This window comes from Hylobates moloch, unplaced genomic scaffold (assembly GCF_009828535.3).
Source record: "Hylobates moloch isolate HMO894 unplaced genomic scaffold, HMol_V3 SCAFFOLD_41, whole genome shotgun sequence".
Lineage (NCBI taxonomy): Eukaryota > Metazoa > Chordata > Mammalia > Primates > Hylobatidae > Hylobates > Hylobates moloch.
Window position 1 is genome coordinate 718,465 of NW_026652316.1, and position 72,089 is coordinate 790,553.

Here is a 72,089-nt window from a genome sequence, read left to right on the forward strand (position 1 = left end):
TGAGTCTTTGAAAAGAAATTTAGAACTCATATCTAACGGCATAACTTGGCAGGCTAGTTAATGAAGTTAAGAAGATCAAATCTGCAAGAATTCTGAGAATCAGCTTGTGCAGCTGAAACTGCATTTGCAAAATAATGACTGAGACAGTGAAAGAGATCTCACTTAACTGACTCCATCTTGCTTCTAACCTTTAAGCTGTGCTGTACCTTCTTGGGTGTAGGCTGAACTAACTTAGGGAGGAACTTAGTTTCTAGTTTAAAACAAAGACGGTGGCAGCCCTTTCCCAAAACAAACCTCCTTCTTGCCTGGGCGCTAGACTGCCTTTGTAGGACTAATAAATTAGCCACAAGATTATAAATTATGGTTTAGGAATCATGTGGCTGGAGGCTACAAGATTCTGAGCCTCCCTAAACTGTTCCTAAGATCACTGCTTGAGATATTTTGCAGACCCTGCACTTGATGGATCAGCTGACACCACCCAGATTGATAAACTGGCTCATCTGATCTTGTGGCCGCCACCCAGGAACTGACTCAGCACAAGAGGACAGTTTCAGCTTCCTATAATTTCATCTCCTACCTAACCAATCAGCACTCCTGGCTCACTGGCTTTCCCCTACCCGCCAAGTTGTCCTTAAAAACTCTGATCCTTTGAGTAATAATAAAACTCTGGTCTCCCACACAGCAGGCTCTGCAGTGAATTACTCTTCCTCTATTGCAATTCCCCTGTCTTGATAGATCAGCTGTGTCTAGGCAGCGGTATCAGCTGTGTCTAGGCAGCGGGCAAGGTGAACCCATTGGGCAGTTACGCAGCTGCTGGATGAACAAATAAATGTGTGGAAAAAGAAGAAAAACCGAGAGTCAAAGCTTACAGACTCTGCGATGTGTCCTGGATGCTAAGACTACCTCCTGGAGTTTTTGCTACCTTTGCTTTTCAGCTGAAAGTGTTTTGGGTGAGCTCAGCCAAGAGGTGGCTGCAGATTGTAGGTGGAGATGCTGGGGAGTGTGTGGGGTTTTGCGATTTTCCAAGCTCTAGATGTACAGCCAGGGGAGCCCCTATGCAAGACTCAGCCTGCTCGCCACGTGGGGCGCTGTGCAGTCATGATATTTACCACCAGTCAACCCCGTAGGGAGCCTCAGAAGGGTGAGTTGGACTTGGTAAGGGCATGCTTGGCTTCCAGGGAGTTGGTTTGCGCAGTCGGATTGATTTCTGCTCCCCTGTGACCAGAGGACAGCGGTGCTTATCTTTGTCCCCTCTCCACCCTTTGTTTGCCTGGCCGCTTGGCTCCCTTTTTAATACTTTAAAATTTTAAGGTTTTCCTTTATTAAATATCACAGAATTTTTTTTTCGTTTTTTCTTCTTTTTTTAAATCTGGGAGCTTACCACCCAAGCTGGCCCAGCCTGATGTTTTTTTTTTTTTTTCTTTAAAATGAACTCTGCTTTTTTTTTTTTTTTTTTTTTATTATACTTTAGGGTTTTAGGGTACATGTGCACAATGTGCAGGTTTGTTACATATGTATCCATGTGCCATGTTGATTTCCTGCAGATGTTTTTTTTTTTGCTTTGTATTTTCACAAGGATGAGATAAGTCCCCATGATCTCTCCTGGGTTTAACTTGAGTAACTCTCGACAATTGCTTTGCTTCCTTTCTCTGGCATTTCTGCCAAAGCGTTTCTGAATGTTCAAGGCCTGAGTGAGGTTGAGCTAGATTTGCTCTTAAATGTGCCTCATCCAAGGCTTCCCTTCACACCCATGCTGGGCTTGGTACCAAGCGGTGGTCCATCCTTTGCCCTGAGATCCTTTCCCTACTTTAACTTTTTAGTTTGAATTTTCAGGAAAGTTATAAAGGTAGTGCAGAATTCCCAAATGCCGTTCATCCAGCTTGCCTTGCTGTTCACCATTTTTGGTACAATACTATTAATTACAGACTTCAGAATTCACCAGCTTTTCCACGAATGTCTTTTTTTTCTGTTCCAGGAACCGATCTGGGATCCCACGTTGTGTGTAGTTGTCAGAGGTCCTTAGCTTCCTCTCATCTGTGACAGTGTCTCCCATTTTAATATATGGGAACACAAGCTTTACTGCATTTGCAAAGGAGGAAGAGCAATGTATTAATTACTTTCTGCCTTCTCAGCAGAAGTCTGCTCTTATCTAAGCCATTTTTCTGGTAGCAGCATCAACACTCTCAGAAGTGTTTTTTTTTTGAGACAGAGTCTCACTCTGTTGCCCAGGCTGGAGTGCAGTGGCACGATCTTAGCTCACTGCAAGCTCTGCCTCCTGGGTTCACACCATTCTCCTGCCTCAGCCTGCCGAGTAGCTGGGACTACAGGTGTGCACCACCACGCCTGGCTAATTTTTTTTTTTTTTGTATTTTTAGCAGAGGTGGGATTTTGCCATGTTGGTCTGGCTGGTCTTGAACTCATGACCTCAGTTGATCCACCTGCCTTGGCCTCTCAAAGTACTGGGATTACAGGTATGAGCCACCATGCCTGGCCTTAGAAGCTTTTTATAAATCAGTTGGGGCAATGAATTTTCTTCCCCATCCAGAGGTTTGACTAGGTGATATGTAACTTTTTTTTTATTTCCATAGGTTATTGGGGAACAGGTGGTGTTTGGTTACTTGAGTAAGTTCTTTAGGGGTGATTGTGAGATTTTGCTGCACCCATCACCTGGGCAGTATATGCTGCTCCCTATTTGTAGACTTTCATCTGCATGACCCTGACTTAGTATATAAACAAGGAGTGCATGGAATCAACAGGTTAATGATGCCCCTGGGTAATGTCATATATGGTTGTGCCCACATTCCTTATAGGCACATAGCTGGCTAGAATTTGCAAAAACTAGCATTTATTATTTTTTTTTGGCAAGGGCCACCCCTCTAGCACCTGGAAGCACATATTGTACCCCATCCCCACACCCCTGCTCGCCTCTTGTTCCTTATTTTTGCCTCTGTGGGGATGCAAATTCTAAATTAGAGCACTAGCAGTGGCAGTCCAGATGTCACAACTCAAAAGACCAAGAACAGACAGAGCCATCTTTATCTGAGTGTGACACCCGGGTGTGTCTCAGCCGAAGGAACCGCCAGACTCCCCCACATCAGAATACTGGGAAGTCTGGTTACAGTGAATATTGAGGACCCCTTCAGGGATGGGAGGATACAGCAAAGGATCACAGGAGCCTGGGAGGGAGCTGGAGAAGGGGAAAGGTATGAGCAATACTCTTCTTCCCATTCAGATCCAATGTGTGTGGACAGGTGTCTCGAGGCTGGCTGAACTACCCCTTTCTCTATGGTTCTCTGCCTCCCCTAAGGGCATTTCTGGCTGGCTGCTCAGGAAAGGGAGGCCCTAGAGTAGGTGAATGACCTGATTTTCCAGACCCCAGAAAGATCTCTGGGACTGCACGGGGGCCTGACTTGCTGTTTGGAAAGGGTGGCAATGCTTCTGGATAGTGGGAGATCATTAGTATTTTAGTGGAAGAGTCGCTGATGGGCTGCAGAGTCCTTTGTTTGTCCTGGCTCTACCACCAACATGTGGTGCGGTTCTCGTAACCTACCATTTTTTCTTTCCTTGTCTGTAAAAAAAAGGGGAGAGGGGGAGGCTAGATGAGATAATTCCAAGATTCCTTCAAACTCTAGCACATTAGGATTCTTATTTAGCTCTGTCACACCCAAGGTAACTTGACTTACCCCTCATTAGAGGACTCACTCTTTTCCTCGTGTGCCGTGATGTGAAAACTCTTGGAAGACTCGTGGTGCTGGCACGCATGCCTTGGGGCCCTCTGGCATCCATGTCTCATTCCTAACAGTGCCTTGGTGTCCTTTGGGATAATTACCTTTTGTCCACTGTCTTTAGGACCGCTCCTGCAGTAGGACCATTTCTGTTCTTCCTGTCTCCAGGAAGTGTCTGTGCCCCCTAGCAGCATCCAGGCCTGGGTCCCAGCCTTCCAGTGGATTTCCAGAGCCTCTCCTTCCCTGATATCCCTTTTTGCTTAAGTTAGGCAAAATCACTTTCTGTTGTTTGCGACCCCATTGTGGTAAGAAATGTGCTCTGTGTTTCAGAAATTTCTGGAAGTGCTGGGAAATGCAGGCCATGCCACCCAGTGACATTCAGGCTCTGCAGTGAAGAGACCTAAGCCAAATTGGATGTGACATGTAGTGGCTCCTTTGCTTATTGGTGTCCTTGGATAGGTCTCCCAAACTCCCTAAGCCTGTTTTCTTTTCTATAAAATGGAGATAATAACGAGCCACACAGAATGGCCATAAAGAATGAAGAAACATACACACGGTCAGTTCTCAATCAACACTGGCTTTGATTGTGATTACAATAACGAAAGCTTGGATAATAGTGCTGTGTTGGATCTCATCTGTCTCTGGGGTCCCCAAATAAGGAACAGAGACTGTGGATAATAATAATGATGATGACAACAAAAACATGGCACACTTATATAGTACTAAGTATATCCCAGGTACTGTCCTAAGTGCTTTATATATTAACTCACTCAATCCTCACAACCTCCTTATGTGGTAATGTGCTCTTACTACCCCTGCTTAACAAATGAGGCATTGAGGCATAGGGTGGTTAACTTGCTCAAGGCTTCCAGAAGTTATTGGTCTGCTCTGATGTTTTCTGACAGAGAGAAGGCTGAGCAGACAGGCCAAAATCACACATACACTGCAGAATTCATGTGCTTATGTGCTTTCTCTGCATGCCTTTCCTGGCCTTGGGGAGGGCCTCGTTGCTGCAGTGGGGAAGGGAGATGCTTCATCTGTAGGCATGACTCATAGCCAAGCCTGTGTTCCTGGATTTGTTCAGAAGTGAGATTCTATTGTGTTTATTGCAAACAGACAGGCAGCTCCGTTTCCTGTTGGTTCTGGTTCCTTCCTATTAAATTACTGAACTGTGAGGACTGCGGAGGGCGGGCAGGAAGGGAGATGAAGCAAGGTTAAGAGGATTCTGTTTTCAGCAAGTAATGAATTCCACAGCAGCTTTTCCCACTTAGTCCGGATGCAGCCATGTGATGTGAAGATGGGCTTAATTGCTTCGTGTTGGTGGCAGAGCTCTGAAGATGAGGACTGGCTTTCCTACTGGAGAGCTGGCCCGTGGACCAGGCATCTATTGCTGAGGCCAGATGAAAATGGGCCAGGGCCTCTGGCCACACGCTGCCACAGCCGAGAGCGATGGAGCAAAGCCATGCAGTGTCAGCTTAGGTTTGAGGAAGGGCTCAGGTCAAAGAGCTGCAGGGACTCCCCGTCACTGAGTTCCTCGCCATCAACACAACTACAGAGCAGAGCAGGAGCGACCACACATCCAGAGCCCACTGTGGAAGAGACACAGCATCAGGCCCTTTCAACACTTAGTTAATCCTCATGTTGGTCCCATGCAATTATTTTATTTTCCTACTTTATACACAGGAAGTCGAAGCTTGGAGAGATTCTGTGAATTGGTGAAAGACACATAGCAAAGCCAGGATTCAGATTCAGACCTGCTTGATTCCAAGGTCATTCCAGAAATCTCCCCTTTGCTTTGGACCCTGTGACGTGACAGCTGGGTCCTTTCTGCTCAGATTTCCATGCCTGACAACCATTTAAATGGAATACAAGAATGCAGGTAACTGAAGAAACCCAAGGAGAGAGGTGAATGCCTTTGTTTTGGGTGTGGTTGTTAAAGAGGAGGTGGTGGTTGATATGAGGGGGCATTTGTCTCAAGCAAAAGAAGCCTGTACTGAAGACAGAGTGCCTGGGCTGGAGAAGTCCAAGCAGGTTGGAGGCCCTAAGGAATCAGCTAGGTTAGTTGTTCTCAACTGTGGGGGATTTGGTAATGTCTGGAAACATTTTTGGTTGTCATGGTGGGTGTAGGTGTGTGCTACTAGCCTCTGGTGGGTCAAGGCCAGACTCTAAATATGCATAGGATAGCTTCCCACAATATGGAATCATCTAACCTGAAATGTCAGTGGTGCTGAGATTGAGAAAGTCTGATCTTCCATATTTGCAGATATGGAAACAGGGTTCCTAAGAGTTGGATGCCCACCCCTAAGTCACACAGCTCAAGTGAGGTAGAGATGACACCAGAGTGGAGGTTTGCAGCACCCCAGGTGTGTAAGTCTGTTTTCTGTTGCTTACAACAGAATACCTGAAGCTGAGTAACTTGTAAAGAAAAGAAATTTATTTATTACAGTTACGGAGGCTGATAAGTGTAAGGTCAAGGGCTGCATCTGGTGAGGGCCTTCTTGCTGGTGGTGACTTTCTGTGGAGTCCTGAGGTAACACAAGGCATTACATGGTGAGGGGGCTGAGTGTGCTAACTCAGCTTTCTCTTCCTCTTCTTATAAAGCCACCAGTCCCACTCCCACGATAACCATGACTCTAGGAATTCACTCATCCATTCATGAGAGCAGAGCCCTCAGGACCCAGGCACCTCTTAAAAGCCCCATCTCTCAATACTGCCACCCTGGGGATTAAGTTTCAACATATGTTTTGGAGGGGACAAAGATTCAAACCATCACACCAGCTGAGTGATATTTACACCATGCAAAGTGGCCTCAGTCAAGTAATGCAGGAATGGATTTTCTGATAGATGGGCGTGGTCCAGGGCAGCTCAGCTCAAGTTGCCCAGGCTGGGGAAGGGCCAGGCCTCTCTCCTTGAGGAAGAGGTGGTTCTGGTCTGCTTATGTGTGCATGGGGCCCAGGGCCCAGAGGAGGAAGGGGCACTGTGGGGACTCCTTGGAGCCAGCATGAGCTGGGAGCTGAGAGAGACAGGCAGGAGGTCTCGGCCAACTCTTCTCTCCTAACCCTGAGCTTCTACTTCTGCTGCTGGGCCTGCCATGGCCTTCATGCCCATCCAATGGGAAGCATAGGAACAATAGCTCCTGACTCCTGAATAACACTTGATAGCACTGTTTTATATTCTGTCTCTTCATTGACTGTGTGAGCTTCTCTACAACTTGATGAGGTTAGTTAGGTGGGCAGCTAGGGGGTGTAGCTATTCCCATTTTAAAGACCATGGAATGAAGCTCAGGAGGTTAACCACCTGACCACACATTGTGCCAGAGGCCCAGGTGAACCAGCAGCCCTGCCCTCTGATCCACGTCTGGCATTCTTTCATCTACTCTTCCAAATGAGAGTGAGAGCTCTTTCGGTTTGAGTACTGTGCTAGGTGTTGCCTCTTTCAAATCACTTCTCTGTATTCCTGCCATGTACCCTGTTTCTCAAGGGTGTGAATATCTCAGTTTTTACTTTCCAAATAACATATGTGTTCTGTGTTTAATTTTCGCTTAGATAACTGAACCTGCCACTGTGAGGCATGATGCCATAGCAGGGATGTGGTGTTGACTGGGGCATAGTACTTCATCTCTGCATGATCACTATAGTAGGAGAGGGAGAAAGAAAAGACAGTGATTGAAGAGTAAACATAGGGTGCCATTGACATACCCCATTCAGGTCTCAGAGAGCTTCTGAACCTGCATAAACCACTGATCTCACTTTACTGCTTTATAATTTGCATTGTGTAACTCTGTTTCCAGGAGACCGCAGGCTTCTTCAGAGTAGAGGGCATTTCTTTTCACTTTTGTCTCTCCTACCCTTAGAAGGTGCTTGGCACATTCTTGGCCCTTTCCTGGATCTGTCACATTCTCAAGAGGCAATTTGTAGCTATCTCTATCAGTAGGATAGCTGACCCCATCTTCATCAGTAGGATAGCTGACTCCAAGTAGGTCTCTGCTGGAAACCCTCTGACAGAGGTGGGGGCTGTCCCATTCCCCTGAACCCTGAGTGTCAGGGGCAGAATCCCAAAGGCCTGGTCATGCCACCTTGGGACAGTCTGGGGTGGGCCACTCTTTGGGAGCCGGCTCACAGTTCCCATGCTGTCTCCAGCAACTGTTCTTTGACACACATATGAGGACAACATTTCTCCTATCTGTTGGAACACAGTCAACATTTAGTGTCGAGTCCCCATTTCCCTCTGCATTTCTAGCTACCTGTTTGAATGTTGTTAGGCAGCCAGCCACAGGGACTGAGGCATTTGAAGCTCTGAGGCAGTTGCTGGCTTCTGAAGCAGAGAGTGGGAGACTGACTGTCAGTTCCCGCTCCTCTGCTTCAGGGCCCTGCCAGTATTGTAATAACATCTCCAGAACGTGTCTAACCACACGTTACAATTATCTTCTCCAGGCCCTGCATTGCATTTCCTTAAAATCTCCCCAGAGCCTGATAGCACGCAGCTTCTACCAGGGAGTCCATTGTACCCCTAATTTCTTTGCTGCGTCAGCCAGTCTCCTTGGGCTTCTGCCTCAGCAGGTGGGCTGGGTGAGGATTTTCCATCAGTCCAAGCATGTCTTTCAACAAAGACTTCAACCTTAAAGAAATCCTGTGTCTCTAGGTGCTGATTCTTCTGAGCAATTTTCAGAGGCCTCCTTTGCCTGCTTTCACCCAAGGGAAATTTCTGGCCCTCAGACCATGCGTACTTGGCTCTCTGACAGTGTACCTGCACCCACCACCCTTGTGGTGAGATTCATCTCAAATGAGTTTTAGAACTTCCTTCTGACTCTTGTGAGATCTTCCTAAGGAGATTTTCCAAACTGTTAGGAGAAAAGGGAGGTGGGTAAACAGTAAGTCTGAGCATGGGAGAGGGACACATGATACCGTTGAAGATAGGGACATGCCATAGGGACATCCCTCCCAATCCCCCCACGATATAAGCTAAATATGGGGCTCCTGGAATTGGTTGACTGAGCTGAGGCTTCTGGGCACTGAAATAACATTATTTAATGACAGTGTTAGGAAGAAACTCTTCTGAAGGCAGTGAAACAGGAGGGATGTCTCAACAGGAAGAGTTAGAAATTCACCCTTTATTATTTTCTTCTTTTTATTTTTTAAAAATCAGTTTTCTTAGGTTGAAAGAAATTCACCCTTTATCAAGAATTATTTATAGTTCCTCTGGAGTGAGAGAGGAAGTTGTTACCCACGCAGTGCTCTGTGGAATCATCTGAGCCACCACTTCCGACTCGGGGACACCATCTGGGGAAGTATCTGGATGCTTCGGCTGAACAATGTGTTTTGGGGTCTTTAATATGTCACCTTAAGGATGAGGCCTAGAGAACATGGCCTTTTGTTGAACAGTTTGTAAGCTCTCAAATGTGAGTAAATGTGAGGAGGGTCTTGGGAGATATAGAAAGCTCAAGAAACCTAGCTGGAGTCTCTAGACCATTGAGAAAAGTGGTGAGGAGAAATTCCCATTGTGGGGGATGGGAATGGTGGTGCAGGAGGATTTTTGAGAATGGGGATAGAGAGCCTAGAAATAAGGCCACACACCCATGGCCATCTGATCTTCGACAAAGCAAGCAATGAGTAATGGACTCCTTGTTCAATAAATGGTGCTGGGTTGACTGATTAGCCATATGCAGAAGATTGAAACTGGACTCCTTCCTCACACCATATACAGAAATCAACTCGAGATGGATTAAAGACCTAAATGTAAGACCCAGAACTATAAAAACTCTGGAAGACAACCTAGGCAATACCACCCTGGATATAGGAACGGGCAAAGATTTCATGATGAAGACACTAAAAGCAATTGCAGCAAAAGCAAAAATTGACAAATGTGATCTGATTAAACCTAAGAGCTTCTGCACAGCAAAAGAAATTATCAACAGAGTAAACAACCTACAGAATAGGAGAAAATATTTGCAAACTAAGCAACTAACAAAGGTCTCATATCCAACATCTATAAGGAACTTAAACAAATTTACAAGAAATAACTAACAATTCCAACAAAAAGTGGGCAAAGTACATGAACAGACACTTTGCTAAAGAAGACATACATGTGGCCAACAAGCAAATGAAAAAAAGCTCAATATCATGATCATTAGAGAAATGCAAATCAAAACCACAATGAGATATATCATCTCACACCAGTCAGAATGGCTATTATTAAAAAGTCAAAAAATAACAGATGGCTGGTAAAGTTGCAGAGAAAAGGGAATACTTATGCACTGTTAGTAGGAGTTTAAATTAGTTCAACCATTGTGGAAAGCAGCGTGGTGATTCCTCAAAGAGCTAAAAACAGGACTACTATTTGACCCAGCAAACCCATTACTGGGTATATACCCAGAGGAATAGAAATCATTCTACCATAAAAACATATGCAACAAACGTTCATTGCAGCACTATTCAAAATAGCAAAGACATGGAATCAACCTAAATGCCCATCAATGACAGATTGGATAAAAAATGTGGTACATAGGTCCCATGGAATACTATGCAGCCATAAGAAAGAATAAGATCATGTCTTTTGCAGGAACATGATGGAGCTGGAGGCCATTATCCTTAGCAAACTAATGCAGAAACAGAAAACTAAATAGTGCATGTTCTTACTCATAAGAGGGAGCTAAATGAGGAGACATCATGGATACAAAGAGGGGAACAACAGACACTGGGACCTCTTTGAGGGTGGAGGGTAGGAGGAAGGAGAGGAGCAGAAAAACATATTAATCTTGTTGTACAGATTATTTTGTCACCCAGTTACTAAACCTGGTACTGTTGGGTACCCTACCACTGCTTTATCAACTAAGTTTCTGTAATAGTTTAAATCCTTTGTTGTCATTACAACAATGTTCATGGCATCTTCACCAGGAGTAGATCTCAAGAAACCACTTTTTTTGCTTATCCATAGGAAGCAACTCCTCGTCTATTCAAATTTGATCACGAGATTGCAGCAATCTGGTCACATCTTCAGGTTCACTCTAAGTCAAGTTCTCTTGCTGTTTCTACCACATCCACAGTTACTTCCTTCACTGAAATTTTGAACCTGTCAAAATTTGGTACCTTACTGTTGTGTACCAGGTTTAGTACCTGGGTGACAAAATAATCTGTACAACAGACCCCCGTGATACCAGTTAACCTAGGTAACAAACCTGCACATGTACTCCTGATCCTGAAATAAAAATAAAAAAAGAATTGGAATTTTTAGGTTATAAGTCCTTTTTCTGTGAAATAAGTCCCCAGCCATTGCATCAAATAGTAAATCCTTCTAGCAGTGTGGGAGTGATTTGGGCAAAATCAGAAGAAGCCCACAAAAACTCTGTTGCACGTCATTGTGCTGAACCTCTATTAACCTCAGTAGGGAAGACACCAGGCTCAAGAGGCCAAAGAAGACACTCAGAGCCAGTAAATGAGACATGGGGTCTTATTAGGGGCTTCCACACAAGGGAGACAGTGCAGCGACAGCGGGCTGGACAAGATAACCACAGGGCCCAGTAGCTGCAGGCTGGAGAGCAAAACCGCAACTGCCTGCAAATATCATGCAGTTTATGTAGCATTTCCACTTACTCCCCTCCCTCCAACAACCTTCACCTGGCAACCTTCGTTTAACCCAAAACTCAGGGCCTCAATCCCCTGTACAGCCCGTGTTTCACCAGATGGGCCAGGGACTCAGATGTTTATTGTAGATAAGGAATGAATCTCCAGGTTGGCCACTCTCGGATTCTCTAGCTCAGAACACACATTCAGGTGCATCTGCCATACAGGGTTGTTCTAAGGGTGTGCTTCAATGAAGCGATCAGGTGTGTTTACTGTACACACATTAGGATCAGTGAATGCAGAGGAAAGAAGAGGTGGGGAAGGGAATTCAGAAACAAGACTGAATTTGGTAAGACTAGGGATTCAAAGCCCATGGAGGTAACAAAAATGTATGTCTTTGGGGATTCATAGAAATCTTAGGAAGAGCCTTTGTCTTCTAGGAGGTTGTGGAAGCAACATTGCCATTTTATTTGAATCAGAAAGCTTAGAAAAACCTTATACAGGGGGACTCCCAGGCAAGATGGCCGAATAGGAACAGCTTCAGTCTGCAGCTCTCAGTGAGACCAACGCAGAAGGTGGGTGATTTCTGCATTTCCAGCTGAGGTACCCAGTTCATCTCATTGGGACTGATTAGATAGTGGGTGCAGGCCATGGAGGGTGAGCCAAAGCAGGGTGGAGCGTTGCCTCACCTGGGAAGTGCAAGGAGTCGGGGAACTCCCTCTCCTAGCCAAGGGAAGCCATGAGGGATTGTGCCATGAGGGATGGTGCATTCTAGCCCAGACACTATGCTTTTCCCATGGTCTTCCCAACCTGCAGACCAGGAGATTACCTCCGGTGCCTATGCCACCAGGGCCCTGGGTTTCAAGCACAAAGCTGGGCGGCTGGTTGGGCAGACACCAAGCTAGCCACAGGAGTTTTGTTTAGTACCCCAGTGGTGCCTGGAATGCCAGCAAGACAGAACCGTTCACTCCCCTGGAAAGGGGGCTGAAGCCAGGAAGCCAAGTGCTCTTGCTCAGTGGATCCCACCCCGACGGAGCCCAACAAGCTAAGATCCACTGGCTTGAAACTCTCACTGCCAGCACAGCAGTCTGGAGTCGACCTGGGATGCTCAAGCTTGGTGGGGGGAGGGGTGTCCACCATTTCTGAGGCTTGGGTAGGCAGTTTTCCCCTCAAAGTGTAAACAAAGCAGCTGGAAAGTTTGAACTGGGTGGAACCCACCGCAGCACCGCAAAGCCGCCATAGCCAGACTGCCTTTCTAGACGCCTACTCTCTAGATGCCTCCTCTCTGGGCAGGGTATCTCTGAAAGAAATGCAGCAGCCCCAGTCAGGGGCTTATAGATAAAACTCTCATCTCCCTGGGGCAGAGTATCTGGGGGAAGGGGTGGCTGTGGGCACAGCTTCAGCAGACTTAAATGTTCCTGCCTGCCAGCTCTGAAGAGAGCAGTGGACCTCCCAGTACAGCACTCAAGCTCTGCTAAGGGACAGACTGCCTCCTCAAGTGGATCCCTGACCCCCGTGCCTCCTGATGGGGAGACACCTCCCAGCAGGGGTTGACAGACACCTCATAGGGGAGAGCTCTAGCTGGCATCTGGCAGGTACCCCTTTGGGATGAAGCTTCCAGAGGAAGAAGCAGGCAACAATTTGCTGTTCTGCAGCCTCTGCTGGTGATACTCAGGCAAACAGGCTCTGGAGTGGACCTCCAGCAAACGCCAGAGACCTGCAGCAGGGGAACCTGACAGTTGGAAGGAAAACTAATAAACAGGAAGCAATAGCATCAACATCAACAAAAAGGATGACCACTCAAAAACCCCATCCGAAGGTCACCAACATCAAAGACCAAAGGTACACAAATCCATGAAGATGAGGAAAAACCAGTGCAAAAATGCTGACACTTCCAAAACCAGAAATCCTCTTCTCCTCCATAGGATCACAACTCGTCGCCAGCAAGAGAACAAAACTGGTTGGAGAATGAGTTTGATGAATTGACAGAAGTAGGCTTCAGAAGGTGGGTAATAACAAACTCCTCCAAGCTAAAGAAGCATGTTCTAACCCAATGCAAAGAAGCTAAGGACTTTGATAAAAGATTACAGGAACTGCTAACTAGAATAACTAGTTTAGAGAAGAACATAAATGACATGATGGAGCTGAAAAACACAGCATGTGAACTTCATGAAGCATAGGCAAATATCAATAGCTGAATTGATCAAGCAGAGGAAAGGATATCAGAGATTGAAGATCAACTTAATGAAATAAAGTGTGAAGACAAGATAAGAGAAAAAAGAATGAAAAGGAGCAAACAAAGCCTCCAAGAAATATGGGACTATGTGAAGAGACCAAACTAACATTTGATTGGTGTACCTGAAAGTGATGGGGAGAATGGAAACAAACTGGAAAACACACTTCAGGATATTATCCAGCAGCACTTCCCCAACCTAGCAAGACAGGCCAACATTCAAATTCAGGAAATACAGAGAATACTGCAAAGATACTGCTTGAGAAGAGCAACCCCAAGACACATAATCATCAGATTCACCAAGGTTGAAATGGAAGGAAAAAATGTTAAGGGCAGCCAGAGAGAAAGGTTGGGTTACCTGCATAGGGAAGCCCATCAGACTAACAGCATATCTCTCTGCAGAAACCCTACAAGCCAGAAGAGAGTGGGGGCCAATATTCAACATTCATAAAGTAAAGAATTTTCAACCCAGAGTTTCACATCCAGCCAAACTAAGCTTCATAAGTGAAGGAGAAATAAAATCCTTTGCAGACAAGCAAATGCTAAGGGAATTTGTCACCACCAGGCCTGCCTTACAAGAGTTCCTGAAGGAAGCACTAAATATGGAAAAGGAAAACCAGTACCAGCCACTGCAGAAACATACCAAAATGTAAAGACCATCGACACTATGAAGAAACTGCATCAACGAATGGGCAAAATAACCAGCTAGCATCATAATGACAGGATCAAATTCAAACATAATATTAACCTTAAATGTAAATGGGCAAAATGCCCCAATTAAAAGATACAGACTGGCAAATTGGATAAAGAGTCAAGATCCATTGGTGTGCTGTATTCAGGAGACCTATCTCATGTGGAAAGAAACACATAGACTCAAAATAAAGGGATGGAGGAATATTTACCAAGCAAGTGGAAAGCAAAAAAAAAAACAACAAAAAAAAAACCAGGAGTTGCAATCTTAGTCTCTGATAAAACAGACCTTAAACCAACAAAGATCAAAAAACACAAAGAAGGGCATTACATAATGATAAAGGGATCAATGCAACAAGAAGAGCTAACTACCCTAAATATATATGCACCCAATACAGGAGCACCCAGATTCATAAAGCAAGTTCTTAGAGAACTACAAAGAGACAGACTCCCACACAATAATAGTGGGAGAGTTTAACACTCCACTGCCAATATTAGATCGATGAGACAGAAAATTAACAAGGATATTCAGGACTTGAACTCAGCTTTGGACCAAGCAGACCTAATAGACATCTACAGAACTCTCCCAAATCAACAGAATATACATTCTTCTCTGCACCACATAGCACTTATTCTAAAATTGACCACATAATTGGAAGTAAAACACCCCTCAGCAAATGCAAAAGAACGGAAATCATAACAGTCTCTCAGACCATAGTGCAATCAAATTAGAACTCAGGATTAAGAAACTCACTCAAGACCGCACAATTACATGGAAACTGAACAACCAGCTACTGAATGACCGCTGGGTAAATAATGAAATTAAGACAGAAATAAATAAGTTCTTTGAAACCAGTGAGAACAAAGACACAATGTACCAGAATCTCTGGGATACAGCTAAAGCAGTGTTTAGAGGGAAATTTATAGCACTAAATGCCCACAGGAGAAAGTGGGAAAGATCTAAAATCAACAGCCTAACATCACAATTAAAAGAACTAGAGAAGCAAGAACAAACAAATTCAAATGCTAGCAGAAGACAAGAAGTAACTAAGATCAGAGCAGAACTGAAGGAGATAGAGACACGAAATCCCTTCAAAAAATCAATGAATCCAGGTTTTGGTTTTTTGAAAAGATTAACAAAATAGACCATTAGCCAGACTAATAAAGAAGAAAAGAGAGAAGAATCAAATAGACACAATAAAAAATTATAAAGGGGATATCACCACTGATCCCACAGAAATACAAACTACCATCAGAGAACACTATAAATAATTCTATGCAAATAAACTAGAAAATCTAGAAGAAATGGATAAATTCCTCAACACATACACCCTCCCAAGACTAAACCAGGAAGAAGTCAAATCCCATAATAGACCAATAACAAATTCTGAAACTGAGGCAGTAATTAATAGCCTATCAACCAAAAAAAAGCCCAGGACCAGAAGGATTCACAGCCGAATTCTACCAGAGGTACAAAGAGAAGCTGGTACCATTCCTTCTGAAACTATTCCAATCAATAGAAAAAGAGGTACTCCTCCCTAACTAATTTTATGAGGCCAGCATCATCCTGATACCAAAATCTGGCAGAGACAGAAAAAAAAAAATTCAGGCCAATATCCCTGATGAACATTGATGCAAAAATCCTCAATAAAATACTGGCAGACTGAATCCAGCAGCCCATCAAAAAGCTTATCCACCATGATCAAGTTGGCTTCATCTCTGAGATGCAAGTCTGGTTCAACACATGCAAATCAATAAACGTAATCCATTACATAAACAGAACTAATGACAAAAACCACATGATTATCTCAATAGATGCAGAAAAGGCCTTTGATAAAATTCAACACCACTTCATGCTAAAAACTACAATAAACTAGGTATTGATGGAATGTTTCTTAAAATAATAAGAGCTATTTATGACAAACCCACAGCCAATATCATACTGAATGGGCAAAAGCTGGAAGCATTCCCTTTGAAAACCGGTACAAGACAGGGATGCCCTCTCTCACCACTCCTATTCAACATAGTACTGCAAGTTCTGGCCAGGGCAATCAGGCAAGAGAAAGAAATAAAGAGTATTCAAATAGGAAGAGAGGAAGTCAAATCATCTCTGTTTGCAGATGACATGATTGTATATTTAGAAAACCCCATCGTCTCAGCCCAAAATCTCCTTAAGCTGATAAGCAACTTCAGCAAAGTCTCAGGATACAAAATCAATGTGCAAAATCACAAGCATCCTATAAACCAAGAACAGACAGAGAGTCACATCATGAGTGAACTCCCATTCACAATTGCTACAAAGAGAATAAAATACCTAGGAATATGACTTACAAAGAATGTGAATGACCTCTTCAATGAGAACTACAAACCACTGCTCAAGGAAATAAGAGCGGGCACAAACAAATCGAAAAACATTGCATGCTCATGGATAGGAAGAATCAATATTGTGAAAATGGCCATACTGCCCAAAGTAATTTACAGATTCAATGCTATTCCCATCAAGCTACCATTGAATTTCTTCACAGAATTGGAAAAAACTACTTTAAATTTCATATGGAACCAAAAAAGAGCCTGTATAGCCAAGACAATCCTAACAGAATAAAGCTGGAGGCATCATGCTACCTGACTCCAAACTATACTACAAGGCTACAGTAATCAAAACAGCATGGTACTGGTACCAAAACAGATATATAGACCAATGGAACAGAACAGAGGCCTCAAAAATAACACCACACATCTACAACCATCTGATCTTTGACAAACCTGACAAAAACAAGCAATGAGGAAAGGAGTCCCTATCTAATAAATGGTGTTGGGAAAACTGGCTAGCCATATGCAGAAAACTGAAACTGGACCCCCTTCCTTATACCTTATACAAAAATTAAGATGGATTAAAGATTTAAAGATAAGACCTAAAACTATAAAAACCCTAGAAGAAATCCTAGGCAGTATCATTCAGGGCATAGGCATGGGCAAAGACTTCATGACTAAAACACCAAAAGCAATTGCAACAAATGCCAAAATTGACAAATGGGATCTAATTAAACTAAAGAGCTTCTGCACAGCAAAAGAAACTAACATCAGAGTGAACAGGCAACCTACAGAATTGGAGAAAATGTTTGCAATCTACCCACCTAACAAAGGGCTAATATCCAGAATCTACAAGGAACTTTAACAAATTTACAAGAAAAAACAACCATCAAAAAGTGGGTGAAGGATATGAACAGACACTTTTCAAAAGAAGACATTTATGTGACCAAAAAAAAAAAAAATATGAAGAAAAGCTCATCATCACTGGTCATTAGAGAAATACAAATCAAAACCACAATGAGATACCATCTCACACCAGTTAGAATGGCCATCATTAAAAAGTCAGGGAAAAAGAGATACTGGAGAGGATGTGGAGAAACAGCAACGCTTTTACACTGTTGATGGGAGTGTAAATTAGTTCAACCATTGTGGAAGGCAGTGTGGCAATTCTTCAAGGATCTAGAACCAGAAATGCCATTTGACCCAGCGATCCCATTACTAGGTATATACTCAAAGGATTATAAATCATTCTACTATAAAGATACATGCACACATGTTTATTGCAGCACTATTCACAATAGCCAAAACTTGGAACCAACTAAAATGTCCATCAATGATAGGCTGGATAAAGAAAATGTGGCACATATACACCATGGAATACTATGAAGCCATAAAAAAGAATGAGTTCATGTCCTTTGCAGGGACATGGATGAAGCTGGAAACCATCATTCTCAGCAAACTAATACAACAACTATCCCAGATACAGAAAACCAAACACCACATGTTATCTCTCATAAGTGGGAGTTGAACAATGAGAACATATGGACATAGGGAGGGGAACATCACACACTGGGGCCTGTCAGGGGGTGCGGGTAAAGGGGAGGGATAGCATTAGGAGAAATACCTAATGTAGATGACGGGTAGATGGGTGCAGCAAACCACCACGGCACATGTATACCTATGCAACAAATCTGCACATTCTGCACATGTATCCTAGAACTTAAGTATAATTAAAAAAAAAAAAAAAAGAAAAGAAAACCACAAGCTGCAGGGCACCAGTTCCCCAAGACCAAAGAAAACCTCAAAAGTTGTATTAGCAATTACCAACAAATATGTATTGATCACCTACTGCATCTGCATACCAGACCAGACACTGCCAACTGTCAGAGCCCGGCATAGAGTAAGAGTTCAACCTCTGCAAAGCTAGACTCATGAAGAGGGTGAACCTAAAGTCTACATTTTCACTGAAATTACCATAAGCAGCTAATGGCCAGGCAGAGTCTATACCTTTGAGGCCTTTTTTTTTTTTTTTAAGTCAGTCTCTCTTTCTCCTCTCTCTCTTTCTTGTACTTGCTTTTGGGCGTTTCAAAAAAAAAAAGCAACAAACCTTATGCAACATCCAAGTATGTCTGAATGCACACACACACACACACACAAAAGAAAAAAAAAGTTTAGGAAGTTCACACCTCAAACTGTTTAGCTGCATGTGGGGAATGCTACTTGGTGTGAGTCATCAGGACATTGAGGGGACTGTTTTCTTTTTCCAGTACGTATACTTTAGTATTATTTCAATCAAAAGCACATTAATAAATATATCATTTTATCATTTAAAGACAAAAAAAGATGCAAATGCCCATAATCTCACTGCCCAGATGTAATAACTTTTAACATTTAGTATGCGTTCTTTCTGATTTTTTTCTCTAATTTTAAATTTATTTTTAAATTGACATCTTTCTGATGTTTTTTATCCATATGTAAATACATATACATGTATGTGCAAAAAATATCAAAGTATACTGTGGTGTAGCCTGCTTTTAAAGCTTAATGATATACCTTAGACGTCTTTTCATTTTCTCAGAATACAGATATGTAGCATTTTTTTTTTGAGACAAGTCTTGCTCTGTCACCCAGGCTGGAGGGTGACTGCAAGCCTTAATGAACTCTTGGACTCAAACGATCCTCCCACCTCAGCCTCCCAAGTAACTGTGACTACAGGTGCACGCCACCATGCCTGGCTAATTTTTAAAACTTTTTTTTTTTAGAGATGGTGGGGGGATCTCACTATGTTGCCCAGGCTGGTTTTGAACTGCTGGCCTCAAGCGATCCTCCCACCTTGGCCTCCCAAAGTGCTTGGATTACAGATGTGAGCCACCATACCTGGCCCTATCATCTTTTAATAGCTGCATGATATTCCATTGTATATGTGTCTCTTGGTTTATGTAACCAATTCTCTATTAATGGACATTAAGGCTGTTTCTATTTTTCTTTGCTACTATAAGCAGCATTGCAATGAGTATCCTTATAGATGCATCTTTTCGCATTTTTTAGTCATGTCCATAGAAAACATTCTAAGAGTTGGAATTACTGGATCAAAGAAGAGTTGTGTTAAAAATTTGATACGTAATGTCCTCCAGAAACAATCAATTTCCCCTTCTACCTCCAGCTATCAGCACTCACATATTTTTTGAATGCTTACTGTGTTCTAGACAAATAAGACATTATTTTTGCCCTGAGGGGGTTTACATGCTTCTTGGGTGGCTTGTTAACACATACTCAGATTCCCTATTTATTTAACAAGCTCTTACACAATGCTTAGTACCATGTGCCAGATACTATTCTAAGGAGCTTAAAATATTAAGTCATTTAATCCTCATGACAACCTTATAAGATGGTACTGTTATTATTTCCACTTTACAAATGGAGGAGCTAAGCAAAGGAGTTAAGCAACTTGCTCAAGTTCACACAGGTGACAAGTGGCAGAGCTAGGAGTAAAATCTAAGAAATATCCTGGCTCCAGAATTTGTTCTTAATCCTGTGCTGTGGCTCCTCCTGGCACAACAGGTAATGACGCTCTCAGCACTGAGGTAATAGATTCAGTGACTTGGAAAACCTTTCTATGATGAAAGTGAATAGGGAGATGGGCTTTCTATTGGCCACGCCCATCCTTTCAGGGCTAGGAGGGAAAGACATGATTTTGTGATTTTCAGCTTGAGTACTTAGGAATCTGCCCTTTCCCTTAACTGAAATGGGAAACCCACAAGGGAGGCAGGTTGAGGGCGGGGATGAAAGACAGAGACTTCTGTTTTGGATTTGTTGATTCAAAGTGTTGTGAGCTATCCAGATGAAAGGGCCAGACAGCAGAGGGAAATTCGTATTTGGTGCTTGGGAGACGAGATAGGTCCAGAGAGTCACCAGCCTAGGGGAAGACAGTGAGGCCCTGAGAGGGATGTGATCCCACAGGGAGGCCACACAGATGAGGAAGGGCAGAGGTCCAAAGGCTGGGCCTTGAGAAATGCCTCCATTTAAGGGAGTGGTGCTCACCCTTGGCTGCATGTTGGGGTCACTTAGAGGCTATAAAAGCTCCTGATGCCTGGGTCTCACCTCCAGATATTCTGACTTCATTGGCCTGAAAGGCAACCTGGGTATCAGAATGGTGTGTGTGTGTGTTCGTGTGTGTGTGTATGTGTGTGTATGCTTTAAAAATTATTATTTATTTTTGGTATCTGACTTTTTAAGTCTTCCCAGGTAATAATATGGTGTAGCTGAAGTGAAGAGCAATCAGTTAAAGGAGATGACAGAGAGAAATTCAAGAAGCCATCTCATAGGGCCAGAGAGAGGGTAGAAGTGTTTTCATTTGTTCTATAACATGCATTGGGTACCTAATAATAATAGCTACCACCTAGTGAAGGCTTTGCTGTGCCAGGCCCTGTGCTGAGTCATTCGCACACATTATCTCATCTGATGCTTGCACCACACGTTATGAGATATTCTTACCCCCTTTTGCAGATGGAGAAACTAAGAATCAGAGAAGTCAAATAACTTGTCTAAAGTCATACTTCTAAAACTTAGTGGGAGAGTCAGGATTCGAATGTGGTATAGGATATCTTCTAAACCCTTGGAGTTAATCACTGTGCTATGCTGCCCATCACCTGCCAGGTTTTCTGCTTGGAACTGTCAAGGGGCTTGCAGTCTTGTGGGTATAGAAGAGTTACACATAATGAGGTAAGTGCTGCGGTAGAGGAAGGTACAATGTCCTGGCAGATAAAGCTCATAATAGCCTGGAGGACTCAAGGAAAGCTTTGCCTATGAGCTAATGCCTGGGGAAATATTTTCTATGTATTCCTGCACTGAGAAACAGGCTCCACCTCTTGATAGGAGGGGAACACATGACTGTAGGGAGAAAAGAATTGATGGTGGCCATCTTGAAGGTAAACAACTACAGTCTTGATCCTGGGCACTTCTGAGAGAAGCCTGGTAGCTGTTAAGTTTCCTTTCAGACCCTTTGGGTTTATGAAGATGACAAAATCTCTCGAGTGAATGGCAGCCAGATTGGTTTCTATCTACTTTCATTTATTTATTTACCTTTATTTTAATTTGAGAGACAGGGTCTCAGTCTGTTGCTCAGGCTGGAGTGCAGTGGCACAATCATAGCTCACTGCTGCCTGAACCTCCTGGGCTCGGATGATCCTCCACTTCAGCCTCCCAAGCAGCTGGGACTACAGGTGCACACCACCACACCGGGCTAAGTTTTAAAATTTTTTGTAGAGACAGGGTTTTGCCATGTTGCCCAGGCCATTCTTAAACTCCTGGCCTCCAGTGATTCTTTCAGCCTCCTAAAGTGCTGGGATTACAGGTGTCAGCCACTGTGCCTGGCCATCTGTCTAGTTTTAGACTACCCTACAGTAAGATCCACAGCTACTGGGAAGGGGCTCCTAGCCTTAGTCACACTCTGAAGAATTCTTCAGGAGCGGAGCAGCCAACTGGGCCAGTGATAGTACCCACTGCCTTCAAGAGAAATGGCCTTACATAAAGTTTGAGATCTTATTTGGAAAGGTGTCTTCTAAGTCAATGTGAATTTACTGCATTTGGAGGGAGAAAGGGCACATTTCAACTTTCAGAAATGGGAAGCTAAAAGTGGGCATCAGTCAGGGTTGTCATCACCTTATATATCATGACTGAGTTTGTGCTGATGTCATCCTTGACTGCATGAGTCAGAACATAATAAACTTTAAAATTGCCAGAAGAAAGGCTGCTGCTCATGCTTGTGATTTATGACACAAATCCAAAGCTGCTACATTTTCTGCACTTACCATTTATATTTGCATGAAGTTCAAAGGGGGAACAAGAAGCTTAACTCTTTCTCTGACGTGGTCAACAAGACTGTGGTATCAGAGGGAACCAGGTTTGCCTTGTACCTTTTTTTTTTTTTTTTTTTTTGAGACGGAGTCTCGCTCTGTTGCCCAGGCTGGAGTGCAGTGGCGCAGTCTCGGCTCACTGCAAGCTCCGCCTCCCGGGTTCACGCCATTCTCCTGCCTCAGCCTCTCCGAGTAGCTGGGACTACAGGCGCCCGCCACCACGCCCGGCTAATTTTTTTTGTATTTTTAGTAGAGACGGGGTTTCACTGTGGTCTCGATCTCCTGACCTCGTGATCCGCCCGTCTCGGCCTCCCAAAGTGCTGGGATTACAAGCGTGAGCCACCACGCCCGGCCCTGTACCTTTTAACATAGGGTTCTTAGTGTCTGTTTTTGATTGAGAGAGACACCTTTGCATTAACCACACAACTTCACTCTCTGTTCCATCCCTGAGACTGCTCAAGGGAACCAGCTTATAAACAGGTTTAATTGAGGTTCCTTAAAAGTCAGGGAGTTGAGAACGCTTTTATTTGAATGCAACAGCTGTATCAATTTAAGATGCAATTAGTGACCAAATATATAATTTCATACAAGTGGCCTTCACCAATTTGCAGACTTTTAAAAATTAAGTTTACTATTAGTGAAATTATTCAGGGCTAAGACATTCAACATTAGGGTGGTTAAAAATGGCAAGGAATGTTAATATTTATGTCTTTGTTGCTTCAGGCTGCTTTAACAAAATACTTTAGACTTTTGGTGGTTTATAAACAACACTTATTTCTCACAGTTCTTGTGACTAGGAACTCCAAGATCAAGTTGCCAGCAGATTTGGTGTCTGGTGAGGGCCCATTCCTTATAGACAGTGCCTTCTTGAGGTGTCCTCACAAGATGGAAGGTGCCAAAGAGCTCCCTTACAAAAAGACATGAAGGTCGGGTACAGTGGCTCATGCCTGTAGTCCCAGCACTTTGGGAGGCTGAGGTGGGCAGATCACCTGAGGTCAGAAGTTTAAGACCAGCCTGGCCAACACGGTGAAATCCCGTCTCTATAAAAATGCACAGATTAGCCAGGCATGGTGGCAGGCACCTGTAATCCCAGTTTCTCCGGAGGCTGAGGCAGGAGTATCACTTGAATCCAGGAGGCAGAGGTTGCAGTGAGCCAAGATCACACCACTTCCACTGCACTCCAGCCTGGGCGACAGAGTGGGGCTCAGTCTCAAAACACAACAACAACAACAACAACAACAACAAAAACAGACACGTAAGGGCATGCTTCCTTTCCCCCTCTGCTCTTTGCCATGTAAGAGTACAGGGAGAAGATGGCCATCTGCAAACCAGGAATCAGCCATCAACCAGACACTGGATCTACTAGCACCTTGATCTTGGACTTCTCAGCTTCCAAAACTGTGAGAAATAAATTTCTGTTGTTTACACCACCCAGTCTATGGTATTTTGTTACAGCAGCTCAAACTGATTAAGACAGAGGGAAAGATTAAAGAGACTTGAAGACTTGAATGTATTTAAATGTGTAGACGTGAAGGAGGCAAGGCGGGGGTGGGGGGCAGGAGAGAGAGACAGAGAATGAGAATGAAAGAAAGATATTGATTGATGGATTTTAGGTCCAGAGGAGGATGAGAATCATCAACAGGTGGAAGGGATGGCATCCAGTTCATAGGTGAAGAGGTTTGTTAGCAGGATGTTGTTGGTTGCAACCCATCCAAGTTGCTTCAAGTAATGGAGTTGATTGACAGTTTGCTGTATGCATGGAAATCCAGGAAAAGTTGAATGGCCAGAGTTAGGAAGAGCATGGCCCTAGCAGTGCTGGGCTGCAGATTTTCACTCCAGAGCACCCAAGATTCAGTAACTCTTGGCTGGGCATGGTGGCTCATGCCTGTAATCCCAGCACTTTGGGAGGCCGAGGTGGGTGGATCACAAGATCAGGAGTTCAAGACCAGCCTGGCCAAGATGGTGAAACCCCGTCTCTACTAAAAATACAAAAAAAAATTAGCTGGGCATGGTGGTGGGCACCTGTAATCGCAGCTACTCGGGAGGCTGAGGCAGAGAATTGCTTGAACCCAGGAAGTGGAGGTTGCAGTGAGCTGAGATCGCACCACTGCACTCCAGCTTGGGTGACAGAGTGAGACTCCATCTAAAAAAAAAAGAAAAAAAAAGATTCAGTAACTCTTTTGCCAGCTCTGACCATAGCAGCTGGTATCTTTTTTTCCGTGCCTCCAGTTCATGTCTTAGGGAAAAAGATCTGATTGGCCCAGCCCATTGTCTTCTTTCAGGCCACATCATAGACTACTGGCCAGTCCATCAACTGGTTGTGCTTAAGTCAAGAGGTTCACTTTTGACCCAACCAGTGGCTACCTTTCCTTTTCCTTCCAAAGAACAGAGAGATGATTGCTTCCATGGAGAGGAGAAGGCTGTGGGTCCGGGAGGCTTAGTAGAAAGGGGAGTGAGGTCCAGCAAATCTTCCTCTCCCATTTTTCCTTCATTTTAAAAACTGTAAAGTAAATAGACGCTTCCAGATAAACTTGAGTCACCTTTGTTCCTAAACTCACTTTTATTTCCTTTTCTCTCTGTGTCCTTTCCATTCTTTTTCAGAGAGGCAGTCACTGTCAAAAACTTACGGATCGCTTTGGAAAAAACAATCTATATGGAATTGAGTCTTCCTATTTATGAACATGGCATATCTCTGTCTTTAGGTGTTCTTTAGAATTTCCAATAATGTTCTGTAATTTCATTCTAAAGTTCTTACAGATCTTATTTATTCAGAGGTATATAGAATGCTGCAACAAGGGGTGCTTTTTTCTATTATAATTTCTTACTAATTATTATTGGTATAAAGGAACTCCACTGATTTTAAAATTTTGTTTTTGCAATTGGCAATCCTGATGAATTCTCTTATTCTTATAATTTTTAGATATCTTGAATTTTCTATGTCAGCAATCTGCAAGTCTTTATTTAGAATTCTTATGCATTTTATTTTTTTTCTTATGTAAATTCATTGATTAGGGCCTGCTTTACAATGTTGAATAAAAAAGGTGACAGTGAGCAACTAATTATTGACTTCAATATGCGTACTTCTAAGGTTTTGGTAGTAGCTATAATGTTTGTTGTAGGTTTTTGGTTAAAAGAATCCTTTATCAGGTTAAGAAAGTTTTCTTCTATTCCTAGATTGTAAAAAAGTTGTAATTTTGAAGGTAATGAATTCCATGAGGACATGGGTTTTTATCTCTTTTGTCCCCAGTGGCTAGATTAGTGCCTGTAGGCCATGAATAAATTATTTACTGAAAGAGCAAATGAATTGCTTAATTGGAGCTTATAAAATATTTTACTTGTTGACATACCTATTGATATATATACTTTTCCTTTTTTAAATCATTAATGTGTCTTTTTGCTCATTGACCAATTGCAGCTCATCACATACACATGGGACTCACAACTGGATTTCTCCTTCCCTTGTAGATGTTAAAAAAACTACAAAATTATGGCTATGATTCTTTCATTCATTTATTCATTTGATGCACGTTTATTGAGCATCTACTATGGATCAAGTATTGTGGTAGCTGTTAGAAAGCCAAAGCTAAAGAAGAACAAATCAATTTCATAATTCATATGAATATTCATGACATCATATTATTGGAAGAGATCTTGGATTAGATCTGATCCAACCTTCTTATTTTGCTGAGGAGGAAGTGGAAGCTCCGCAGGCAGATATGATTAGCTTATGATCTGTCCAATCTGTTTAATTCAGAGGATTCAAGTGACTCTGAGACATGATATGTCAGGAGGGTCTACTCCAGGACAACTATAGAGAAGAAAGAAAGAAGAATCATAAAATATTAACATCAGTTGTTCACGTATTTTAGGGAAGTAGTATAATTTTCCTTAAGGGAAAAATATAGTTTTATTTAGGAAAGCCTGATAATGGATGTTTGCTTATGAAAAGAGAGACTCAAGGCTAATTCTGGATTTGAGAAGTTGAGACAATGGACTTGAATTTGCTGTAGATAACAAATCAGCAGGACTTTTCAGCTAGCCCTTGCGGATTGGGGGCCTGGAACTCAAAGAAGTGAGAGAATAGGAAAATAGAGCATAAGAATATGATAGCTGATCAAGTTTTAAGGACAGAGAGTCCCTGAAGACAGAATATCTGATAAACTTTAGCAATAGTAATATCTAGTATTCAATTTTGAGCTGTTTCCTGTTCTGCATGATAATTTTCCTTGGTAATGCCTAAACCTTCAATAAAGTTGTATTGGTGGTGCCATAAAGAATTGACATGAAGGTGTGGACAGACTTAAAGTGACATTAGGTCTTGCTTACACCACCCTCTTCTTGAGGTCAGTCTTGTAGTAGGGCAGCAGCGTTGCACCTAAAGAGTTCCAGAGTTCTAGATTGTGACCAATAGCAAAGTAAGTTGAGGAACCCTTAGATCTCATGGTTCGAAACCATGGTATCAGGGAGGGACAGGGCACAGAAAGAAGAGAATCTCCTTTAATCCTAAAACACCAGAGGAAGATTGGTGGTTGTTCACTGTTGTTTGCATATACAGTCTGGTCGCTCATAGGGACTGACCATTTGTGCCAGCTATTGCTACTGCCAAGCTATTGTTTCTTGGATCCAACCCCCCACATCTGTACTCTATACTTGAGATCTTGGGGCTGGGACTGTGAAGTTTTCTTGTTTGCCGGCTGGCCCTGTTAGGCTCTGCTAGAGAGAGAGAGACTGCCAGGCTGGAGCAGGGAGAGGGGATGGCCGTCTTCCCGTGGGCTTCCCGTCTGTCTCTGAGCATCACTCTACCGACTCACCCTGGCGGCAGCAGTGCCACCCTGCCGCTGAATCTACTGTGCAGCTTTTCCAACACCACAGAACCAGCTATCTCCTGTATCCCTAGAGACACCGGCACCAACTGGCTGGCACCCTGCCCTCACCTCCATGGAACACCTCCTGATCTGAGCTTCAACTGTTAATAATTACAATCTCTCGCCTTTATTCCCCCAGCCTTAAGGGATTAGGGGCTCTTCCCTCAGTCGCTACTTCCATGATACCCTAGAATTCTCTTTTGGCATTTCCAGTTGCCTAGTAAACAGTTCTTTACATTCTTTCTTGTTCAAATAACTGGCATGGTTTCTGTCTCCTGACTGGACCCCACCGGATACACTAGCAATCTCTTTAGGGGGACTTCGGGCTTGGTTCTGGCTGCAGTTGGGATCCCCTTGGGCTAGGGCAGGCTGGCCTTCAAGTCTTCCACTCCAGGGTCACTTTGCTGCTTGCCATAGAAATGCCTGGTCAAGCATGCCCACCAAGACTGTCGCCTTCCGTGTATCTCCCTCTCCACTGGGCACGGATACCTTCTGGGTCTTCTCCATGTCAGGTGCAAGCTGCTAGGGGGGCTTCTCCCCTCTCTTGTCTGGAAATGCTCGCTGCCTTCTCTTTATCGTCCTGCCCATGTCTTGTACTATGCATGCCATTGGTGGGACTCTCAATTTCTAATGTTAATCAAGAAATTGCACAGTAGGGAGCTTGGTGCAATGGTTCATGCATGTAGTCCTGGTTACTTGGGAAGCTGAGTGGGGAGGAGTGCATGAGCCCAGGAGTTCAAGGCTGCAGTGAGGTCTCATCACACCACTGCATTCCAACCTGCTCTGGCCTGACTCTTAAGAAAAAGAAATATCATGTTAGTCCACACATTTACAAATACACCTAAACTTCCAGAGGATTCTCTCATATTTTTCTTTCACTTTCCCTGTTTTTTCCTTGTTAACTGGAGGACCTTGAGCTACTATGCCCTCCCTACATTGCTTTACCTTCCACCATCTCGTCTCCTATTTCCAGGCCTTTTTATCTTGCCTTAGGGCAGAGAGAAGAAAAATAAGTTCTCCCAATTCACACATGCCCTCCAGGGATTTTTCTCTCCTGGCCTATTGTCCACTGTACCTGGCAGTTTGGAACTCACCTTCTTCCATGCCTGCCCCCCACCTTTTAAAAGCTTCATTGTAGGAATTTTTCAGAAACATGCAATTTGAGGTCTCATATTACCATCTGGCTAAAAGTGAACATGCCATTGATCAATCTGCTTTTATTATATTATGTTCCTAATGGTGGCAAGCAAGGCAAGAAGTAGAAAGAAAGATGGTGTAAGCTCAAGAACCCACTAAATCTATCATATGGCCTGGGTTCACCCAGCCTGCTTTGTGGATTTTGTCTCACTATAACAGAGCTCCCAAGGAGACTGCAGAGTCAGCTCCCTTAAGCACCGTAACTAAAGCCTAACTCTTCCATTCCACCCAAAAATATCCCCAGCTCAGCCTCTTTCCCGAAGTCCCCTTTCTGCCCCAGATGCTAATTGCATTTAACTAATCCTCAAGTGAAATGTCCACACAGAATTCCATTTTAATTAGCATATACCATATTCTTTGTGCAAATTTGCTTTCAGAGGACTTCCCATTGCAGCTGCTCAGAGACGCTAATGGCAGGGCCCCTTGATGCTTTGCCGATAGCTTTCAGCTTCAATAGCACTTAGGCAGAATGCCATGAGCATCCTCCCCAACTGTATTACTGGGGAACACCTGATTGGCTAGAAGTTGATCCTCCTGTAACTTTTCTGAGTTCTTTACATTTACTTGTGAACCCCAAATGTGCCACTTCTTATCGGGATGCCATGAAAGGTAACAGTGTCTAGGATGAAAAGAAGAATTAGGCTTGAGACCATTTTCTTCCCTCTATACCACGAAATTTAACTATTAAGATGGACTTTAAAATTGTTTTGTCCAGCTGGCTTATTTTATAACTGGGAAAAGTATGTTTCCCCCCCCACTTTTTTTTTTTTTTTGGCTTGAATTGGTGCTAGAATCTCCAGCTAGTAGTTCTTAATGGTGGATGCACATTAGAATCACTTGGGAACTTAAGAAAAAATACCAATGCCAGGCCCCATCCAGACCAATTCTGGGACTTCAGAATTGCTATTTTTTCAAAGCTGTGTGTGGGCTATATTGTGTCCCGCTCATCTACACATTGAAGTTAGAATCCCCAGTACTTTAGAATGTGACCGTTTTTGGAAATAGCCCTTTTGAAGATGTAACTGGCCAGGTGCGGTGGCTCATGCCTGTAATCCCAGCACTTTGGGAGGCCGAGGTGGGCGGATCACGAGGTCAGGAGATCGAGACCATCCTGGCTAACATGGTGAAACCCCATCTCTATTAAAAATACAAAAAATTAGCTGAGCGTGGTGGAGTGCCCTGTGGTCCCAGCTACTCGGGAGGCTGAGGCAGGAGAATGGTGTGAACCCGGGAGGTGGAGCTTGCAGTGAGCCGAGATCACGCCACTGCACTCCAGCCTGGGCGACAGAGTGAGGCTCCGTCTCAAAAAAAAAAAAAAAAAATGATGTAACTAAGGTAAACTGAGATTATTTGGGTGGTCCCTAATCCAAAATAACTGATCCTTATAAGAAGAGGTGATGGTGGCTGGGCGTGGTGGCTCATACCTGTAATCCCAGCACTTTGGGAGGCTGAGGGGGGTGGATCACTTGAGGCCAGGAGTTTGAGACCAGACTGGCCAACATGGCGAAACCCTGACTCTACTAAAAATACAAAAATTAGCCAGGCGTTGTGGCATGTGACTGTAATCCCAGCTACTCAGGAGGATGAGGCATGAGAATCACTTGAACCTAGGAGGCGGAGGCTGCAGTGAGCTGAGATCACACCACTGCACTCCATTCTGGACAATAGAGTGAGGCCCTAGCTCAAAAAAAAAAAAAAAAAAAAAAAGAGGTGACGAGGACACGGATGTATACAGGGGAAGACCATGTGAGCACACTGGAAGAAGACGGCCATCCACATGTCAAGGAGAAAGGCCTCAGAAGACACCAACCCTGTCAACACCTTGATTTCAGACTTTTAGTCTCCAGAACTGTGAGAAAACACATTTCTGTTGTTTAAGCCACCTAGTTTGTGCTACTTTGCTATGTACCTGAGCTGAGTAATACACTGTCATGCCAGACTCCTATTAACTTCAAGAGGGGATGGCACCATGTTCAAGAGGCTGATGAAGAGACCCAGAGCCAGTGAATGAGACATAGGGTTTATGGAGGGAACTTACATACAGTGTGGTCCAGCAGTGGTAGGCTGGATGAGAGAACCACAACTGCTTACAAAAGCATGCAGTTTATATAGCATTTTCACTTAGCGCCCTCCCCGTAACAACCTCCACCTGGCAACCTTCATTTAAACCCAAATAAAGGGCCTCAATCCCCTGTATGACCTGTGTTCCATGGGCTGGGTCAGGGCTTCAGATGTTCCTCACAGATAAGGAATGAATCTCCAGGTTGACCACTACTGGATGCCTTACCGCGGAACTCTGAGCACACGTTCTTCTTCTGAAGTTAAGCTATTGCTATCACCTGTGTCTGACATATATATACTTCCCACGTAATTCTAATGTGTAGCCAAGGCTGATTGCCAGTGGGCTAGAACAGAGCCTGGAACTTAGCAGGAGCTGCAGAATCAGATTTTTTGAATAAAGGACTGAGTTTTCTAATTCTTTCTAGTGTTCATGCCACAATACCAAGTCCACAGACACCTAAATCTACTGGAAGAATCTACAAATAGTAATAATCTCACAGTGTGATACCTACTCTCTTCCTGAATTCTCTGCTGAAGCCGAACTGGTTTTCTCACTGTTCCTGAACCCTGACCAAGTTTTCGTGCCTCGGGGCATCTTCTCTTTTTCTGATTGGTGTGTTCTCTTGGTTTCTCACCTGCTTCTGATGCTAGCCATCCTTCAAGCTTCTCCTACGACCCTAGTCAGAAGCTATGCTTTTCCTCTTCTGGGCTCCTGTAGCCATCCTTGATTGTGGGAGCAAGTTGGCATTTATATATGCACACCCCTGATATTTACTCTATGGCCCTCCAGGAAGACCACCAGCTTCCATGACATCTGGGGGCAGGTAGACCAAGCTTTTGCCTTGGCTTTGCCCCTAGCCAGGTAGCTAATTTTGGGTCAGTCACATTCTCTGTCGGGATCTCTTTTCCCTCACCTGTTACAAAGCTGGGCTGGATGAGTTCCTGTCTAGTTCAAACATCCCCTGGCCCGTGGGTCAATAGCATCCACAGCTCCTCTCTCAGCTTTGTTGGCCACTGTCTGCCACAGAGCTCGGCATTCAGGGGATGCTTAATAAATACGTAATGAATAAATGATTGAATGAATTTGTATGTGCGTCAGATCTGAAAGAGACATAGCATCAGGGCTTGGCAAATAGTGAAAGCTAAAAAAAAAAAAATCTGAGCAGCTGAATGAATGAATGAATGAATGAGGCAAGTTACAGATCAGTTGGTCCAATCAATTCATTTTATAGATGAGAAAACTAAGATATAAAACATTCTCAGAGGGGAGTTTATGGCTCATCTTTTCATCTGAGTGAATAAACAGAGCCCATTAACACCCCAAACTGAATAGGAAGTGCAAACACTATAAGGCAAAACATCAATTAGCACACATGCTGTCCTTTCATTGAAAAGCTTCTTGGATGCACACATTTGAGGCAGAACTCCCTTAATAGCCCTCTTTGGAGAGTGGAAAGATTGCTGGACCAGGTGAAAGAAGATGTGGCCTCTGCTTATGGCTCTTGAGCCTTCTCTCACATTGATTTCTCTTCCTTCTTAAAAACAAAAACAAAACCTGGAAAGTACAGCGGATGATTTAACAAACACTCATAATCTAACAATCCAGAATTAAAAATGGTTTTGTCTATTTGCTTTTCACAGGAGATAGAAACTCTTATAAGTAAATGTAAGCCTCATTTTCAGCCCGGTGCACTGACCCAGGCCTTCTCTCCCTACAGGCAGTTACTACCCTCAATTTCATATCCTTCTGCTCCTTTTTTCCTCCTCTTGTTTTTGAATACAGCTTTGCATTTTGTCTTTTTGAATTTTCATATTAATAATGTTTTATTAAGGTACAATTTATATACAGTAAAAGATAAAATCTTCAGTGTACTTAACATACATGTGACATCAAGACAGAACCTATCTCAGCTGGGTGTAGTGGCTCATGCCTGTAATCCCAGTACTTTGGGAGGCTGAGGTAGGCAAATCGTTGAGCCCAGGAGTTCGAGACCAGGCTGGGCAACATGAAGAAACCCTGTCTCTACAAAAATTTACAAAAGTTAGCCTGGTCTAGTGGTGTGCACCTGTAGTCCCAGCTACTTGGGAGACTGAGGTGAGAGGATCGCTTGAGCCTGGGAAGTCAAGGCTGCAGTGAGCTGTGATTGCTCCACTGTATTCCATCCTGGGCAACAGAGTGAGACCCTGTCTCAAAAAAATAAAAAACTGAAAACTATTTCTCTCACTCCAGAATTTTTCCTTGGGTCCCTTTATTGGTAGTACAATCTCCTCTAAGAGTTAGCCTAATTTTTATTACAATAGATAGTTTTGCCTGTTCTTGAACATGGCATAAATGCAGTCTCACAATGTACACTTTTTGTGTGGCTTCTTTTGTTCAACGTCATGATTTTGAGATTCATCCATATTGATACTTGTCTCAGTAATTTCTACCCTTTTATTGGTGGATACCATTTCATTGTATGAATATAGGACAATTTGTTTATCCCATAACTATGTATTTTCATATATTTAAAAATATTGTAGGACAGTTTTCTGGGTAGTCTAGGACCAACTCAGTTCTCAGTTTCAGTTTTTCACTTGTAGTTCTCAAGAATAACTGTAGCAGGTGCTGGGAGTTCAACATCCTGAGATAAGGAGAAACTGGCCAGAACAGCCTGGGCTCCTCCAGTCCCTGCTAGAAACAGGATGTCCTTTAGCACTTCAGTGCAGTGATCCTGTGACTTCTGGGGTATAGAACCCAGGGTGGGCTGCTTTCTAGGGTGCCCCAGTAAGTGGGGCATGAGAAGATGAGATGAGACTCTATCTGCCTGAGAGCAGCTTTCCTGAACCTCGGGGGAACCAGCTTGTCATGAATCCAAGTCTTCCATTGTTGCTTGCTGTCTGTCTGTAAATAATAAGCCTGCTTCATGTCAGTTGCATGTGTGAGTGTTCCGTCTTCTCACTGAACTCACACAAGTAGCAAAAGTGCAGCCCCAGATGCAGGGGGTTGAACCTGCCTCCTAAGCATGTCCGGCATGTCTGTTTTTATAGTAGAAGTGGGGGTTATGTATGTGAACTTTCCTGACTTTCTTTCTTTTTTGAGATGGAGTCTCGCTCTGTCACCCAGGCTGGAGTGCAGTGGTGCAATCTCGGCTCACTGCAACCTCTGTTTCCTGGGTTCAAGTTATCCTCTTGCCTCAGCCTCCTGAGCAGCTGGGACTGCAGGCACGCACCCACATGCCCAGCTAACGTTTTGTATTTTTAGTAGAGACGGGGTTTCATCATGTTAGCCAGGATGGTGTCAATCTCTTGACCTTGTGTTCCACCCTCCTCGGCCTCCCAAAGTGCTGGGATTACAGGCGTGAGCCACCGCGCCTGGCCTTTCCTGACTTCCTTAACGTTTAGAAACATTTGTTTCTTTGTCTGTGAAATGATTTTGCTGAATAAATGTGCCCTGTGAGACATTTCTCAAAAGAAAACATACCAGCAGCCAACACACATATGGAAACATGCTCAACATTACTAATCATTAGAGAGATGAAAATCAAAGCCACAATGAGATACCACCAGTCACACCAGTCAGAATGGCTACTATTAAAAAGTCAAAAGACAATGGATGCTGGTGAGGCTGTGGAGAAAAGGGAACACTTATGTTCCCTGTGGCTGGGAATGTAAATTTGTTCTGCCACTGTGGAAAGCAGTTTGGAGATTTCTCAAAGAACTTAGAACAGAACTACCATTTGACTCAGCAATCCCATTACCAGTTATATACCCAAAATAAAATAAATTGTTCTACCAAAAAGACACATGCGCTTATATGTTCATTGCAGCACTGTTCACAATAGTAAAGACATGGAATCAACCTAGGTGCCCATCAATGGACGATTGGATAAAGAACATATGGTAAATATACACTATGGAATACTATGAAGCCATAAAAAAGAACAGAATAATGTCCTATGCAGCAACATGGATTCAGCTGGAACCTGTTATCCTAAGCAAATTAATGCAGGAAGAGAAAACCAAATACCCCATATTCTCACTTATAAATGGAAGCTAAACATTGGGTGCATATGGACATAAAGTTGGGAACAATAAACACTGAGAACAGCTAAAGAGGGAGGGGGGTCAAGGGCTGAAAGACACCTATTGTGTACCATGTGCACTCTCTGGGTGATAGGACTAGTCATAACCAAACTTCAGCATCCTGCAATATGCCCCTTTAACAAACCTGCGCTAAAATCTAAAATAAAAGTTGAGATTATGTATTAAAAAATTAAAGTTAGGCCTGTTCCTGTCCCCACTAAATAGATACTAAATAAATATTTAAAGAATATCTACTTGAGATCAGGTGTGGTGGCTCATGCCTATCATTCCGGCACTTTGGGAGACCAAGGTGGGTGCATCGCTTGAGCCCAGGAATTCGAGATCAGCCTGGGCAACACGGTGAAATTCTCTACAAAAAATAAACGAATTTAGCCTGGTATGGTGGCACATACCTACTACTCGGGAGGCTGAGGTGGGAGAATCACCTGAGCCTGGGAAGTCGAGCCTGCCGTGAGCTGTGATTACGCCATTGTACTCCAGCCTGGATGTCGACGTAAGACCTCGTCTCGAAAAACAAAACAAAGCAAAACAAAACAACCACATCCCTCCCCCCACCCCCCAAAAAACTACTTGAAATGGCAATAAACTATTAGTCTGTGCAATGTAGTCTCATGTTCCAGGCAGATTCTGTGTAATCCTTGACTAAGCATGTCCAAGCCTCTGAACTAGCATAGTAGCTATAGTTGGAAATGATATAGACATTTAAAATCAATAAAATACTAAGACACTGAAAAAAATTATGCCCTGTGAAGGGGCCATTCCCAGACTGATTCTGGAATAACCTGGAGCCGTGGTTTCTGGCCTTCAGAAACGCCCGTGGGGCTTAAAAGTCATCCTTAAGATTCAGAGTCAGCAGGTTTGGGATGGAGTTCAGGCACTTTTTTTTTTTCAAGTTACACGTGGTTAAAAATTACTGTCTGAAAGTCTCCAATAATATCAATAGCTCTTGTGAAATTTCAAAAGAAGCACTCAAAGAATTTCCTCTACTGGGGAGGGTGAGGTAGGAGGAGCTCTTGAGCCCAGGAGTTTGAGGGGGCAGTGAGCTACGATCGCCACTGCACTCCAGCTTGGGTGACAGAGTGAGACCCTGTCTCTTAAAAAAAAAAGCCCCAACAATGCAAGACCTATGGCAAGCAAACACGTAATAAAGTGGCAGGTATTACAGATCACTAGGAGGAGGAGGGGATGTTTTAAAATCAAACCAAGCTCTTTAGGATGCGTTGGAAAAGTCCCTGGCCTGGCTCTGGGAGATCTGGGTTCTGGCTCCAGCTGTGTGACTTTGGGCAAGTTGCTTAATATCTCTGGGCCTCAGATTCTCCTATTAGAATAAGAAGAGCTGGGGCTAGAAAGTTCCTGAGATTCTCTCCAGCCCCTTTGCTCAGTGCTTCTCAGATACAAGAGGAGGCCTGCATGAAGGAACTTGGCCCAGCGCTCATCCTTACTGTGGATAATACCCATGGGAGGGGTGCCTCCTTCCTGCTAGATTAATTTGATTTGTGACAGGCCTATGAAGCAAGGTAAATCCTTTGATTCACATGGATCCTTTGCAAGAAAAAACATGTAGTTAGGAGCTGTGAGAAATATAAAAACGCTGCTAAGTCTGTGAGAGGGATTTGCACTCTAGTGCAACATTGGTTCATGCCTCTGTACGTGCGAGGGAACAGCTAATGAGCTGTCTGCAGGAATCAGAATTGCCCATCCACAGCAAGTAACTGCACAGACATGTGTGCCACATCTAGAATTATAGTCTGCAGAAACTAGCATGGTGTCAGGCACATAGCTGGTGCTCAATAAATACCTGATAACTAAACAATCTATTTGGAGGTACTTTGAGGACTCTCCTTCAGTTTGGGGAGAGACAGTCACTGTTCCCCCTACTGTCACCAGGCAATTTATATTTGAGTAATGGACTTCACTGCTTGCTGCTGCTTTACACCCACAGAGGGAGGGTTTGAGGAAATAGGTATGTTTGGGGTGGGTGTAGAGAGTCGGGGGCAGAATTCATACACAAGTTTTCTTGGATCCAAATTACCCTCGATCTGAGAAAGGGGGTGGACATTATGAGAATCCGTTTTGAAAAGCAGCCTCTTCCCCAAAGATATCTAGAGCAAGCAGTTTCATTTAAAATGGCTTTCTTGATTTTTCTGGTCCTCCTCCGCCTTTGCTTTTGTAGTTAACATGTGCATACTAATAAAGTGTGAATATATTGGTACAACAAACACTTGGCATTTGAGAAAACAAAGGTCAGCAGATATTAATCTAAAACAAATACTAGCTAACGGTTTTTTAAACCGTTTTTTAAATAGATAAGGAAATTTGGGCAAAAGAGAAAAGAAGTGTCTCCTCATCTAACTACCTGCCAATTGTATGGAGAAAAACCTCAGTCTCCTATAGGAAAAAAATCGTCTGAATCAATAATGACTGAGGAATAACCATAACCGATTAGAAAGCTTGTGGGTCTCCTTTCACCTTTAAAAAAAGTTGTGGTAAAAAAAATCACGTAACATAGGCAGGGTATGGTGGCTCATGCCTGTAATCCCAGTACTTTGTGGCTAAGAGGGGAGGATTGCTTGAGCCTAGGAGTTCGAGATCAGTCTGGGCAACATAGGGGGACCCCATCTCTACAAAAAAATAAAGAAATTAGACTGCCATGGTGGCACCTGCCTGTAGTCCCAGCTACGTGGGAAGCTGAGGTGGGAGGATTGCTTGAGTCCCGGAGGTCAAAGCTGCAGTGAGCCATCGTGCTGCCACTGCACTCCAGCCTGGGTAACAGAGTGAGACCCCATCTCTTAAAAAAAAAAAAAAGCAACAAAAAGTTTTCCATTCCAACCATGATTAAGTGCACAGTTCAGTAGCATTCTGTATTCATGTTGTCATGCAATAGATCTCCAGAACTTTTTCATCTTGTAAAGCAAACTCTATACTTCTCTTTAACTTTTGAATGCTGGAAAAAAGCAAGATAAACATGTTCTGAAAGGGATGAGTTATATGTCTGCCTGTTACGTGAATCTGGCTTTACTCAAGGGATGGAAAGGAGAAAATTAACTAAATTAATATTTGTTGAACACTTGCTAGCTAGGTGCCAGTCCCTGTCACATAACATACGCCGCTCCTCTGCAGTTCTGAGACCACATGTCTCGTTTTTGTTGATCTTGTTCACATGAAGATGTTACAGGAGGGTGTAATTCTTCTGAAAATTTTTTTTTTTTTTGCTAAACCCTGACTATGCATATGATACATAGAATCTGGGGCACTCGACAGGTTTTTCCAGGACTCTGAGCTTCAGTTTTGCTCACCAGACCCACAGAGGAGCCCGGGGCTGGTGGTGGCGGGGCAGGACTCATTGCCTAGTAGCTGTGCTGACATAGGCAGAAGCATTGCTACCGTACTCGGGTCCCGGTTGTGTGGCCTTTTAACTTCTTATTCCTTTGCTCTATTTCAACAAAGCATGTGGACATGGGTTGATAAACAAATACTACTCAACCATTTAAAGAACTGATAAGGACATTTGAGCAAAGGGGAAGAGAAGGTAGAACAATAGAGTGAAGCTGTGTTTGCCACACAGTCTCTACCCAGCTTTCTGATTCTGGAGATCTAAGTCTAGTTTCTTCTTAGAGGAGCACCTGCTATGTGAGATTTAAATACTCTGAGCTTCAGTTCTCCATTTATAACATGAGAGCTGTTAATTTTTATTTTATTTCTTTTTAGACACAGGGTCTTGCTCTGTCACCCAGGCTAGAGTGCCGTGGTGTGACCACTGCATCCTCACCCTCCTGGGCTCAAGTAATTCTCCTGCCTCAGCCTCCCAAGTGGCTGGGACTACAGGCATGAGCCATCATATTGGGCTAGATGGGGACTGTTAAAAGAAACTTACATTCCAATTTTTCTGTATGTAGAAAAATGATGATAAACTTTGGCACACTGAAATTTTAAACAGTTTTTTTAAGCAGACAGTGATTCATGAAACAGGCAAACTAGAAGTTTGGGTAAGGGCTCTTTCTAAGAGGCATGAGGGGAAGGCTTTTGTAGGGTAACTGCAGAAACACAGCGAAGAAATTATTTGCTTGGTTAAAGTTTGAGCAATTTCTCTATTTGGACTATCCTGGTGGGAAGTTCAAGACAATATAGCTAATCCCAGTTGGCTGTTTGTAAGTTTGCTAGCCTGTTTTGCTTTCTTTTAAATTCTGAGTTTGCTTTTGGTTTGCTTATGTAGGAAGCCAGGGTGTCAGAGTACCCAGTCCAGTGGTTTCCCGTTTAATTATTTTTAATAGAACCAAACTCTTTACCTCCAAGGGTCATGAGAATTACATTAGAAAGCACTATAGAAATAAATTATTGCTATCATAACAGAGATTCCTTTTTTCAATCCAGCTCAATCAGCATCTGCTAAAAATGAATTACATAGACAAAATTTTTAAGCAAGTGGGCACATTTGCAGCAGTAGGCAATTTCCTTAGCCTTTTTGAATTGTGGATTTTTTTTTTCCATCAAGTCATTAGAGAATGATATGCAGAATAGAATTTATAATGTTTTGACAAACTACACACAAAAAAACCCCCTGAGAGTTAGTTCTAAATATCCAGGTCTTCAGGTATCACTCTTTCAATATTTCCTGAAATTTTTAATGGAAGTTCTCTACATGGTTAGGTAGGGAAGAAATTTGTGCTTCAGTGGAAATTTATGCATTGTTTAGAGCATACTCTTTCCGGTTATTTTATTCTGATTATATGGGAGCTTTGCACCTGTTGCCAATGGAATTCTGTCCCCTCGGAAGTAATATGTTGAAGTCTTAACTCCCAGTATCTCAGAGTATGACCTTGTTTGGAATTAGGGTCTTTGCAGATATAAGATGAAGTTATACTGGAATAAGGTGTTCCCCTAATTCAATATGACTGGTGTTGCTATAAAAAGGGGAATTTGGACATGAACACACCCAAGGAGAATGCTGTCATGTGAAGATGAAGGCACAGATCTGGGCGATGCTTCTATAGCCCAAGGAATATAGCAGATTGCCTGCAAACCAACAGAACTTAGATGGGAGGTATGGAATGGATTCTTTCTCACAGACCTATTGACACCTTGATAGTGGACGCTCAACCTTCAGAACTGCGAGGCAATACATTTCTGCTTTTCAAGCCTCCCCACTTGTGGTACTTTGTTAAGGCAGCCCTAGTAAAGGAATACATTGCCTTTGAGTTATTTTAACCTCAAAATTGTAGGTAACTATTAGCAATGCAAAATAATTATTGGCTATAGACATGCAAATTTTGTCCTGTCCACAAAGAGGTTTAACTGGCTTCTTTCCCGACTGTGAAAGGAGACAGTTTTGCTTTCATTTGCATGTTCATTTCGATATTCTTCATCTATAAACGTGTCTGCTCTTTGGTTTGTCCTTTGAATTGGTTGTTAACATCTTAGTGGTTCCCTCATTTGGTCATGAATCAAATAAAATCTTGAACACAAGTTTAGTTTATATCTATATGAGTGTCATGATTTTACATTTTTTTGGGGGAAATTATCTTTTAGCAGTTCCTTATTATCACAGAGTTCTTCCATGTGTTTATTTTATACACTTATTTATTTAAAAAATTCCTCTCTTTCTGTTTTTGATAATAGTGTTCCAATGGGTCAGAGACAGATGCATCTATGCTATATTGAGGAAGGGTCATCTGTGGGACACAATAGCTCTCATTATACTTGAAGGTGCTATTATCACTTGAAGGAGGAAGCAGTCATTCCAGGTTTCTTCTAGCAGCTGTCAGTTACAGGGAGACAGAATTTGGTTCAACAAAAAGATAAACTTGCTGATCATCAGAGCTGGCTAAGACAAAATTAACTGTCTTGGAAGTGAAAAGTTTTTGTGATTGGGTTGTGCAGCATGGGTTGTCTGCCCTTTTGGTGGGCTGTTGTATCAAGGTTTAAAGATCAAAGTGTCGGCTGGAAGTTTTAGGTCCCTTCTGGGCATGAGGATCAATAATCTGAAGATACAAAGACAGACGTTAACATCCTCTCCTCTGCCTCTTCTCTTACTTCCATCTCTAACACTCTCTTGCCTTTGCTAAACAATTCCAAGTCCTTTCTCCCCGATTCTGTAGTGCTGTATCCTCTCAGCCAATCTCTCATTTTCTCTTCAATCTTGAGACGTCTTTTTTTTTTTTTTTTGGAGGAGGGTAGTACTGCTTTCTCATCATTAGCTTGAGTTCACCAGACTGCCTTCCAGACTGAGTCAGGATGGAACATTTGGAGCCTGTCCCCTGAGCCTGGGCCTGGGGGCTTCTAGTGTAGCAGGTTGTCCATGACAAAGATGTCACTGATAAGTGGCTAAGAGACACGGTGGATGGGGTGTTACTGCCTGACACACTGTCTGGGGTTGCGATCTAGCAAAAACTTGGAAGGTATAATTAATGCCATACGTGTATTGTGTAATGTCATAATAAATCTGCCTGTGATGGCTTCTCATGGGCGTTTTCTAACTCTTGGTGCTAAGCTTCATGAGTTCCCATCACTGCTTTCCAGGCATGTCATCATTTGCAGCTTATAATTTGCAAAATGAGAGAGACACCTATTAGCAGGGAACCACTTAAGGTTCCATCAGTGACTTCATTATACACCACACCTCTTGCAGGTTTATAATTATGCAGTTAAAAAATGAGAAAAATTGCCAAAGGCAGTTGCTTGACATAGATATGTAGATCCAGTCTACAAGAATTATTGATAAAATTTTGTTTTGCCTTGTTTTATTAAAAAAAGTAGATTAAAAAAAGCAGTGAGCATCTTTATCTGTGTGCATGGAAATTCCAATGTAGTTTCAATGCATGAAGCTTATGGGTGTAACACAGGTTTTATCTTGGATCTTTTAAAAAACTTAATTTGGAGATGGGCGCAGTGGCTCATGCCTGTAATCCCAGCACTTTGGGAGGCAGAGGCAGGCGGATCACCTGAGGTCAGGAGTTCGACACCAGCCTGGCCAACAAGTGAAACCCCTTATCTACTGAAAATACAAAAATTAGCCAGGTGTGGTGACACGCACTTGTAATCCCAGCTACCCTGGAGGCTGCAGCAGAATTGCTTGAACCCAAGAGGTGGAGGTTGCAGTGAACCGAGATTGTGCCACTGCACTCCAGCCTGGGCAACAGAGTGAGACTCAGCCTCTTAAAAACAAAAAACAAGAAACAAAAACAAAAAACTTAATTTAGCTTTGGCAGGCAGCAAGTCACTCTTGCTGTAACGGAAGGTGAACCCTCTGTCCATTTATTGTTGAGGATCATTATTCTTCCAGGATGCTGCTATTATAGATAGCGTCGCAGATTTAAAAGGTGATGGTGAGACACAGATTTGACCAAGGGCAGGCAGCTGGTTCTGAGTGCTTACTAGGGGCAAGTACAGGGGCCCTGTTACCTAAACAATGGTCTGTAAGCTTGAGTCAAGTAGCATAATGCTGTGAATTGCTAGCATGACATCAAATCAACTAGAAAGACAGTAATTCAGCAAGTCCACAGGCAGCTGGCCATCTTTCTTCATCCACGGAGAAGCTCCTTTCACTTTATTCCCATCTAATGTGAACCCTCACCTCATTAGCCAGAGGTCCACAGTCAGTGCCAGCCATGCAGAGCTCAGTGACCACTGGGGAGTCTGCAGTACTGAGCTCTCAGAGCCAGAGTTCCCTCCTTCCCTCTTTCTGCTGACTCTTTCCTGGGAAACTCATGTCTATCAGGTCCAAGTCCTTGGATAGCCTCCCTCAATTTACTGGTTATTCCATCATGTCTCATTACACTTCCGTTACAATGAGAAGCATTGCTTAGGGGTTTCTTCTCCTAGGAGAAACGTATTACATCTCTTCATGGGGTTTCTGGCTAATCCATTAACTCAAGAAAATTGCTGGCTCCAAGGGTATTCACACTGTAAAACTTCTCTTTTTCTTTTCAAGTAAGTGTTTAACTTCATAAATCATGTATCCCAAAGAGAATCACTTTCACACCTTATGAAGATCACCAAAGAGAAAATATTATGTCTCCTTTTATTTTTCTTTGCAATTTGAGAATGTATTTATCTCCTTCAGAGTCATGATTCTGAAAAACTCAAGGTAAATGGAGTTCTTATAAACTATGTCTTATTTCACCACTAGTTTACGTGATCATCTCTGAGCTTAATTTCAGGTTAATTTCTCTCTGATGGTCATTTAGTGAGAGCTCCCAATGATCTGTTTCCAGGTTTTACAGTCAAGTTGTTAATGATCTATAAACCAGCCCTTTAATTTACTGAAGACTTGATATTTTTCATGTAAAGACATTTCAAGGCAAAAAGAGTTCTGGAATGCAATGGATCATACCTAGTTTCTATTTTATAAAATCAGATGCATGTCTATTAGATATTGTGTAATGGCATGTGGGAAAAACTGGGTGTCAGGAAACCCGAGTTTTAGACCTGACTTTGCTGCTAATATGGAATAGAATCAGTATCTGATGATATTTGACATAATCCTGATACTCCCATCTTTGTCTATGGCAGACATTGCTAATCAATCAAGATAAGATTTCAAGTGGAGCCCAGAGACAGCCTCAGAATTCTTCTCAAAGTGGCTCTCTAGGCTGCTCCTGCTGATTGATTAGGGTTACTAGAGATGAAAACTACTTGCCACTCTAGGGCAAAGCAATTCTCTTTTGTCCAAAATTCTATTGTCATGTGTATGTATAATCAATGTTCTTTCTTGGGGAAAAAGATAAATTAATAGAAGAATAATTTTTTTTCTACCTGAATAACTGGATTTTCAAAGGTCAGAACTTTGATGGGGTCTTCATGAGTTGTGCTGGAAGCTCAGGTACTTGGCTCCTTGGGAGGTGCAGGAAGTCAGGGCTCAGACAGAGGCTGAGAACACTCGCCCAGCTGCACTGAATAGATTTGATAAGAGTGGCTTGGAGATCCAATATATGGAAATCAAATAGATTTGGTAAGAATGGCTTAGAGATCCAATAGCCAATGTTGAAATCAAATAGAGTTGATAAGGGTGTCTTAGAGATCCAATATTCAATGTCGAAATGCCTATTTAAGCTTGTGTTAGCAGGTGTTGGAATTCAGGGAGCCCAGTTTGGGGCAGGATAGTGGGCATGTAAGCAGAAGATGATAGAGCTTCAAGAGGGTGAGGTGTCCATTTTCACCTCTACACATAGAAAGTTCAAAACTTGTTTACAGGAGTACAAACAGCAGTGTTCAGCTTCCAGAGAGAGATGGGGGCTGGCAGATACAAGGCAGGTGTCCAAGTCCTAGCCAAGAGGGTGTGCTTGAGTGAGGGCTAGAGTTGAGATGGGGAGCTTGCAAGGAAAAGCTGCTTTATTCAGGGTTTACCCCCAGCACACTCAATACCAGTTCCAGGGCAGAGATGTTATTTACACCTGCCATTAGACCTCAAAGGGAGAGTCTGAGGAAAGCTGGGGTCATTACCGATATTGGCAAGTGTTTAGATTTCACAGCACTCATGTGCTGGGACTTTGTGTACAAATAACCGAGGATCTGCCTGACTTGCAAACAGGTCCTGCACTGACGCCAACTCTCTCAGAGTCAGACTTCATAAAAAAGTGTCTGGAGTTCAGGGCGCAGGTGTCTTCCATAGGCTGTTTCAGAGCTGCTGGAGGCTGAGGACACATAACTCATAAAACTTGTGGGACAATTTTTTTGATTGAATTGGATCTGGAGATTGAGTCCAGTGAGAAGTTTTGATCGCAGGTGTCTTTTCCCAGCTGTCTCTTGATGTGCTGTGGGGACTGAGCTTAATTAAAGACCTCATGCTGGAGACGGAGCTGTCCAGAAAACCTAAGTAGCCTGACATGCTCTTTCATAGTCATTGCCACTTAACACAGAGGAAAATCTGCCCCCACCCCCGACCCCCGCCCCTTGGCCTGGATTGGGAATAGGACTCTTTTTCCTTTTTTTTGCACCCAATTATGTGCTGTCTGCTTTGGGTCTGTTTGTAGTCAGATCTGGATCGGATCAGGTTGTGGCTCGGCTGTGCTCATTTGCTTAGTGCAGGGAATCTCGGTCCTGGCTGCATGTTAGAATCACCAGAGGAGCTCTAGACGGCAATCCTATGCCTGGATCCACCAGAAAGATTTTGATTTAATTGGTCTGTGGGCCTGGGTGTTTTTCGTTTGTTTGTTTGTTTTTTTTTTAAGTGTCCCAGATTAATGTAATTCGTATGAGGGTTGAGAGCCTTAGTGACAATCTCTGGGATAGTAACTAGGCTCTGAAAACATTGGTTAGTTTGGAAAATGGCTGGAGTTAATTAAACGACAAAAAGAAGGTTTTAAAAGGGGACATTGGCCAGACACAGTGGCTGACACCTGTAATCCTAACGCTTTGGGAGGCAGAGGAGGAGGATCACTTGAGGCCAGGAGTACAAGACCAGCCTGGGCACCATAGCGAGACCCTGACTCTACAAAAAAAAATTTATAAAAAATAAATAAAATACATTATAAAAAGGGGGGCCTACAGTCTGACCACCCTACAGTCTAAACCTACAGTCCGACCACCCTAATGTGCTAAGGGAGTCATTTGAAATAGCCAAACTCATTAGAAAAGACAGTTTTATTTGTTCTCCCACCAGCAGGCTGAGTGGTGGGTGGGAGAAAAGTTTATGTGTGGCAAAGCCATCTTAGGCCACTCTATAGAGGAGTCTACTGTGATATAGCTAATTTATTCCCAGGTCTCTCTTTCCTGTTCCAAACCAACATTTAATGCTGGTACTGTATTTTTACAGTACTTTATTGAGGACAAATTTACATACCAAAATGCATACATCTTGAGTGTACAGCTAGGATGAATTTTTATCATGTGACCACCACCCATATGAAGATTTAGTTATAGAAATAGTTGCCTTGTGCCCCTTTCTAGTTGATAACCTGGCCAGCGTTAACCACTCCCCTGATACGAAATTCACTGTCATTTGTCTTGGCTTTCATAGACAAGGTATTGTTTTCTCTGGTTGTTTCAAGGTTTTTTCTTTCTCTTTAGTTTTCACAAGTTTCATTACGATGCATCTTGGAGCAGATTTCTTTGGGTTTATCCTGTTTGAGATATGCTAAGGTTTCTGAATCTGTAGTTTATGTTTCTTGCAAAATCTGGGAAGTTTTCAGCCATTACATTTTCAAGTGCTTTTCCAGCCCTGCCTTCTTTTTCTGCTCTTTTCAGGACTCCCATGACGTGAAAGTGGGGTCTTTTGTTACAGTCCGATGTCCCCGAGGTTCTGTTCGTTTCTTTTTTCAGCCTAGTTTTTCTTTGTTGAGGTTATGTAATTTCTACCTTCCTGTTCACTGATTCTTTTCTCTGTTCTCTCCATTCTGCCATCGAGCCCATCGACTGAGCTTTTTATTTCTGTTATCGTATTCTTCAGTTTTAAAATGTCCCTTTGGGTCTTTTTTATATCTTCTATTTCTTTGCTGAGACTTTCTATTTCTTTGTTAGGACTTTGAACTTTTTTCATTTGTTTCAAGAATGGATATAAATGCTTCATTGAAGCACTTTTAAAACCACTTTTATTAAAACAACAACAAAAAAGAGATGAGGTCTTGCTGTGTTGCCCAGGCTGGTCTCAAACTCCTCCCAGCTCCCAAATGTTGGGAATACAGTTATGAGCCATCATATCTGGCTTGTTGAGATACTTTTTAAAAAATCATGGTTGCATTAAGATCTTTGTTAGATTATTTTAACATCTCTGTCATTTTGCCCTTGGAATCTATTGTCTTTTTTTCACATTCAGTTTGAGATATTCTTGGTTCTTAGCATGGAGAGTGATTTTCTGTTGAGACCTGATTTTCATATTATATCTTAAAACGCTAGATCCTTTTTAAAACTTCTGTTTTAGCTGGCTTTCTCTGACATTGCTCTGGCTGGGGAAGGGGAAACACCCCCTCATCCTGACAGCTGAAGGTATAATTCCAGTTTCCCTACTTAACCTCTGTGGACCGCCAGTGTGTGTGGGTGGCTTCTTGTTACCGCTGAGTAAGAGTGCAAGTGCAGGCTCCCTGTGTGGTCTCCACTCATCCCGTGGTCAGAGGAGGCTCATTGCGAGCTGTCAGGGATGAAAGTCCTGGCTTCTTGCTTGGCCTTCTCTGACCCTACCTACCCTGGCAGGGGCATTGGAGTGTTTTGTTGTAGTGAGAGTGGAAGCCCAGGATTTTCATTTGTCCTATACTGATGTGGGTGGAGTGTGCTCACAGTTTTTTTTTTTTTTTTTTTTTGTGGTGTTTGGTTGAAGCAAAGTCATTTTTGTCTTTAAGTTTTCTGTCTGCTAGGATGCCCCTTTCCTGCTTTTTTGGCTGGAGCAGTCAGGCTCTTGCTAGGGCTTTTGGTTTTTGTGCCTGTTGGCATTTCTGGATTGCTAGCTTTTTTTGACTCCAAGTCAGATACAGGAGGCAAAAAGAAAAGCCACAGAACTTACCACTAACTCACTCCTTGGACCCCGGGGTCCTTAGCCAGTCTGCCTCTTATTCATCTTTCTGAATCTTTTTATATTTCACTTATATATAATGTTCAGTGTTTTTACTTGTGCTTAGCAGAAAAAATAGAAAAATGCTGGAGGTGGGAGTTTTATTTTTCCTTTATTTTTGAAACCTACTTTTCTGAGTATAGAATTTAATGTTGACAGTTTTTTTCGTTACATTTTTTTCATTTAAAATATGTAATTCTATTGTTCTCTGGCTTCCACTGTTTCTAAAGAGAAGTCACTCATCATTCTTATTATTCCCCTGAATGCAATGTGCCTTTTTTTCTTCTGGCTACTTTTAAGATTTTCTCTTTATCTTTGCTTTTCAACATTTTGACTGTGATATACTAGGTGTATGTTTCTTTTCCCTTGTTCTGCATAGAGTTTGTAGAGCCTCCTTAATCTGGAGGTTGACAATTTTGATCAATTTTGGAAAATTCTTGGCTATCATTCAAACACTTCAAACATGAAATTGGGACTCCAACTATGCATTGGATATTGTCCCAGAGGTCTCTGATGCTTTTTTCTTTGTTTCCCCTATATTATTTTTTTCTCTCTATGCTTTAGTTTGGATAAGTTCTACTAGCCTGCCTTCAAGTTTATTAATCATTTCTTCTTTTTCTTTTCTCTTTTTTGAGACAGAGTCTTGCTCTGTCGTCCAGACTGGAGTGCAGTGGTGCGATCTTGGCTCACTGCAACCTCCACCTCCCAGGTTCAAGTGATTCTCATGCCTCAGGCTTCTGAGTAGAGTAGCTAGGATTACAGGCATGTGCCACCACACCCAACTAGTTTTTGTATTTTTAGTAGAGACGGGTTTCACCATGTTGGCCTGGCTGGTTTTGAACTCCTGACCTCAAGTGATCCTCCCACCTCGGCCTCCCAAAGTGCTGGCATTATACGTGTGAGCCACCACATCTGGACAATCATTTCTTCTGATATGTCCAGTCTGTTGTTAAGGCTATCCAGTGATTTCTTCAATTCAGATATTTTATTTTTCAGCAGTTTGTTTTTTCTTGGTTTCCGTTTATCTATGGAAATTCCCCATCTTTTCACCCAATTTATTGATATTATCCTCTAGTTTATTTATTGTATGAATAAAATTACTTTAAAGATATTTTCTGTGTATTCCAACATCTTGATCATCTGTGAGACTACTTACTTGCGTTAACTACTTTTTCTTCTGGTTATGAGTCACATTATACATAATAGAATAATAGAGTCTGAAATAGATAATATTTTCCCCTAAAAGAGATTGTTCTTTCCACCATCAGGTAGCTAGGGCAAGGATTGGTTTCTTTTATCTACTTAGAAGTTGAGCTGGTTTGGGGCTTATTTGTTGCTTAATTTGCTAAAGCACCCCTGGTTTTAAATATCTTTTTTTTTTTTTATTTTTTTTAATTTTTTTAATTTTTTTATTTTTTTTTATTATACTTTAGGGTTTTAGGGTACATGTGCACAATGTGCAGGTTTGTTACATATGTATCCATGTGCCATGTTGATTTCCTGCACCCATTAACTCGTCATTTAGCATTAGGTGTATCTCCTAATGCTGTCCCTCCCCCCTCCCCCCACCCCACAACAGTCCCCGGAGTGTGATGTTCCCCTTCCTGTGTCCATGAGTTCTCATTGTTCAATTCCCACCTATGAGTGAGAACATGCGGTGTTTGGTTTTTTGTCCTTGCGATAGTTTACTGAGAATGATGTTTTCCAGTTTCATCCATGTCCCTACAAAGGACACGAACTCATCATTTTTTATGGCTGCATAGTATTCCATGGTGTATATGTGCCACATTTTCTTAATCCAGTCTATCGTTGTTGGACATTTGGGTTGGTTCCAACTCTTTGATATTGTGAATAGTGCTGCAATAAACATACGTGTGCATGTGTCTTTATAGCAGCATGATTTATAGTCCTTTGGGTATATACCCAGTAATGGGATGGCTGGGTCAAATGGTATTTCTAGTTCGAGATCCCTGAGGAATCGCCACACTGACTTCCACAATGGTTGAACTAGTTTACAGTCCCACCAACAGTGTAAAAGTGTTCCTATTTCTCCACATCCTCTCCAGCACCTGTTGTTTCCTGATTTTTTAATGATGGCCATTCTAACTGGTGTGAGATGGTATCTCACTGTGGTTTTGATTTGCATTTCTCTGATGGCCAGTGATGATGAGCATTTCTTCATGTGTTTTTTGGCTGCATAAATGTCTTCTTTTGAGAAGTGTCTGTTCATGTCCTCTGCCCACTTTTTGATGGGGTTGTTTGTTTTTTTCTTGTAAATTTGTTTGAGTTCATTGTAGATTCTGGATATTAGCCCTTTGTCAGATGAGTAGGTTGCAAAAATTTTCTCCCATTCTGTAGGTTGCCTGTTCACTCTGATGGTAGTTTCTTTTGCTGTGCAGAAGCTCTTTAGTTTAATGAGATCCCATTTGTCGATTTTTGCTTTTGTTGCCATTGCTTTTGGTGTTTTAGACATGAAGTCCTTGCCCACGCCTATGTCCTGAATGGTATTGCCTAGGTTTTCTTGTAGGATTTTAATGGTTTTAGGTCTAACATATAAGTCTTTAATCCATCTTGAATTAATTTTGGTATAAGGTGTAAGGAAGGGATCCAGTTGCAGCTTTCTACATATGGCTAGCCAGTTTTCCCAGCACCATTTATTAAATAGGGAATCCTTTCCCCATTTCTTGTTTTTGTCAGGTTTGTCAAAGATCAGATAGTTGTAGCTATGCGGCGTCATTTCTGAGGGCTCTGTTCTGTTCCATTGATCTATGTCTCTGTTGTGGTACCAGTACCATGCTGTTTTGGTTACTGTAGCCTGGTAGTATAGTTTAAAGTCAGGTAGCGTGATGCCTCCAGCTTTGTTCTTTTGGCTTAGGATTGACTTGGCGATGCGGGCTCTTTTTTGGTTCCATATGAACTTTAAAGTAGTTTTTTCCAATTCTGTGAAGAAAGTCATTGGTAGCTTGATGGGGATGGCATTGAATCTATAAATGACCTTGGGCAGTAAGGCCATTTTCATGATATTGATTCTTCCAACCCATGAGCATGGAATGTTCTTCCATTTGTTTGTATCCTCTTTTATTTCATTGAGCAGTGGTTTGTAGTTCTCCTTGAAGAGGTCCTTCACATCCCTTGTAAGTTGGATTCCTAGGTATTTTATTCTCTTTGAAGCAATTGTGAATGGGAGTTCACTCATGATTTGGCTCTCTGTTTGTCTGTTATTGGTGTACAAGAATGCTTGTGATTTTTGTACATTAATTTTGTATCCTGAGACTTTGCTGAAGTTGCTAATCAGCTTAAGGAGATTTGGGGCTGAGACAATGGGGTTTTCTAGATATACAATCATGTCATCTGCAAACAGGGACAATTTGACTTCCTCTTTTCCTAGTTGAATACCCTTTATTTCCTTCTCCTGCCTGATTGCTCTAGCCAGAACTTCCAGCACTATGTTGAATATCTTGATAGTAATCAAGTCCCTCCCTGTGGCAGAGCTTTGGAATATAAATACTGACATACCTCATAGATATTGCAAGTTTGGTTCCAGATCACTGCAATAAAGTGAATATCACAGAACTGTAATAAGTAGATATTCATCATAAGTGGTTCGAAACACTTTCTTCGTTTTCTATTTACGGTAACATTAAGAATCGGAATTTAACAGCAGTGCCTTCTCAGCACTCTATGGGTGAGATCTCTCTCCTTGAACTGTTTCCAAGACCCACACAGACCTGGAGAGCAGCCTAGTTCCAGTTCCTTTTATGAGGTGCACACAGAAGAGGGCGAGTCCACCATCAGGCTCTGCCATTGCTGCTGCTTCTTCATGTAACCTGCCTGTTTTATATCTGGTTGATTGGCAATGATGTCATCCAATTATAGCCTTTCTGTTCTCCTTTTGGGTACCGAGAGTTGGTATGTCTAGATTCTCTAACAGAGACTTTACAAATAAACAAGTTCACAATAGAAAGATTATAGAACTCACAGGCATCCAATGACTTCCCTTTTGTAATTGGTGTAAATTAACAGGTTTTTGGTCTTCTAGAGAATCTTTACCAAGTCCACAAAGGGAAAAAGTACTGTCATATGGCAGAGAGCCAAGGCTTCATCAAAAGCTCCTATATTGTGATTAACTAAGTGTTGTCTCAATTCTAACTAGACTTAAATTCCTTGAAGGCAGGGACTGTGTTTAGTTCCGTCTTACATTCCCTGTGCTTGGCACAGTACAGGGACTCAGTAAATATTTATTAAGTGAATTGGGAAGAGGCTCATTTTACTTTCTAGGAATAGCAATGCATATGAAATACAGGTACCAACAGTTTTGTAAAACACATAAAGCGAAAGGCCCAGTTTGAGAGAGCAGCTAAAGGAATGGACCAAGAGGCTTATGCATCCCACAAGAATTATTGTGCATGGAGATTATTGTGCATGGATTTTCTGACTTGAGGACCTAATTCTATGCACAGATATATTTCAAAAAAGATAAAACTGCCAAGGTAATGACTGGTACATTATGGAGACATTTTCTAAGCCATTATATGTTTCTAGGAAATTATCTACAGTAACTAGAAAACCAGACATGAATCTGCACTAATTTGGCCAAAAAGCAGGCAATATTGAGGACACCACGTTATCCTGGGAGAAATCTTGAGCGTCTGTTTACTAAAATAGTTTTGAATGTACTAGATGCTCTGGATGAAACCAAAAGGCTAAGTGGGATAAGTATGTGAAGGCCTAAATTTCTCCTTAAAATGGAATCAAGAATGATACAGCCAGAGAGAGTGTGTTATGGTCTTAACAAGGCAGCTGCTGACTTCATTGCCCCTTTGCAGATGTTCTCAGCCCTGGGCACGCACTGACTGGGGAGCGTGCTTTAAGCTATTCATTTTTTTCCTGTTTTGTGCTGTAATATTTATTTTATTTATTATTATTTTATTTAATTTTAGATTCAAGGGGTACATGGGCATGTTTGTTACATGGGTATATTGCATAATATTGGGGATTGGTCATCTAAGGTACCCATATTATTTTTACTGACATTATTTTATACATAAAAGATTCAATAGAAGAAACTTATTACTCTCTGAATTTCCCAAGAAATTATTATTTATTTTATTTTATGATTATTACTGAAAATAATTGTGTTATAGAGGAGGGGGGTATTATAAAATAATTTGTCCCAGGTGTCAAATATGCTAAGCACGCCCCCTATCAGAGGCCATGGAATTTCTGCCCAGCTTGTGAGAAAATGGTGAAAAGGAGGGCTATTTCTCCGAAGAGAGATGAGAACCTTTGCAGTTCAGTGCGTCTCTGGGAGTTAAGTTTAAGTCCATCACGTTAGAAGATTTTATCTTCCCCAGGTAATAATGTGTGTGTGTGTGTACTCAAATGGTTGATGGCCAATATCACAAAGAGGTGTGGTCTTCAAGATGATGAAGAGTTGTGCTGTTTATTTTTAAAGGGCATAACACAAAAGGGAAAAATGAGTAAGTGAATAAATAAAATGACTGAACAGTCACTGTGAATTCTGGGGGCTCTTCAGTGTTGTAAGCGAGGTTGTGTCACCATATGAATCTCTCTGCCTCAAGAGGGAGCTATTTTCAGAGTTAAGTCCAGGCAGGAAGAGAGTCCACCCACGAAGGCACCACCCTGTCACCTGAGTACGTGGAAGGCAATCACGGGCAAGAGTCATTGTCAGCACTGAGTCCTCATGTTAGAGAGACAGAGGGCGGCAACATCACAGACACGGCCGCCATGTGGCACAGGGGGCTGTGGAAAGCAAAACCTTTTGCAACTGCCGGTGAATAAAAACCTAATACAATTGATGGTTGAGATGTGTCTTTGCTAGTTAACGTATGTCTCAAGAGCAACAGGAATCACCACCATTCTAGCATATACTTTTCCTTGTGAGTATAACTGAAAAATTTAAGTGACTCTTACAAAAATGACTTACTGCTCACCCAATAAGCAATTTTTATTTTACACTGGCTATAAAATGTCCTGAAGCCATTTTACAAATTGCCTTTCTTGTTATTACATAGAATGGATAGTGGAGTCTATTAGATTATAGATGCCAAATGTGACATTCCACCCTGAAATGTTCAATTCTCTGATAAGAACCATTACTTTCTGAGACATCTTCACTTTTTCTTCATTTTTATCATCAGCACCAGCAGCTGATTTTCTTTTTGGGAGCCACTTTGCACACAGAAACAAAACTTCAGTTACTTCATAAAACTTATGGTGTACATGGCAACAAGGAGAGAATGACCGATTCATGTCGAAATGCGGATTTGGGAATCCAAGCAGGTTTACTCACTAGCTAAGTTGATAACTTGGCTCAGACCACTGATCCTGTAGAATATAGGATTGAAATTTGTGCCTCAAAAAAAAACTGCAAAATAGTAGATGCCCTAGACCTTCAGTGCCATTCAAGCATGGTCAAAACTATGAGTGTTAAATCCAAAAGGGCTTGCAGTTTGACAAGTCTTCTGGAACTTAAAAATTGTATATTGAACGGCTGCAAAGGCAGAGGATAAGTCAAAAGTAGCATTTGCCAAGAGCAACCTAACTATAAATAGAAGGATTTAGGACAGATAACACTCCTGAGTGTGCTGGTGGGGAGTCACCAGGTTTGTACTGTGTGGGAAATGGGTGACTCAGGACAAGAATCCCCCACATATTCTTTGTTGTTTGTTGTGTATTGTGTATTGACAAGCAGAGTAATCCGGATGGTGTCCTTACCATGGAGAAGGAAGGTTGTTGACATTCTTTTTTTTTTCTTTTTTTTTTTTATTATACTTTAAGTTTTAGGGTACATGTGCACAACGTGCAGATTTGTTACATATGTATACATGTGCCATGTTGGTGTGCTGCACCCAGTAACTCGTCATTTAACATTAGGTATATCTCCAAATGCTATCCCTCCCCTCTCCTCCCACCCTACAATAGTCCCTGGAGTGTGATGTTCCCCTTCCTGTGTCCATGTGTTCTCATTGTTCAATTCCCACCTATGAGTGAGAACATGCGGTGTTTGGTTTTTTGTCCTTGGGATAGTTTGCTGAGAATGATGGTTTCCAGCTTTGTCCATGTCCCTACAAAGGACATGAACTCATCATTTTTTATGGCTGCATAGTATTCCATGGTATATATGTGCCACATTTGCTTAATCCAGTCTATCATTGTTGGACATTTGGGTTGGTTCCAAGTCTTTGCTATTGTGAATAGTGCCACAATAAACATACATGTGCATGTGTCTTTATAGCAGCATGATTTATAATCCTTCGGGTATATACCCAGTAAAGGGATGGCTGGGTCAAATGGTATTTCTAGTTCTAGATCCCTGAGGAATCGCCACACTGACTTCCACAATGGTTGAACTAGTTTACAGTCCCACCAACAGTGTAAAACTGCTCCTATTTCTCCACATCCTCTCCAGCACCTCTTGTTTCCTGACTTTTTAATGATCGCCATTCTAACTGGTGTGAAATGGTATCTCATTGTGGTTTTGATTTGCATTTCTCTGATGGCCAGTAATGATGAGCATTTTTTCATGTGCCTTTTGGCTGCATAAATGTCTTCTTTTGAGAAGTGCCTGTTTATATCCTTCACCCACTTTTTGATGGGGTTGTTTGTTTTTTTCTTGTAAATTTGTTGGAGTTCATTGTAGATTCTGGATATTAGCCATTTGTCAGATGAGTAGATTGCAAAAATTTTCTCCCATTCTGTAGGTTGCCTGTTCACTCTGACAGCAGTTTCTTTTGCTGTGCAGAATGTCTTTAGTTTAATTAGATCCCATTTGTCAATTTTGGCTTTTGCTGCCATTGCTTTTGGTGTTTTAGACATGAAGTCCTTGCCCACACCTATGTCCTGAATGGTATTGCCTAGGTTTTCTTCTAGGATTTTTTATGGTTTTAGGTCTAACATTTAAGTCTTTAATCCATCTTGAATTAATTTTGGTATAAGGTGTACGGAAGGGATCCAGTTTCAGCTTTCTACACATGGCTAGCCAGTTTTCCCAGCACCATTTATTAAATAGGGAATCCTTTCCCCGTTGCTTGTTTTTGTCAGGTTTGTCAAAGATCAGATAGTTGTAGATATGTGGCATTATTTCTGAGGGCTCTGTTCTGTTCCATTGGTCTACATCTCTGTTTTGGTACCAGTACCATGCTGTTTTGGTTACTGTAGCCTTGTAGTATAGTTTGAAGTCAGGTAGCATGATGCCTCCAGCTTTGTTCTTTTGGCTTAGGATTGACTTGGCAATGTGGGCTCTTCTTTGGTTCCATATGAACTTTAAAGTAGATTTTTCCAATTCTGTGAAGAAAGTCATTGGTAGCTTGATGGGGATGGCATTGAATCTATAAATTACCTTGGGCAGTATGGCCATTTTCACGATATTGATTCTTCCTACCCATGAGCGTGGAATGTTCTTCCATTTGTTTGTATCCTCTTTGATTTCATTGAGCAGTGGTTTGTAGTTCTCCTTGAAGAGGTGCTTCACTTCCCTTGTAAGTTGGATTCCTAGGTATTTTATTCTCTTTGAAGCAATTGTGAATGGTCGTTCATTTATGATTTGGCTCTCTGTTTGTCTTATTGGTGTGTAAGAATGCTCATGATTTTTGCACATTGATTTTGTATCCTGAGACTTGGCTGAAGTTGCCTATCAGCTTAAGGAGATTTTGGGCTGAGACGATGGGGTTTTCTAGATATACAATCATGTCATCTGCAAACAGGGACAATTTGACTTCCTCTTTTCCTAACTGAATACCCTTTATTTCCTTCTCCTGCCTGATTGCCCTGGCCAGAACTTCCAACACTATGTTGAATAGGAGTGGTGAGAGAGGGCATCCCTTTCTTGTTCCAGTTTTCAAAGGGAATGCTTCCAGTTTTTGCCCATTCAGTATGATATTGGCTGTGGGTTTGTCATAGATAGCTCTTATTATTTTGAGATACGTCCCATCAATACCGAATTTATTGAGTTTTTAGCATGAAGGTTGTTGAATTTTGTCAAAGGCCTTTTCTGCATCTATTGAGATAATCATGTGGTTTTTGTCGTTGGTTCTGTTTATATGCTGGATTATGTTTATTGATTTTCATATGTTGAACCAGCCTTGCATCCCAGGGATGAAGCGCACTTGATCATGGTGGATAAGCTTCTTGATGTGCTGCTGGATTCGGTTTGTCAGTATTTTATTGAGGATTTTTGCATCAATGTTCATCAGGGATATTGGTCTAAAATTCTCTTTTTTTGTTGTGTCTCTGCCAGGCTTTGGTATCAGGATGAGGCTGGCCTCATAAAATGAGTTAGGGAGGATTCCCTCTTTTTCTATTTATTGGAAAAGTTTCAGAAGGAATGGTACCAGCTCCTCTTTGTACCTCTGGTAGAATTCGGCTGTGAACCCATCTGGTCCTGGACTTTTTTTGGTTGGTAAGCTATTAATTATTGTCTCAATTTCAGAGCCTGTTATTGGTCTATTCAGAGATTCAACTTCTTCCTGGTTTAGTCTTGGGAGGGTGTATGTGTTGAGGAATTTATCCATTTCTTCTAGATTTTCTAGTTTATTTGCATAGAGGTGTTTATAGTATTCTCTGATGGTAGTTTGTATTTCTGTGGGATCAGTGGTGATATCCCCTTTATCATTTTTTATTGTGTCTATTTGATTCTTCTCTCTTTTCTTCTTTATTTGTATGGCTAGCGGTCTATCAATTTTGTTGATCTTTTCAAAACACCAGCTCCTGGATTCATTGATTTTTTGAAGGGTTTTTTGTGTCTCTATTTCCTTCAGTTCTGCTCTGATCTTAGTTATTTCTTGCCTTCTGCTAGCTTTTGAATGTGTTTGCTCTTGCTTCTCTAGTTCTTTTAATTGTGATGTTTGGGTGTCAATTTTAGATCTTTCCTGCTTTCTCTTGTGGGCATTTAGTGCTATAAATTTCCCTCTACGCACTGCTTTGAATGTGTCCCAGAGATTCTGGTATGTTGTGTCTTTGTTCTCATTGGTTTCAAAGAACATCTTTATTTCTGCCTTCATTTCGTTATGTACCCAGTAGTCATTCAGGAGCAGGTTGTTCAGTTTCCATGTAGTTGAGCGGTTTTGAGTGAGTTTCTTAATCCTGAGTTATTGTTTGATTGCACTGTGGTCTGAGAGACACTTTGTTATAATTTCTGTTCTTTTACATTTGCTGAGGAATGCTTTACTTCCAACTATGTGGTCAATTTTGGAATAAGTGCAGTGTGGTGCTGAGAAGAATGTATATTCTGTTGATTTGGCATGGAGAGTTCTGTAGATGTCTATTAGGTCTGCTTGGTGCAGAGCTGAGTTCAGTTCCTGGATATCCTTGTTAACTTTCTGTCTCATTGATCTGTCTAATGTTGACAGTGGGGTGTTAAAGTCTCTCATTATTATTGTGTGGGAGTCTAAGTCTCTTCCAGGTCTCTAAGGACTTGCTTTATGAATCTGGGTGCTCCTGTATTGGGCGCATATATATTTAGGATAGTTAGCTCTTCTTGTTGAATTGATCCCTTTACCATTATGTAATGGCCTTCTTTGTCTCTTTTGATCTTTGTTGGTTTAAAGTCTGTTTTATCAGAGACTAGGATTGCAACACCTGCCTTTTTTTGTTTTCCATTTTCTTGGTAGATCTTTCTCCATCCCTTTATTTTGAGCCTATGTGCACGTGAGATGGGTTTCCTGAATACAGCACAGTGATGGGTCTTGACTCTTTATCCAATTTGCCAGTCTGTGTCTTTTAATTGGAGTATTTAGCCCATTTACATTTAAGATTAATATTATTATGTATGAATTTGATCCTGTCATTATGATGTTAGCTGGTTATTTTGCTTGTTAGTTGATGCAGTTTCTTCCTAGCCTCAATAGTCTTTACAATTTGGCATGTTTTTGCAGTGGCTGGAACTGGTTGTTCCTTTCCATGTTTAGTGCTTCCTCCAGGAGCTCTTTTATGGCAGGCCTGGTGGTGACAAAATCTCTCAGCATTTGCTTGTCTGTAAAGTATTTTATTTCTCCTTCACTTATGAAGCCTAGTTTGGCTGGATATGAAATTCTGGGTTGAAAATTCTTTTCTTTAAGAATGTTGAATATTGGCCACCACTCTCTTCTGGCTTGTAGGGTTTCTGCAGAGAGATATGCTGTTAGTCTGATGGGCTTCCCTTTGTGGGTAACCCAACCTTTCTCTTTGGCTGCTCTTAACATTTTTTCCTTCATTTCAACTTTGGTGAATCTGACAATTATGTGTCTTGGAGTTGCTCTTCTGAAGGAGTATCTTTGTGGTGTTCTCTGTATTTCCTGAATTTGAATGTTGGCCTGCCTTGTTAGATTGGGGACGTTCTCCTGTATAATATCCTGCAGAGTGTTTTCCAGCTTGGTTCCATTCTCCCCGTCACTTTCAGGTACACCAATCAGACGTAGATTTGGTCTTTTCACATAGTCCCATATTTCTTGGAGGCTTTTTTCGTTTCTTTTTATTCTTTTTTCTCTAAACTTCTCTTCTCACTTCATTTCATTCATTTGATCTTCCATCTCTGATACCCTTTCTTCCAGTTGATCGAATTGGCTACTGAGGCTTGTGCATTCATCACGTAGTTCTCGTGCCTTGGTTTTCAGCTCCATCAGGTCCTTTAAGGAGTTTTCTATACTGGTTATTCTAGTTATCCATTTGTCTAATTTTTTTTCAGGGTTTTTAACTTCTTTGCCATGGGTTTGAATTTCCTCCTGTAGCTCGGAGTAGTTTGATGGTCTGAAGCCTTCTTCTCTTAACTCATTAAAGTCATTCTCTGTCCAGCTTTGTTCCGTCGCTGGTGAGGAGCTGTGTTCCTTTGGAGGAGGAGAGGGACTCTGATTTTTAGAGTTTCCAGTTTTTCTGCTCTGTTTTTTCCCCATCTTTGTGGTTTTATCTACCTTTGGTCTTTGATGATGGTGATGTACAGATGGGGTTTTGGTGTGGATGTCCTTTCTGTTTGTTAGTTTTCCTTCTAACAGTCAGGACCCTCAGCTGCAGGTCTGTTGGAGTTTGCTGGATGTCCACTCCAGACCCTGTTTGCCTGGGTATCAGCAGTGGAGGCTGCAGAACAACGGATATTGGTGAACAGCTAATGTTGCTGCCTGATCGTTCCTCTGGAAGTTTTGTCTCAGAGGAATACCTGGCCGTGTGAGGTGTCAGTCTGCCCCTACTGGGGGGTGCCTCCCAGTTAGACTACTTGGGCATCAGGGACCCACTTGAGGAGGCAGTCTGTCTGTTCTCAGATCTCCAGCTGTGTGCTGGGAGAACCACTACTCTCTTCAAAGCTGTCAGACAGGGACATTTAGGTCTGCAGAGGAATCTGCTGCCTTTTGTTTGGCAATGCCCTGCTCCCAGAGGTGGAGTCTACAGAGGCAGGCAGGCCTCCTTGAGCTGTGGTGGGCTCCACCCAGTTCGAGCTTCCTGGCTGCTTTGTTTACCTACTCAAGCCTCAGCAATGGCGGGCGCCCCTCCCCCAGCCTTGCTGCCACCTTGCAGTTTGATCTCAGACTGCTGTGCTAGCAATGAGCTAGGCTCCGTGAGAGTAGGACCCTCCGAGCCAGGTGCGGGATATAATCTCCTGGTGTGCCGTTTGCTAAGACCATTGGAAAAGGGCAGAATTAGGGTGGGAGTGACTAGATTTTCCAGGTGCCGTCTGTCACCCCTTTCTTTGACTAGGAAAGGGAATTCCCTGACCCCTTGCACTTCCCAGGTGAGGCGATGCCTCGCCCTGCTTCGGCTCATGCTTGTTGCACTGCACCCACTGTCCTGCACCCTCTTTCCGACACTCCCCAGTGAGATGAACCCGGTACTTCAGTTGGAAATGCAGAAATCACCCGTCTTCTGCGTCGCTCACACTGGGAGCTGTAGACTGGAGCTGTTCCTATTCGTCCATCTTGGCTCCACCCTGCTGCCCGACATTCTTAAGGTATTATTTTGTTGCCTTCATAAAGTTTCAAGTTACAGAATGTTGGTCAAAGGTACAAAGTTTTGGTTAGGAGGAATAAGTTCTATCACACAGCATGGGGACTATAGTTAGTAATAATGTATTTTCAGAACTTAAAGTAAAATTTAAAAAATTATATTTTAAAATTGCTTAAAAAGTAGATTTTACATGTTTGCACCAGACCAAAAAAAGTGAAGTGGTAGATATGTTAATTAGCTTGATTTAATCTTTCCACAATGTGTATATATATATATATATATATATATATATATATCTCAAAACATTGCATTGCTCCCCATAGATATATACAATTATTATTTGTCAGTTAAAAATAACATATTTAAAAAAGAATGTCTTTAGGTATTCTATGTGGATAACCAAACTGTATGAATCTGAAATAATTGTTATGGCCAATATTCTGATCCGTATCAGGAGCAAGTAAGAGGGTCCTCCTCTTTTTGCAGAATTTGGCTTCAGGGAGGTTTTGTTTTTCCTTTCCTGTCTGGGAGGCATACCTATTGCATACAGCCTCCCAGCGGCACTTAGGTTAGAAACACTGAGAATAAGTTCTATTTGTGTACTTGTTTGACTTGCTTCAAGAAATTAAAATATCTGAGGATCTAAAGTTACACCATGGCTCAGAGATTATTTATATCACAACAAGTTCTTTTAAAAATCATCACTCAATGTACTTAAATAAGTTGGAGCCAGGTGCAGTGGCTCACGCCTGTATCCTCAGCACTTTGGGTGGCAAAAATAGGAGGATTGCTTGAGCCGAGGAGTTTGAGACCAGCCTGGGAAACATGGTGAGACCTCCCTCTCTACAAAAATTAAAAAAAAAAAAGTTAACTGGGCATGATGGCACATGCCTGTAGTCCCAGCTACTCGGGAGGTTGAGGTCAGAGGATCGCTTGAGCCCAGAAGGCTGAGGTTAGAGTGAGCTATGATGGTGTTACTGCACTTCAGCTTGGATGACAGAGTGAGACTCTGTCTCTAAAAAAAAAGTTTTGGCTTATGAAAAATCAATATTTGAACATCTTTGCAGTGGCCAATGTTGCTTGTAGGGTCTAGCACATGTTTACTCAATGCCCTTCTCTTGCCTGGAATCCTAGGCTGCTACTCTCCGTCCTCCTGGTTGTGTTCCACATGGGATTAGGCCCTCCATCAACCCTGGTGACAGTGATGCCAGCTGCCTCCTCAGTGACTCTTTCCCCCACAGTCTGGTATGGCTCAGGATCCTCAATTGCCCCCTCGCTCTTCAAGAATCAGACCTCACGTGCTCTGTAAACATTTTCCTCCTCTGTGCCCTGGTACCGAGGGCACCACTCTGGGCACTGCTTTCTGCACCTGTCTGCTGTGTCTGTCCTGCATTTGGGTAGAACCTCTAGACTTGATTTTGTTCTGTCTTCTCTGCCTGCTTTCTTAGACCTGATGATTCAGAAGGTTCCTTACTTCTGAATGCTCTTTGTCTTTGCACATGCTAGGCTCTGAATGTTTGTGTCTCCCACCAAGTTCATAAGTTACTAGCCCCCAGTGTGATGGAATTAGGAGGTGAGTTAGGACATGAGGATGGAATTAGGTCATGAGGGTGGAGTCCTCATGAAAGGGGTTAGTGCCCTTATAAAAGAGGGCCCAGATGGCTGGGTGCAGTGGCTCATGCCTGTAATCCCAGGACTTTGGGAGACCGAGGCGGGGTGGATCACCTGAAGTCAGGAGTTTGAGACCAGCCTGGCCAACAAGTGAAACTCCATCTCACCTAACAATACAAAAAGTAGCCAGGCGTAGAGGCACACGCCTGTAATCCCAGCTACTTGGGAAGCTGAGGTGGGAGAATCACTTGAATCAAGGGGAAGAGGTAGAGGTTGCAGTGAGCTGAGATTGAACCATTGCACTCCAGCCTGGGCAACACAGTGAGACTCTGTCTCAAAAAAAAAAAAAGGCCCAAAGAAGTCCCTTGCCCCTTCTTCCATGTGAGGACACAGCAGGAAGACAGCTGTCCATGAACTAGTAAGCAGGCCCTCATCAGACACTGAATTTGCTTGACCTTGGACCTCTCAGCCTCCAGAACTGTGAGGAATACATTTCTGTGGTTTATAAGCCACGCGGTCTGTGGCGTTTTGTTATAGCAGCCCAAATGGACTAAGATGGCACAGTTTTCCATTTCCTTTTGCTCTCCATTTCACCGTGTGCCTTACCATCACACCCACTTGGCATGCTCCTGAAATCCAGCCTGAGTGGAGCCCCCACTCATTGGGAGAGAGCTTAGAGACCCTAAGTGACCCTCCAGATGTTTGTGGTTTCCAGTTACATTGACACTCCCCCGGGTGGGGCCAGGACCACGCAGGAGCACGTGGTTGAGGGAGGCAATGCAGCGGCTGCTCTCCTGAATTTTCAGGAGCACTGGCCAGACCCCTGGCAGCACACACCTCACTCTCATTTCCAAATGTGGACACTGCTGGAAACATTAGCGTGAGTGGAATTCTGCACCAGGGAGGGACATCCGTTCTCATTTCATTCACATACTTAGATATTAGTTGTAAGTAAGTCTTGGTACAATGTCAGCTTCTCAAATTGGGAGTAAGAGAATCTACTACCTATTGTACACAGTGTGTATGTGCTTGTGTGTGTATGTGTGTGTGTGCAGTGTGTATGTATTCTGGAGTTTTCATTTTCACATGAGCAATTTCAGATTTGAAGACCATAATGGAATCTCATCTTCTTGGCTGTTAGAGGGCTTTGGAAGGCTCCTGGGAGCAGAGATTGGTGTTTTCTGAGTTGTTTGCTAACGGGCTGTGGAAGATCGTCAATTAGAGACTGAGTTGGCCTGCCATGCTGATTACCCTTTAGACTTCATTTCAGGTGAAAGGCAAGCCATGCTGTCCTCAGGCCAGTAGAATTTGACTGCTTTTAATTCAGCTATGTTTTGGAACATGGAGCTGCTAAAAATACTTTGCTTCCTTTGAAGATCAGTTGATATAGAAACTAAAAAGGAACAAATAGCTTCACTTGAGATCCAACACCCTCAATCTAGTCAAGGGAGACCGTTAATAACTGAATAAATTAGTAAATTGTATAGTGAGCTAGATGGCACCGAGTGTCATGACAAAAAAATAAGCAGAGGTTTGGGGAATGCTTGGGAAGGGTGAGATATAAAATAGGGTGGTCAGAGCAAGCCACATTTAAGTCTTTGGAAAAAGGGAATGGTGAGCCATGTGGCTATCTGGGGAAAGGGAGAGGGCCCTGCCCTCTCTCAGTGTAAAAGCCCTGAGGTGGGAGCATGTCTGGATTTGGGGAACAGCAAAAACAGTGGCTGGGGCATAAGGAGTGAAGGGGGTAGGATGTAGGGTCAGAAACTTAATGTTGGGGAGGGACTCATTGAATAAAATGGGGAAGCCAGTGGAGGGTTTGAGCAGAGGAGTGCAACACCCAGGAGAAGCTGAATGTGACACATAGATTTCCGTTCAGGCCTTTGACTACTCTGGACTTCGCTTCCTAGACACATCAGTTTGGAGGATAGAACTAAGCTCATCATTTAGCAATAATGAAACTATACTTCTCTGGTTCTGTGCTGATGTGCTTCGTCAGAATTCCAGCCCATCCTAAAATGTATTGCAACGAGTTCAGGAAGACTATGGCATCTTCAAGTGTTCACTTACCCAGCCCTCCGAGCTACCATGTTCTTCTGCTGTTTTCCTTTCCACCTGCTCTGGTTGCTACGAGGGAGTTTCCTCTGGATCTTGACATTTCAATGTTCTCTTGTCCTCTCATAAATCTCCATTCAAGGTTATGCTGGTCTGGCTCGCTGTGTCAGTCATGGTTCGTAGTTGAAAGTAATGAAACCTACCCTAGTTAATTTAAGCAGAAAAGGAATTTGTTAAAAGATACCAGGTTGTTTAAAGAATCATAGAGGAGATCAGAGAATCAGGCTTTGAGCAACACAGCTAGAAACAAAGCCCAACTACATGGGCTGACTGCTCACTTTTCCTGCTGTGTAGGGGCAGTGTGGCTCATGGTGCCAATGCTGGGCCTGGCACGCTGACTGCTAAGACCTTTGCCATTGCTGCCTTTGAGGGCCAGCTGTAACCCTGCCATGCTTTCCCATTCTGCCAGAAGGGCTCCCATATGGTGCCTCCTTCTTCACGTCACTTCTCTTCATACTGAAGCCTGTGCTCCATGCCCTGGCTGCAAAGAAGACTGGGGAAGCAAGAATCTGACTTGAGGAGGCAGTAGTACTCTAGTGGAAACGTTCCTGAACTCAGGAAGGCTATTCACACAGTTCTGGATACCAGAAATTATGAAAAACCTCCTTGGTACTCACTGTTCAGGCTGTTGGGCCTGTTCTGTGCTTCAACAATGGCTTCGAAATGGAGATAATGCCTTTCACCCCTCAATAACGCCTTAGGCTCCCATCTTCTTACATAGATTTATTATTGTAATTTTAAAAATTACTAGATGGAGGAAAAAGAGCCTACAAAGAAGTCCTACTCTTTAGAAGAGTACTTTTATTTTTTGTTGAAGAAGTACATGCCCGTAATTTTAAAAAGTCAAGTAGTGCTAAAATACTTATTTAAAAAATACCCAGCTTTCTCCCTCTTAACAGCCTTCCTCCATCTTTCCGGAAGTAGTCACTTTTAGCTTTTAATCTTTTTTCTTCTGACATTTACCTTGATATTTCTAACTAATATAGACATGCTGCTCTCTCTTGATTAATCACTTCTAGACGGTGTTTATTATGGGGAGATGAGACTTCTAAATCTCTATTACCACTTGCTATCTCCCACCCTCCCAATATAATTAGAAGATTTCATAACCATAGTAAAAGTCCATATTTACTGTTATTAGCATATTGTTTGATCTTACTTATTCTGGCTAAGAGTATATTATTTTACTTCCTTCTTGAACAACTTATTTTTCCAAAAATTGGTAAGTATCTCATTTATTTTTACTTCTTTTATTTTCTGGAATCTTGGGCTAAATCTTTCCACATCTTGCCACAGTTCTATAAAATTCCACCCAATTCAATTTTCTACATGTGTTACAGGACCAACACCTTTATATGCGTGCTATACAGTAACAGACCAATACACTGAGACAGCAGGGTTTAAAGCAGAGAAAGAGTTTAGTGATTTCAGGGTGTCAAGTGAGGAGATGGGAGGAGACCCTCAAATCCATTTATCCAAGGAATTCTGGGCTGGGGTTTTTAATGGGATTATGGAAGGTAAGGGGTTGGAAAATCAGTGTCATTGATTTGTTGGGGTAAAGGGAATGAAATCATCAGGATGTGGAAACTACACTTTTTTGGGTGAGTCAGCTTCTCATGGGGTCCTTCAGACCAGCTGACATCAGTAATTTCACTGGTACACAGGACATAAAAGAATATCTCAAGTGGAAAAGTTATCATTTTATAATGTTTAAGTTGTTATCTATAGAGTAGTTCATGGGAACTATAATCTTTTTTTAAATTATTATACTTTAAGTTCTGGGATACATGTGCAGAACATGCAGGTTTGTTACATAGGTATACACGTGCCATGGTGGTTTGCTGCACCCATCAACCCATCATCTACATTAGGTATTTCTCCTAATGCTATCCCTCCCCTAGCTCCTCCTGGGGCCCTGACAGGCCCCAGTGTGTGATGTTCCCCTTCCTGTGTCCATGTGTCCTCATTGTTTAACTCTCACTTATGAGTGAGAACATGCAGTGTTTGGTTTTCTGTCATTGGAACTATAATCTTGTAACAGGTTCTGAAGCTATAGCAGTGATTCTGAAGCAATAGGCACCAAAAAGACTATGAGAAAGCAGATCAAAGAGCAAGTTGACCTAATGATTAATGCCGAATGTGCTGCAAGCCTGGTTTATTTTAGTGTCTCTTCCCACCCTTCCCTGATGAATTTTATAAAGTTTATAGGGATAATTTCTTATGTACCTGCCAGACAATGTTAAAATCATTTAATGTTTTAACCTTTCTTAGAGGCTAACTTCTCCTAGAGCCTTTCTTCCCTTGCTTCAGTCACAAAGAGTTGTTCAGTGAATAGCTTCTCTGATGTCATCCTGGGTATTCCTTCTGCCTTTCTCCTATCTTGAATCTCCTATTTCCTAGATGTGATGTACTCTTTTTTTTTCTTGTTTAACTCCATCATTTTTGTGGAGCCCATTTCCTGTAGTTTTCTGAGAAATGGAAGTATGACAGATACATTTTATAAGATTCTATCCTTTTTCTACTTTAAAAATTGATTGATAGTTTAAATGGGTATAGAATTTTATGTTGGAAACTATTTTTCTCAGAGTGTGTAAGGTGTTACTCTACCTTCTTCTAGCTTCCAATATTGCTTCTTAAAAATCTGATGCTATTCTCGTTCTTCATTTTTTTGTGACTTGTATTTTTTCTGGAAACTTTTAAGATCTTTTGAAATCTTCTTTTTATCCATAATGTTCTGAAATTTCACAAATGATGTGCTTTTATTCATTCAGTATGTTACATACTTCGTGTGCTCTTTCAATTTGAATAGTTGTTCAAATGGAAAATTTTCTTGTGGTATTTCTTTGATAATTTCTTTTCTTTTCTTCTTTTAAGAGACAAGATCTCACTCGGTTGCCCAGGCTGGAGTGCGGTGGTGCAATTATAGCTCACTGTAACCTTACACTCTTGGGCTCAAACAAGCCTCCTGCCTCAGCTTCCTAAATAGCTAAGACTACAGGCATGTGCTACCACATGCAGCTAATTTAATTATTTTTTTTTGTAGAATGGGATCTTACTATGTTGTCCAAGCTGGTCTCAAACTTTTGGGTTCCAGTTATCCTCCCACATGACCCTCCCAAAGTGCTGGGATTGCAGCCATGTGCCACCCACTCTGCTGAGCCCCATTTTTTTTCTCTGTTTTTGGAATTCCTATAAGGCAGATATTGTCCACTTGGATTGATCCTCCGTTTCCCTCAGTTTTCCTCTCCTAATGTCCACCTCTATCTTTTTCTTCAATAATTTAAAAAATGTGGATATAATTTAAATTTCTAAGAGCTTATTCATATTCTCTGACTGTTTTCTTTAGGAAGATAGTAGTAGCCTATCTTTCTTCATCCTCTAAAGTCATTGGTTATCATTAATTATAATTTTCTTAACATTTTCTCTTGCTTCTTATCTTGTCTCCGTTTTTCCCCCGTTCTTTTTATCCTGTTTGTTTTAGCCTCTGTCTTTCAAGTTGAGAGCTGCCCCCAAAGCCTGATGCCCATTCATATTTAAGAATGAGGCACTGAAAAACTGATTAGACTTGGGCTGGTCTTGTTTACTTACAGAGTTTCAAGTAGGAAAATTTGTTGGCCAGCCAGATTGCCTCAAATGTCATTATTTATAGGTTTTCCCCCTCCACCCTCAGGGTGTTTTATTTTTTAAAATCTTCTTGGAGAATGGAAGGCTAAATGATAATGTTCTGAAGCTGGAACTGGGAAAATAACTGGAGTCTCACATTTCAGGATACAGTATTCAGTTAATTCTCCCTGGTTTGAGTTTGATTCGCATGCCCTCCTCTGGGCCTGCTGTCCCTGAGATGAGGCAAGTCTGGTTCAACTCATGTAGAGAACCTGTATCACATCTCCTGATGGGATGTTGAGGGGATAATTTCTTTATAGCTTACAGTGATGGTTCTACTCTTGCCTTCTAGGTACCTGGTGACTCCAGTTCCTTAGTTTTTCTTGGATTCTTCAGGGTACGTTAGCCCTCTTCTCTCTGTTAAGTCCCTCTAAAGACACTTCAGTGTTAGTTCAGTCTGCCCTGCTGAGCCATTTACTATTCCTCTATTTGCTTTCTGGATTCATCTCATGTGCTTCTGGGTTACAGATGTCATCTAGTCTCATACGAAAATGGAATTTGTGTTCCTTTTTCTTGTTCTCTTTGTTTTGTAGTAGGAGGCTTCTTTTATGAACACAAAGACATTATATGTTAGAAAAAGAGCATGTGACTTACCTAGATTTATCCCCAAAATGCCCCTTAGAACCAAGTTGACCATACAACTTCTAGAACACTTCAGAAGTAAGCTGGAAGAGGGAACAGGGTTACTTGCTGAGACAACAGGTGCAAACTGGGAGTGTCCTGGGAGAACTGGGACATATGATCACTCTGCATAGATCTCAAACTTTCTTTCAATTTCTATAGTACCAACTGAATAATAAAAAGTTTTTTTTCAAAAGAATAAAGCTCTGTCTTTTAAAAATTATTTTTAATGCATTGTCCTTTATCTTGGATTCTGGCACACATCCACAGGGACTAGACTAGACAATGAGCTGAAAGATGGACATTATGCTGTACTCAAAGTTGCCCCTCCCTTCCTGGCCCTCTATTCTGTTTGGTTCAAACTTTCCCCTTCAACTCTTTCTTCCCCTGGGATGGATTATTTTCCAGGGGTCTCCTTAGTGCCTCATGCAAACTGATCCTTGGAAGGCCTGCCCCACCAGCCTTCCACTCATGCCCAGATATGTTTGAATTACAATGAATACAGCTTAGGTTTTAAGTCCGGACCTCTGTGAGTGAATGCAGTCATGCCTGTACTCCTTCCTTGGGGTCTGCAGGAAAACAGGGATTGCAACAAGTTGAATTCAGAAGTCCTCTTGGGAAGTTTATACCAGGCAAGAGATACAAGCTGCAACTCCTCTACCATTCCCACTGCTCCCTGCCCTCTGCCTCCCCAGGTCTTCATCTTGAGAACCTGGAGCTTCTCTTCCACTTTTTGCTTGCAAGCCCTTTTCTCTGTCCCTTCATTTACTACCGTTCAATTTATTTCGCCAAAGATACACTGGTGCCTACTGCATGTCAGACACTGGATGAGTCCTGAAGGCAGGGCATCCTTGCTATTAAGGATCTTATAGCCTAGGTGTGCCTAGGCATAAGAGGGTCAATATTTTTGAAAGATCTTCCTTAGAGGTGATTTTCTTTCATATAGGAATAGGAGGAAGGAATCCCTTCTGGTATGGGGAGAAACAACTGGGAGTAGAGAGGAGAGTCAAGGGGTGGTAGAGGGACCCAGGGAGGTTGGTAGGGGAAAACCCAGTGGCAGGGAACTTCATATTTCTTAAGCCATAGACTAAGAAAATTGCAAGTCCTTTGGAGATGCTCCAGTTTCACTATGGCGTCTGATATTACAGTGGTTGAGGCCGGATGTAGATTAGACATGGCTGAGGGAAGTTTCCATGAAGCTGGGCCCAAGAGAGTTCTCCAGTTCCTCAGGGTCCATGAACAATGTCCAGGGAGTGAGAGGCTCCCTAGAGCCTCAGTGAGGGCTGTGCACATGCTAGAGAGGCAAGGAGCTGAGGAGGCCTCATGTCGGAACAGAAAGGCCATAGAGGGTAGGGAATCATAATGAGAGGTCTTGGCTGGGAATACACTCTTATCTGGGAGTCCTTTTTCTTTAATGCTTCCTTCAGTCTAATCTATTACTGTTTGCAGCCTTAAAATAGTAGGATTTTACAACCCTTAGAGACCCCCGACTCAATCTCTGTTTCTCTCTCTCCCTCTCTCTTCCTTCTTATTAAGAGCAGAAAAGAAATTTGAGCTTTTCTTCAACTTCTTTTCTAGAGCTACAGGCTCAGTTGGCACATGCTCTGGCTTCCAAGTTATGCCAGGTGACAAGTGTAATGTTTTGCCATGAAATATCGTAGGTCTCCGTCTTTCCACTCTGAGAACAGTTTCCTCTCTGCCTGCCATCTGAGTGCTAAGCCAATACTGTGTTTAGTTTTTATTATGTCCGTATTCCTCTTCAAGTTACAAACTTCTGTATTAAATAGAATGCCAGCTGTTATAACAATAATCCCCCAAGTCGTAGTGGCTTCTCACAGTAGGAATTGTTTTCCCATGTGAAGTGCAAATGTGTTTTCCTGATCATCAGGCAGTTTTCCCACAGGCAAAGATTCAGGGACCCAGAGAGTCACTCCACTCAGATCCCCCTGCATTTAGCCAGAAAATGAAGAAAGACTATGGGTGGTCATGCCTAGGAGGTGTCTATGGGCCAGCCCTGAAAGTGGCACTAATATTTCTGTTCAAATGTTATTGGCTGGAAGAGAAAATGGGTTTGATGAAGAGTGAGCCAGTCTTTGCCAAGCATCTTTATTTAACTGCCATGTGCATGTGCTTTAATAGTGTGACATACCCTAGATCCTTTTGGAAATAGGCATGTACAAAATTAATTTTAAAAGACACATAATTTGCCTGTCTTCTTCCAGAATTTTTTTTCTATAAAACGTAAGGCAGGGAATAATTATTTAACGGTCTGCTCTCAGTTTGAGAAGCCCAGGAATATGGAAGGACACTTGTGGTCCTTTCCTGCCTGTGAGTTGGGTCCCTGCCATTGGTAATGGTCAGACCACAAGGAGCCTCCTGAGTACCTAATTCCAGTTTAGAGATTTTCTGCAGCATAAACTTTCTTCTTCGTTTTTAAATGGCCTCATTCTTCTGAGTCTCCCTCGTCACTGACCAACCTTTCGTCTAGCTTGGTTTGGATTCATGGGTGAGGCTTTGGTTTGTGTACTTTTATGATTCAGCACTGGTTTTAAATCTTGTTTTTTTTTTTTTTTTTGTAATTGTGATTTATTTTTCGACACACACGTCATACCTGGTTAGCACTGTTCCTCTGCCCCAACTGGTCCAGGGTAGGAGATTTTAAAGGCCCTGGAGCTCCAAGATGGTCTCTCTGGGGCATTGCCCTTGGCAGGTTGAGGACTCTGGGAGGATTTTGGACGGTGAGATCTTTGTTCTTGGCTTGTGTTCTCATTCCACCCCACACCCTGGGCCCCTCCTGGCCTGTCCTCTCCCTTAGCCTGGCTGCCCTTGCAGCAAGCGGGGAGTACCCAACTGCCTCCTGATAGGCCATCTGTAGGCACATTTGCTTTCTGGCAAATTTCTTTGCCTAAGCAGCTTTTAAGTGTGATTTGTGTGACCCATCCAGGTTTCTGATTTTCAAATCCCATCCTGAATATTTACTGTACCTCTTTGGTTCACTATTCTCTGCAAAATTGGAACCCTTTGCTTCTCTGCCAATATACTCTTTTGAGCCTTTTACATAATAAAAGGCTTGAGTTTCAGCATTAATCATTGTGATTAATGTGATTCCACTAATAATCTTTTTCTACTTGGGAAGGCTCCAATTATGGCTATATTTTGTGTCTGGCCTTGGGCCAGCTTCTAATCCAATGATCCAGGTTTTTATCGGCTTCATGATTCCTCAGCATGGACATTAACCTCTCCTGTATCCACTTTCTCCTACAGATATCAGACAGAGCCAATCCTCCAAACCTTCTGCTGACCCACCCTTGAATAAAATGAGGCTGGCTGCCTGGGGAGGGAAGGTCTGCCTCTCTCTCTCTGTATGCTCAGACACGAGCCTATTCAGGGATTCTTGATGGTTTCCCCAAAGGTGATGTCAAGCCACATCCAGGCTTCATAAATTCTTTGGCTTACCACTCACGCTTATAATTAATAATGGAAACTTGCCAGGAACTTTTTTTCTTAAGATTGTTTTTCAAGGAGAACATTCAAACGACTCTTTGGCTTAAACTGTTCACAAGCTCTGGACTCCCTTCTTTCAGACACAGTAGAGGAAATAGGCTGGCTTTCCAAAGAGGTAATAGGAGATAAGGAGAATTATGTGGTCTTTGAGATCAGACAGCATTAGCTGTGTGACCTTGATAAAATTATGTAACTTCTATGAGTCTCGATTTCCTCATTTGTGAAATGGGAGTATGATTATGTATCTTGCATGGTTGGGATGAAGATTAAATGGAGTAATGCATCTAATGTAACTGCTGGTTCCATTTCCAGTAAGATAGGAGTCTAAGCAGTCTGAAAACCTTCCTGCTAGAAAATACCTAGAAATGTTCAATAGAATGTAATGAACTTCCTTTTATTTTTTCACCAATAGATTTTATTCTTGATTTGTACATCTATTCTCATTCATATTGATATGGAAAAAAGACTGTTCAATAGTCACACATTATAGGTAAATTCAAATGTACATTATAAGACATTGAGCAACTATGACATAAGATGTTTAGTTGTTTTATACCAACAGAGGCTCACTAGTAGTTTTCAGAAAGAA

General features: G+C 42.3%; 1 long non-coding RNA gene across 1 annotated transcript; it reads left to right on the top strand.

Annotated features, from left to right (window-relative positions):
* Positions 1-657: 657 nt before the first annotated feature.
* Positions 658-10,926, top strand: LOC116463559 (uncharacterized). The gene is made up of 3 exons (XR_004246714.1): positions 658-950; positions 5,409-5,604; positions 8,871-10,926. It is a non-coding gene; the product is annotated as an uncharacterized LOC116463559 (long non-coding RNA).
* The last annotated feature ends 61,163 nt before the right edge of the window (positions 10,927-72,089 follow it).